Genomic DNA, 72,089 nt, shown 5'->3' on the forward strand with positions numbered 1-72,089 from the left:
TATACAGGAGATGCCCAGAGCTCTGCTACATCTCTGTGTGACTGCTCTGCCCCCTGCCCCTCCTGCAACAGTTGTGATCCAACCTGGAAAGTTGGTGTCACTCACTGACTACTGTAGAACCCCCCCCAGACCACCAGGAGTGACAGCAGCCTGTGCCTGACCTCTGGATGCCATATAAGTATGCCATATACTGCCATCCAGGAGCACTATATGGAGCTACAGGAGCACTGTATGGAGCCACAGTAGCACTGTATGGATCTACAGGAGTACTGTATGGAGCTACAGGAACACTGTATGGAGCTACAGGAACACTGTATGGAGCTACAGGAGCACTGTATGGAGCTGCAGGAGCACTATATGGAGCTGCAGGAGCACTATATGGAGCTACAGGAGCACTATATGGACCTATAGGAGCATTGTATGGAGCTACAGGAGCACTATATGGAGCTGCAGGAGCACTATATGGAGCTGCAGGAGCACTATATGGAGCTACAGGGGCACTATATGGAGCTACAGGAGCACTATATGGAGCTACAGGAGTACTATATGGAGCTGCAGGAGCACTATATGGAGCTACAGGGGCACTATATGGAGCTGCAGGAGCACTATATGGAGCTACAGGAACACTATATGGAGCTACAGGAGCACTATATGGAGCTACAGGGGCACTATATGGAGCTACAGGAGCACTATATGGAGCTACAGGGGCACTATATGGAGCTATAGGAGCACTATATGGAGCTATAGGAGCACTATATGGAGCTATAGGAGCACTGTATGGAGCCACAGTAGCACTGTATGGAGATATAGGAGTCCATACAGTGCTCCTATAGCTCCATCCAGTGCTCCTGTAGCTCCATACAATAACAGTGCTCCTATAGTAGCCCCATCCAGTGCTCCTACAGCCCCACCCACCCAGTGCTCCTATATTGACTGTCTGCAGTCAGGCACCGTTCAGGCTCTTTTGTGTGTCCCACACTCCCTGGGACCCAGACTCCAGAGTCCCCACTCCCCAGGCAGCGAGCAGCCTCCTCCCTCGTCACCATATCGACTAGTCTTCTGTGCTGCTCTGCAGCCTTTTTACCTCTCTCAGTCACGGTCTCACCACTAGACTCACCCCTGCCTCTATAGCCACCGACGTTCAAGGTCCGAGCAAGTCCCGAGTCAGTACTCCCACTCCTGAGTCCCGACTCCCGCCACACACGCGGGCTGTGTCTCTGCTGCCCGCGCACGCTAGTAGTCCAGGAGGCTAAAGCGCATGTGCGAGACTTCCTGTGCTCTGGCGGACACTCAACAGGGGCGCGTCATCACCATAGTCTGCTGGCTGCTGACTGATGCTGCCCTGCATCACGGGTTGCCTCCTGCAGAGTATACAGGCCAGTATTTTTGTCGCAGCCTGCTGCAGTCCCCGGGGCTCAACAAAAATACCGGCCTTTAATAGGGCCGGTAAAAAAAATACCGCCACCACCCTGGGCGGTAAAAATACTGGCCAGGCTGGTGATTTACAGGTCGGGTGGCAACCCTATTCACAGCGGAGGCACGGCAGCTGGACCTGCAGAGTGCTGGTGAAATGACTGCAGCATCTACCAGGGTGAGTCCCCTGTTGCTCTGCTACACCCCGCACAGCAGAGCCAGCAGCGCATACACCAAGAGGCCACTCAGAACCACAGGGGCATCACATAGGACTGACGGCATCCTGCATATTGTCCCTACTGCCACAATACCTGCAAGCCCTGTAAGGACACCAACTGCACTAAGGCAGGACTCTCCCACCATTCCTAGTTGGCTCCACCCCACAACCAGTACCAGCTCTGTAAAAGGGCATTCTCCACCTTGTATGGACCCATGCAGGGTTCTATATCCCTCCCAGCACTGTGAACAACACCCCACCTACATTGGTCAGTGCTGGTAGTTCAGGACCCACTGCAAAGCTCTAAGTTTTCTCCAACTGCAGTACACCTTGCCAGATATACACAGTAGGAGGAATCTGTTGCCACCTAGTGGTCGGTATTGCTATAACAAGCAAAAAGCAATCGTGCTTTAGTTACAGCGCAGACGAAAGCTTGTGGTAGCCCCTGCAGTACAACATACATATAACGCACGCATCGCCACACCAGTGCATCTTACTGAAAGTGTATCAAGAAAGAGACTCTGGTGTCTAAATAGAATGTTGTCATACTAATGCAACGTTAACCACATACGGCTACGAATAGTGATCACAACTCCGGAGAGACCCTAAGACCCACCCTACCCAGGAACTAGAACAAAGCATCTTTTAGCCTACTTACTTCTAACACAGCAACCATGCACCCCATTCAATGCAGAGCAGGGAAAAATAGCCTAAGATCGCAGCAGGATGCTAAAAAATCATCAACGCTGCAGGAGGCCCCCTATTTCCTCTGATGGAGGACTTACAGCTTCCCTCAAATGCCAACACTGGGAGCCCTAACCATAATGCTTCAGAAAGTCCAACTCTCCAAAATAGCGACTAAACTTTCCAACGAATTTCGAGAGCTTAGCTAGAGGACAATTACTCTTGAAGACAGGATGTGCAATGCTACCATAGTCCTAGACTCCCATGAAAAAAAAATAGAGCAGCTCCCTGAAGAGATACTTTCTTTATCATAAGTTGGAAGTTGTTGAAAATAGGGTGCGTCGGGAGAAAATACAAATCATGGAGTCCCCATCAAATCCTTCAAAGATCTTCAATCAACAGTGACGGCGTTGTTCCAGGAGCTCTACCCGAGCATCACAATTGACCAATTAGAACTTGACAGAATTCATAGAGCTTTGCGAGCACCAAACCCAAACGGCCCCCCCCCCCCCCCCCGGGACATTGTGTTAAAACTCCACTTCAATCGCATTAAAGAGCAATTGTTGCGCGCCACTCGCTCTTCCCGCAAGCTAACATTCCAGGGCTTTAACTATCAGTTGTTTCCCAACTTGGCACCATCAACACTATCCAAGAGGAGGGCCCTCAAGCCGTACTTATTGATCCTGCATCAGGAAAGGATACAATACAGATGGGGCTTTCCATTTAAGCTGATAAGGAATTAAACCTTCAAAAACCTCCTCCTCAGCTGGGCTCTGCAGCTTCATCTCCTACATCCCCTCACCTCCTATACCTACACCGGAGTCAGAGAGAAAAATGCCACAACTCCCAGAAATGATCCATAATCCCATGTTCCCCGAAAATAAGACAGTGTCTTACATAATTTTTTGCTCCAATATGTTTCTTTTTTACATGTATAACTGCCTGGACACTATTTAAACATCTTGCTAGGGTTTATTTTGGGGGTAGGGCTTATTTTCAGGGAAACAGGATCTCTTGGTATCACGGTTATATAAGATTTTCGAGGCAAAGTGACCTGGAACTCTTCTGCTGGCTCTTTCTCCCTCACCTGTTGTGAGCATTTCTTTGCATCCAAATGAGTGGGAAATCACCTCCCAACAATACTCATGAGTTCCCACCCAACAAACAAGGAGAAAAGAGTACAACAGGCATGCTCCTGGTGACAAATCTTTAGGAGAATGGAACAACGCACCTTCTAAACAGATTAATACCTACAAACAAGCTTCCCTCTCTCTCCTTGCTGTCTGCTTCCCCCCCTTCCCCTCCCTACCTCCCATAGGGTCTTTTCCTACCTTTTATCTTTAGCCATCAGCACTATAAACCACCCCATTTCGGAGCTGACTTAGCTCCTAGAGCTAATTGTATTTGTTGGCCACACCCTGTTTCCCCCTGCCTCTTCCCTCTCCCTACTCCCCCCCAACCTACCCTCCCATGGGGTGAAGGATCTAAGACAGTTTCCATTCTTAATAGTCCTTACTTCCACCCATGGACCTAAAAATAATTTCTGAGAATGTACAAGGCTTTAATTTACCTCCAAAGTGTTCAAAGGCGTTCCGATATTACAAGAGCAGACATGCAGATATAGTGTGCCTGCAAGAGACCCACTTCTCCACCAACTCTGCCCCACGTTAGCTTTCTTCTCAATACCCCACATTTTATTCAGCGAAAGCACAAACCAAAACCAAGGGAGTCACCATCTTCTTTAGTAAATCAGTTCCTTTCACACACGCCTCCACTATTGTGGACCTAGAGGGTCGCTACTAGAGATGAGCGAACGTACTCGTTTCGAGTAATTACTCGATCGAACATCGCTATTTTCGAGTACCTGGCTACTCGGGTGAAAAGATTCAGGGGGCGCCGGGGAGCGGGAGATGGCGTGGTGGCAGCGGGGGGTAGCAGTGGGGAACAGGGGGGGAGCTCTCTCTCCCTTTCCCCCCCACTCCCCGCTGCAACCCCCCACTCACCCACGGCCCCCCCGAATCGTTTCACCCGAGTACGGAAGTACTCGAAAATCGCGGTGCTCGGGTGAAAAAGGGGCATGGCAGAGTAGGTTCGCTCATCTCTAGTCGCTACCTATTATTAACAGGCTCCATGCAAGATGTCCATCGTCTCCCACTATACTCTAAATTCAAGGCAAATTCAATATTTCACAAAACTTTTCAAACTGGTTAAGGCCAATAAAAGGGGCACAGTAATTTTCTGCGGTGACTCAAACTGCATTCTTAACCCGAATCTGGATAGAAATTCTATCACTCTCCGTGCCCATCCTCTGTTGCACAACGTTAAGTCCCTCCCTCAGCAATACCACTTAGTAGACTTGGCGGGAACAAAACCCAACCCCTAAAGACTATACACATTTTTCAGCTTCACACTCCCTATACAGGAGAATAGACCACATTCTAGTTCCCGACATTTTCGTACCTCAAATACTGCAGTCTAAAATCCTGTCGGTGCCATGGTCTGACCATAGCCCGCTGTCCATCACCTGTAATTCCTTGATGTCTAAATCCAGAAACACATCTTGGATCCTTAACGACTCTCTTTTATCAATCCCTGAGGTTGTATCCCTATTAACGCCACAACTGGAAGAATATTTTCAAATTAACAACCTGTCCGCCTCCTCCCCCATTTCTCTTTGGGAAGCACACAATATAGTGATTTGAGGTCACTTAATACAAATAGCCGCCCGCCGTTAACAGGAACGTATGTCACAACAACTGGAATTAGAACGAGTCTCTAAGTTTGAAGAGGTGTCCAAAAAACATCCATCTAAAAATAATCTCCAAGCATTATCTCGAGCTAGAACTGAACTGGATCTTTGTCTTACTGACTCCATAGAACAGAAAGTACGCTGGTCCCGTCAGCGATACTATGAACTTAGTAATAAACCCTCCTTGCCTCTCCACCGCAGACTCCGCTCACACCCCAACATAAACCCCTTTTACAAACTACGTACAAACAGTACGTTTCTTGCAGGCCAGTCCACTTGAATATAACGGGATTTCTAGAAATGAGCGAGCACGCTCCACTTGTGTTCAGCGCATTTAATTGATTCGAGGGGGCTGTCATGTTTGTATAGGTCTCCTTCATGTGAACTGCATGACCAACAGGAATAGAAGGAAGACGGTTGGCATTGTGAAGTAATACAGCTTCAATCTAAGCTTGGAGGAGTCTATGAATAGCCTTCATTCAGTTGGATCATGGTTCAAATTCAAACATTTCATCAAGCCATTAACGTCACAGCAAACAACCAGATTGTTTTTCTTCTCAAAAAAAGGAAGCAGATCCCTCTGACGTTCTCTGTACTTGTAAGACCCTGACATCACGTTGGAGAAGATTCCATTGCTGTAGTCTTGACTCTAGAAGTTCAGCCTTCTCCTTTGACAAGTCATGGTCTTGAATGAGATCACTCAATTCCCCTCAACTCAGTCTATGCGTTGTATCATCTTTTACCTCAAACTCAGGGTCATGGGATGTGGAAGGCTTGTTGGGTTCTTCTTTTTCCACACTTTCTTCATTTTCTACTTCAAGCTCATAATGTTGTGGTGGAGAATAGAGATGAGCGAGCACCAAAATGCTCGGGTGCTCGTTACTCGAGATGAACTTTTCGCGATGCTCGAGGGTTCGTTTCGAATAACGAACCCCATTGAAGTCAATGGGCGACCCAAGCATTTTTGTATATCGCCGATGCTCGCTAAGGTTTTCATTTGTGAAAATCGGGGCAATTCAAGAAAGTGATGGGAACGACACAGCAACGGATAGGGCAGGCGAGGGGCTACATGTTGGGCTGCATCTCAAGTTCACAGGTCCCACTATTAAGCCACAATAGCGGCAAGAGTGGTCCCCCCCCCCCCCAACAACTTTTACTTCTGAAAAGCCCTCATTAGCAATGCATACCTTAGCTAAGCACCACACTACCTCCAACAAAGCACAATCACTGCCTGCATGACAGTCCGCTGCCACTTCTCCTGGGTTACATGCTGCAACCCCCCCCCCCCCCGCACGACGCAGTGTCCACAGCGCACACCAAACTGTCCCTGCCCAGCCTTCAGCTGCCCTCATGCCACGCCACCCTCATGTCTATTTATAAGTGCGTCTGCCACAGGAAAAGCAGGCACACACTGCAGAGGGTTGGCACGGCTAGGCAGCGACCCTCTTTAAAAGTGGCGGGGCGATAGCCCACAATGCTGTACAGAAGCAATCAGAAATCCAATCCTGTGCCACCATCTGGAGCTGCACACGTGGGCATAGCAATGGGGAACCTATGTGCCACACACTATTCATTCTGTCAAGGTGTCTGCATGCCCCAGTCAGACCGCGTTTTTTTATATATAGTCACAGGCAGGTACAACTCCGCAATGGGAATTCCGTGTGCACCCACAGCATGGGTGGCTCCCTGGAACCCACCGGCGGTACATAAAAATATCCCATTGCATTGCCCATCACAGCTGAGGTAGTATTGTCATGTTTAATGCAGGTGGGCTTCGGCCCACACTGCATGCCCCAGTCAGACTGGGGTTCTTTCGAAGTGGAAACAGATGCATTTACAACTCCCTGTGGACCCACAGCATGGGTGGGTGCCTGGAAGCCACCGGCGGTACATACAAAAATATCCCATTGCATTGCCCAACACAGCTGAGGTAGTAATGTCGTGCTTAATGCAGGTGGGCTTCGGCCCACACTGCATGCCCCAGTCAGACTGGGGTTCTTTAGAAGTGGACACATGCAGTTACAACTCCGTGTGGACCCACAGCATGGGTGGGTGCCAGGAACCCATCGGCGGTACATACAAATATCCCATTGCATTGCCCAACACAGCTGAGGTAGTAATGTTGTGCTTAATGCAGGTGGGCTTCGGCCCACACTACATGCCCCAGTCAGACTGGGGTTCTTTAGAAGTGGAAACAGATGCATTTACAACTCCCTGTGGACCCACAGCATGGGTGGGTGCCAGGAAGCCACCGGCGGTACATACAAAAATATCCCATTGCATTGCCCAACACAGCTGAGGTAGTAATGTCGTGCTTAATGCAGGTGGGCTTCGGCCCACACTGCATGCCCCAGTCAGACTGGGGTTCTTTAGAAGTGGACACATGCAGTTACAACTCAGTGTGGACCGACAGCATGGGTGGTTCCCTGGAACCCACTGGCGGTACATAAATATATCCCATTGCAGTGCCCAGCACAGCTGAGGTAATGTCAGCTTTAATGCAGGTGGGCTAAAAATTAATTTGATTACACTGTAGGCGAGGGCCCACAAAAATTGCTGTATCAACAGTACTAATGTACCTCTGAAAAATTGCCCATGCCCAACCAAGAGGGCAGGTGAAACCCATTAATCGCTTTGGTTAATGTGGCTTAATTTGTAACTAGGCCTGGAGGCAGCCCAGTTAAAATAAAAATTGGTTCAGGTGAAAGTTTCAACGCTTTAATGAGCATTGAAACGTATAAAAATTGTTTAGAAAAATTACATGACTGAGCCTTGTGGGCCTAAGAAAAATTTCCCGTTCGGCGTGATTATGTGAGGTTTCAGGAGGAGGAGCAGGAGGAGGAGGATGAATAGAATACACAGATAGATGAAGCGAAAAGGTCCCCGTTTTGGATGGTGATAGAGAACAATGCTTCCATCCGCGGGTGCAGCCTACGTATTGCTTAGGTATCGCTGCTGTCCGCTGGTGGAGAAGAGAAGTCTGGGGAAATCCAGGCTTTGTTCATCTTGATGAGTGTAAGCCTGTCAGCACTGTCGGTTGACAGGTGGGTACGCTTATCCGTGATGATTCCCCCAGCCACACTAAACACACTCTCTGACAAGACGCTAGCCGCAGGACAAGCAAGCACCTCCAGGGCATACAGCGCGAGTTCAGGCCACGTGTCCAGCTTCAACACCCAGTAGTTGTAGGGGGCAGAGGCGTCACCGAGAACGGTCGTGCAATCGGCTACGTACTCCCTCACCATCCTTTTACAGTGCTCCCGCCGACTGGGGACCGGTGACACAGTCTTGCTGGGGAGCCATAAAGCTGTCAAAGGCCTTAGAGAGTGTTCCCCTGCCTGCGCTGTACATGCTGCCTGATCTCTGCGCCTCCCCTGCTACCTGGGCCGCGAAAATGCGGATGGGAAGTTTACCATCAGTTTGTCCACCAGTGCCCTGTGGTATAGCATCATTCTCGAACCCCTTTCCTCTTCGGGAATGAGAGTGCAAAGGCTCTCCTTATACCGTGGATCGAGCAGTGTTTACACCCAGTAGTCCGTAGTGGCCAGAATGCGTGTAACGCGAGGGTCACGAGAAAGGCATCCTAATATGAAGTCAGCCATTTGTGCCAGGGTACCTGTACGCAACACATGGCTGTCCTCACTCAGAAGATCACTTTCAGGATCCTCCTCCTCCTCCTCCTCCTCCTCCTCAGGCCATACACGCTGAAAGGATGACAGGCAAGCTGCATCTGTCCCCTAGATAGCTACAAAGCAGGTAGCGTAGGAGCGAGGGACTGGGGGGTGGGAGATTAGGACAGGAAAGGGTTAAGCGACCAGAGGAGGTGGGAGGAGTTAATGCAGGAAGAAGAGAGAAGGAGAAGGAGTAGTGTGCCATTCCACGTGGAGTAAGAGAAGAAGGAAGACGTGTGAAGGAAGGCAGAAGATTAAAAGAGAGAAAACATGGACCAGCTTGTTCTGCAGATCAAGGAAGCTGTTGCCAGCCAGGGACCTGAGTGGCTGATGAGGATGGCCGCGGAGTTCGGAGCCACGCCGTCGGGAGAAGCCGGGGCAGGAGAAGAACAGCCGGCGCAGATGGCTTCCAGTGCGCCCCGCGGAAGACCCCAGAGAAGGAGGATTCCCCCTACCAGGCTGAGCCCGAGCCCAGCCGTGAAGAAGGGGGGCCAGAACGCAAGCCCGAGACCTGCGCGTTCAAGTATCGGTGGCGGAGCGCGGCCGCAGCGAGCCGCGGCGGGAAACAACATGGGCGCGACCGGAAGAAGCGCCGGAAGAATAGAAGAAACCCCAGAGGGACTTACCGGGACTTCAGCAGCGGCATCAGGAGCGGGTAAGTCCAGAGTGGGAAGGGGTTGCCCCGCGGCTGTCCAGCGTCAGGCGGAGAGAGAAGGGGGACGGCCTGCGCGCCGTGGCGGCGGCGGGCGGATGGATCCGCGGGCCGGAAGAAGTACCGGCGCCGGGACTCCCGAGCGGAGGGAGATGAGCGCCAGCGGTGGCAGCGAGGCTGGAAACAGCGCAAGCGGCCACAGCAGCGCGAGCGCAGTACAAGGGGGAGGGGGGGGGGATGAGAAGGAAGAGGCGCAGGGCGGGAAAACAGAGGGGGGGAAGGGGGGGGGAGTACTATTAGGCAGTATGGCCCCCTTGTCGCCCCAGGGCTCATGCCCTAATATGAGGGGCAGCGGGATATATTATAAAGACGCCTCAGGCCGGCAAGGGGCTTACGGGGTACGAAGGAAGGAGGGAGGAGGAGGAGGGGCAGCGAGCAGCGGTCACATGTCGCCCCGGGGTTCTTTCCCTTTTGCGAAGGACAGTCGAGCACAAGCAGTCGAAGGCACTTCAGGCCGGCAAGGGGCTTACGGGGTGGAGCAAAGCGGACAGGTGAGACAGAGGAAGGGTAAAGGGGGGGGGGGGAAGCTACCTGCCCGGTAGTCAAGGGGTCGGTAGCGGGACGGAGGGGGGGTTAGGCGGCAGGCAGGGGGTTGGCAGCATGGCGCGAGGAAGCTGGCGCAGCGAAGCAAGGATAGATAGCTCGTCATCGGAGTCTGGTGAGCCTTGTACACGTCGGGAGGCGCCCCATTTCGCCAGAGGGTACAGGCGTTCGGAAGCGGTGGACAGGAGCGGTAGGCGCAGCGGCTATGGGACTTCGGTTTGGGCTTCGCAGCAGGCGTTACCATGTTCACCGGCTTCCTCCACAGATGAGAGGGGGGCCTCACGTACCGAAAGGCAGGGCGAACGGGCCGCAGCCTCCAGGGCGTCCTATGGCTATAGCATGCTACCCCGTGGTGTCTCCCGTAATAGGGACAGGGTACGACACGCGGTGGCGAGTCCGGAAAGGAGCCAACCGGGACCGAGTCACCCGTCTTTCCCCTCGGCAGGGCCGGAGGACGAATTGGAGGGTGAGTCCCAATGTGATAGAGTGTGGGGTGATTCGTCGCCCAATAACGTGAATAATTTTATGGTAGCGCTGAGAGCGCTGGTGAATGAGTTTGATAAAGGTAAAGGAACGGTGTCGTGTGTTAACCCGGGGAGACGAGACTCACCCGTGGTTGGTGATGTGGCTCACGCTACCGGGTGTTCGCCAGCGGTGGCGACCGGGAAAAGCGAAGAGTCGGTAAAAGATGGTCTACGTTTTTCAGATTCTCTATTTTGTGGCGTGGCCCCGCTGGGGGTGGGCCTCGCGGAGGACACAATTGAGAAAATCAAAAGTGGAATATACGTGGACATTTGGTCGCTCCTATCGGTGGAGCATGTGTCGGTTGATAAGGAGCGCTTCGCTGAACGGGACAAGAAGCCCAAAATAGCTAAAACATTTAGCAATTGGCTACAAGCCATGTTGACCCTGGCTCACGTTATATGCCAGTACCAGCCGGGAAAAGGCCCGGAGCTACTGGTATATATTAACACTATTCATAGCGCTTACAAGCTGCACGGCGGTGCAGCATGGTGGTGCTATGACGAAGATTTTCGTTGACGGATTTCGGGAATGAGTAACGTGAGTTGGGCGACAAAAGCGACGGATGCTTGGATCCAGTTGATCCCGGCGCAAAAGCCGTCGAAGCCCCTTTTTCAGAGCAATAACGCGGTAACTGGTGGACAGCAGGCACCCGTGGCACATAAGCCCTCGGGTTCCTGCTGGGCATTCAATGAGGGTAACTGTCGGTTTCTTGCAGCATGTAAGTTCCGGCACGAGTGCTCCTTTTGCGGCGGTGCGCATGCAGCGGTACATTGTTTTCGGAGACAAAAGCAAAACTTGCCCGCGCTGTTCCTGGAGGAGTGGTTAGGCAAGTACCACAGGATAAGGGAAGCAAACCTTCTTAAAGAAGGTTTTAACACGGGTTTCGTCATTCCGCATCAACCGTGTTCGGCGTTAACGCTTAGTCGCAATTTAAAATCGGCGTAAGACAATAAAGAGATGGTGATGGAGAAGCTGCTAAAGGAGGTAGAACTGGGTCGGATGGCGGGGCCTTTTCAGGAACCGCCATTCGAGAACTTACGCGTTTCACCTTTGGGCTTGGTACCAAAAAAGGAAACGGGTAAGTTCCGGCTTATCCATCACTTATCCTACCCGACGGGCGAGTCAGTCAACGACGGGATTTCCAAGGAGCAAACAGCCGTATCATATACTTCCTTCGATAGGGCTGTCTGCCTAGTACGACTGGCCGGAAAGGGGGCTCTGTTGGCAAAAGCTGATATCGAGTCCGCTTTTCGACTATTACCGGTGCATCCAGATTGCTTTCACTTGTTGGGCTGCCGCCTGGACGGCTTATATTTTGTGGATATGTGCTTACCGATGGGGTGTTCCATCTCTTGTTATTACTTTGAAGCGTTCAGTTTATTTCTGGACTGGATGCTTCGATACGAGACGGGCATCCGATCGGTGTTACATTATCTGGATGATTTCCTTTTCGTCGGGCCATCAGATTCAGAGGTATGCGGGTTGTTATTGGCATAATTTCAGGATCTGATGGGAATAAGCGGGAGTACCGCTGTCACGCGAGAAAACGGTCGGTCCGGTGACATGTCTTACATTTTTAGGCATTGAAATCGATACCATGGCAATGGTATTTCGTTTACCGGACGAGAAAGTAGCGCGGTTGCGGCAAGAAGTTAAGTTGGCTGGCAGTTCTAAAAAAGTTACACTGCACCAGCTCCAAGTAATTATAGGCTTGTTAAATTTTGCGTGTCGGGTCATTCCGATGGGCCGCCAGTTTGCAAGGCGGCTGTCATTGGCGACAGTCGGGATAAAAGAGAAACACCACTTCGTCAGAGTGACAAAGGGTATGAAGGAGGACTTGCACACATGCAAGTCTTTCTTCAAACGTTCAATGGTCAGGTGATTTGTGAAACTGCGGAAGTTGCAAACGAGGAGCTGGGACTGATGTCGGATGCATCGGGCTCCTGTGGTTTTGGTGTAATTTTGGAGGACAGTTGGTGCAGTGCACCATGGCCCAGAGAATGGTTCGAAAGACGGTGGGTGAAGAACATAACACTGCTGGAGATTTTTCCGCTAATGGTGGCGGTGGAGATCTGGGGGCCGGTTTTGGAAAACAGGAATATCTGCTTCTGGTCGGATAACCAGGCTGTAGTGACAGCGGTGAACAAGCAGACATCCAGATCTCCCTTGGTTTTGGCAGTTTTACGCCATTTGGTCTTGAGATGCCTGCAAAATAATATGAAGCTGAAGGCGAGACACGTACCCGGAGTAAACAATAACACGGCTGACGCTCTTTCTCGTTTCCAGATGGAGAGATTCAGGGAACTCCACCCGACAGCGGATGTCAAAGGGACATGTTGCCCGGCGATCTTATGAGAGATAGTAGAAGAGAGCTCACGACTCTGATTCGCAACTCCGTTGCGGAATCGACGTGGAAGCGATATATATATATGCAATATGGAAAACATGGTTGATGGCAGCAGGGGGACAATTCCCTGATGGAGCGCGGGCGAGAGCGGTGACGTTAGACATTATGGCGGAGCTGCGGCGTCGGGGCGCATCGGCGAGCTCGGCGCGCAAGCACTTATCGGCCATTGCGTTTTTGTTGCGCCTGCACGGACGGCGCGATGTGACAAAGGATTTTGTCTTCGGACAGATACTTAAAGGTTGGAAAAAAGAAAGGTCGTCAAGAGACGACAGGCGGCCGATAACATTTGAATTGCTAAATGCAATGCTGAACGTTTTGGGAGCAGTGTGCAAAGACGAAAGCGAGGTGCTGCTCTTTCGTGTTGCGTTTTCGTTAGCGTTTTTCGCAGCATTGAGACTGAGCGAAATAGTGGCTCCCAGCTGTAGGAAGCTGGGGGGGTTGCGTTTCGAGGATGTGCTGTGCAGTACAGATGATATAAAGTTATGCATCAAAAAGTCCAAGACTAATGTGTATGGCGCAGGCGAGTGGCTGCGCTTGGCGGCGTTGGGGACAGCTGCGTGTCCTGTGGCGTTGCTGAAACAGTTTTTGTCGCAACACAGCGGAAAAGGACAACTGTTGGCGCATGCTTCAGGCGCCCCACTAACCAAGTTCCAATTTGGGGCGGTCATGCGCTCATGCTTGAAGAGATTAGGTTTCGAACCCAGCGAGTTTGGCACGCATTCATTCAGGATTGGCGCAGCAACGTCGGCGTTCGCTTGCGGATTAAGAGGAGACGAGGTGAAGCGGGTTGGACGCTGGAGGTCGGAGGCGTACAGGGCGTACGTCCGACCAAATTTGAGAGTTTTATAGTTAAAGTTACATTGTGGTGTGCCGTTATGTGTTTGTTTTGCAGGTTCGGAGTGGACAGTTTGGGTGGTGGGCCACTCTTTCATTCATTGGGCAGAGAAAAGAGCGGGGACCCGGCCCATTGGCAGGAACCTGGGCCTGAAAGAGGTCCAGGTGAAATGGCACGGGATAAGAGGTTTACAATGGGCCAGGCTGCTGCACGAGGTATTGTGTATCAGCAGATGATCTTAAGGAAAAGTAATCCTAGTAATTCATGCAGGCGGTAATGATCTGGGGAGGGTGAAGGTAGCGGAGTTAGTCGCCCTCATGAAGGAGGATATGCTGAGGTTTAAAAAATGTTTTGAGGAGACTGTTATAGTATGGTCCGACATAATCGCTAGGAGAGTGTGGAAGGAAGCAAGGGATGTGGAGGCGATTGACAGGGTCAGAAAAAATGTGAATTTTAAAATTTCAAAGTTTGTTAAGGCTATAGGAGGGGTAGCCATTAGGCATTGGGAGTTGGAGAAGAAGGTGCCAGGGATGTGGAGGAAGGATGGTGTCCATTTAAGCGACATAGGCATGGACACATTCTTATCGGGGTTGCAGGACGGGGTTGAGGCGGCGCTGACGCTGGCATGTGGGGGGCGGATGGCAGCGTAGGCAGGCTGCATCCTTCGTGGCGGTTTAGCGGTATTTCCATGCCAGCTGGAAGATTGAGGGTGCGTACAGGCCGTAACGGGCTTTCTCACGCCTCGAAAGGTTTAGAGCATTAGAAGTTAAGAATAGGCGATAGGCATGGAAAGAAGGAAATAAGTTGATGTTATATATTAATAATAAATAAGCTGTGGCCTTCCCACATAATTTATGCCAGCATAGAGTGATATATAGATGTCTAATAAAGAAGTTTTGTTAATAAAGAAGTTTTGTTACTAAGAAGTGGTCACGTGTTTTATTGGAAGGGAGCGGGAAGAGTGGGGCGTCCCCCCAGTCCCTCAGCAGTGGGCCAAGCTGTCTCTTCCCCCTCCTCCTCATGCTCCTCCCCCTCCTCCTCAACGCGCTGAGATATAGACATGAGGTTGCTCTGACTATCCAGCGACATACTGTCTTCCCCTGCCTCCGTTTCTGATTCCAAAGCGTCTGCCTTTATGCTTTGCAGAGAACTTCTCAAGAGGCATAGCAGAGAAATGGTGACGCTAATGATTGCAGCATCCCCGCTCACCATCTGGGTAGACTCCTCAAATTTTACAAGGACCTGGCAGATGGCTGCCAACCAGGCCCACTCTTCTGTAAATAATTGAGGAGGCTGACTCCCACTGCGCCGCGCAAGTTGGAGTTGGTATTCCACTATAGCTCTACGCTGCTCATAGAGTCTGGCCAACATGTGGAGCGTAGAGTTCCACTGTGTGGGCACGTCGCACAGCAGTCGGTGCACTGGCAGATTAAACCGATGTTGCAGGGTCCGCAGGTGGCAGCGTGCGTGTGGGATTTGCGGAAATGTGCGCAGAGCTGGCCCACCTTTCCGAGCAGGTATGACAAGTGGGGGTAGCTTTTCAGAAAGCGCTGAACCACCAAATTAAACACATGGGCCAGGCATGGCACGTGCGTGAGGCTGCCGAGCTGCAGAGCCGCCACCAGGTTACGGCCGTTGTCACACACGACCATGCCCGGTTGGAGGCTCAGCGGCGCAAGCCAGCGGTCGGTCTGCTCTGTCAGACCCTGCAGCAGTTCGTGGGCCGTGTGCCTCTTCTCTCCTAAGCTGAGTAGTTTCAGCACGGCCTGCTGACGCCCACCGCTGTGCTGGCACGCCGCGTGACACCGACTGCTGGCGACGTGCTGCTGCTGACACATCTTGATTGCGAGACAGAGGTTGCGTAGGAGGAGGAGGAGGAGGGTTTAGTGGAGGAAGCATACACCCCCGCAGATACCACCACCGAGCTGGGGCACGCAATTCGGGGGGTGGGTAGGACGTGAGCTGTCCCAGGCTCTGACTTTGTCCCAGCCTCCACTAAATTCACCCAATGTGCCGTCAGGGAGATATAGTGGCCCTGCCCGCCTGTGCTTGTCCACGTGTCTGTTGTTAAGTGGACCTTGGCAGTAACCGCGTTGGTGAGGGTGCGTACAATGTTGCGGGAGACGTGGTCGTGCAGGGCTGGGACGGCACATCGGGAAAAGTAGTGGCGACTGGGAACCGAGTAGCGCGGGGCCGCCGCCGCCATCATGCTTTTGAAAGCCTCCGTTTCCACAAGCCTATACGGCAGCATCTCTAGGCTGATCAATTTTGCAATGTGCACGTTTAACGCTTGAGCGTGCGTGTGCGTGGCGTCGTACTTGCGCTTGCACTCAAACTGCGGCGCTAGCGACGTCTGGACGATACGCTGAGAGACATTGCTGGATGGGGCCGAGGACAGCGGAGGTGAGGGTGTGGGTGCAGGCCAGGAGACGGTACTGCCTGTGTCCTCAGAGGGGGGTTGGATCTCAGTGGCAGGTTGGGGCACAGGGGGAGAGGCAGTAGTGCAAACCGGAGGCGGTGAACGGCCTTCGTCCCACCTTGTGGGGTGCTTGGCCATCATATGCCTGCGCATGCTGGTGGTGGTGCCTCCCCAGCTGATCTTGGCGCGACAAAGGTTGCACACCACTGTTCGTCGGTCGTCAGGCGTCTCTGTGAAAAACTGCCACACCGTAGAGCACCTTGACCTCTGCAGGGTGGCATGGCGCGAGAGGGCGCTTTGGGAACCAGTTGGTGGATTATTCGGTCTGGCCCTGCCTCTACCCCTGGCCACCGCAGTGGCTCGGCCTGTGCCCACACCCTGACTTGGGCCTCCGCGTCCTCGCCCGCGTCCACATCCTATAGGCCTACCCCTACCCCTCAGCATGGTGTATTACCAGTGATTTGATTTCCCAGGCAGGAAAGAAATTGGCGCAAGCCTGCTGTTAAACGTAGCTGGCTGCGTATGTTTTTTGTTAACGTTCTGCACCCACCACACACGTACCCAGAACGCTGAGGACTGACAGAGGCAGGGCACATAGAATTTTTCCCTTTTTTTTTTAAAGAAAAGGCCCACTGACTATATTCAATCAGATAAGAAATCTGTTCCACAGAAATGCAGTTATATGAAGTGCAGCAGAGCGGTGATTTTTCCCAGGAAGGCAGGAAATAAATTGGCGCAAGCCTGCTGTTAAACGTAGCTGGCTGCGTATGCATTTTTTACTATCTCCACCCACCACACACGTACACAGAACGCTGAGGACTGACAGAGGCAGGGCACATACAATTTTTCTCTTTTTTTTAAAAGAAAAGGCCCACTGACTATATTCAATCAGATAATATATGTCTTCTGGCCCTGCCTACACAATTCTCTCCCTGTAGTATTACTGCAGGGCGCAATGCTCTGCACAGCCGATTTTGAAAAAAAAAAAATGCAACACTGCTAACAGCAGCCTGCACAGTACTGCACACGGTTAAATGTGGCCCTAAGAAGGACCGTTGGGGTTCTTGAAGCCTACACTCACTCCTAACACTCTCCCTGCCTAACCACCACTTCTGTCCCTGGACTATTACTGCAGGGCGCAATGCTCTGCAGACAGCCGATTTTGAAAAAAAAAAAATTGTGCAACACTGCTAACAGCACCCTCCACAGTACTGCACACGGATAGATGTGGCACTGAGAAGGACCGTTGGGGTTCTTGAAGCCTACACTCCGTCCTAACACTCTCCCTACAGCAGCACCAGCAGCAGCACTTTCCCTCAGCTAACTCAGTCACAAGGCATCTGAGGCGAGCCGCGGGAGGGGCCGACTTTTATACTCGGGTGACATCTGATCTCCCCAGCCACTCACTGCAGGGGGGTGGTATAGGGCTTGAACGTCACAGGGCCAGAAATTCAATTGGCCAGAAAAGCGCTCTAACGTCTCAGAGAGGAAACTGAAAGTAACCCGAACATCGCGTGGTACTCGTTAAGAGTAACGAGCATCCCGAACACCCTAATATTCGCCCGAGCATCAGACGAGTACGTTCGCTCATCTCTAATTGTAACATATTTTAAATATGATCCTTAATTTATGATTATGATGGCACTGGTTATTAACAGGCTTTTCTAATATGCATATGCATATTTTATAATGTTTGTGTACAAAATATTTTTAAATGAGATATAATTGGTTAACAACATTTTATCTATACAGTATTATACTGGTAGATGGTTTTAGGGAAAGGTTTTAAGAATGAATTTATAATAATGATGAAAAGAATTCTATCTCCAGTGTATGACTGAGGGCGGAGCACTTAGATAAATCCTGTTGAGATCACAGGATGGTCAATAAAGTTGATAGAGAAATTGAGACGCACCTTGCGGTCCAAACTAAATCGGGTGATGATTCACGTTAGAAAGAGGGGAATCCCTCCCACATCCATTACGTCATGAATTGGAAGGCGGAAGATGTAACTGTGTAACAATGTATTAAACTTCACAAAGTCACAATAATAGTTCTGAAACACGTAGCGGAATAAAAGATTTTATCAATAGAAGTTTCGTAGTTCATAATGGCGCGGGTAGGTTTTAAATAGTATATAGTGATATTCCTGAACTGGCTTTGCCTGAGAGCAAAAGCCTGTGTTACCCTGGACGCCTCTTCCCCACCAAGGAGAAAGTGGACAGAAAAAGAAACTTCCTAAAGCCGACTTGGACAACAGGTGCCGGAGGGTTCTCCCAGTGAGATGAATTAACCTTTCGAGCACCAGGTGAGTTACATATTCACCTTCCACTTTTATTTATATACATATAATTGCTTGAGGCACATTCTGATGTTATATAATTTCTTTCTGGTGACGGGGCTTTAAATACCCTTCCTCCAGCAAAGCGAGCGCTGTGATTGGATCGTGCGCCAGCCAGTCATAGCCGGCGTTCGATCCTATCACAGTGCTCGCTTTGTTGGAGGCGGGGTATTCAAAGCCCCGTTTACCAGACAGAACTGATACGAGGGGGTGCTGATAAGTCTTTGGCTTTGTGTTCTTTTTTTGTTTCTATGGTAACGAATGTTACATCACATGAAAGCCTTATATGTCTAATATATGTTTTCAAAATTTTTTGTTTGTAGCTTATGGCAACAGTGATCTAGGCAGTCGGGAAAACAAAATGGTGGAGTCTAAGGTGATATTCACAGCAAATGAGAGCAGAGGAGTGATAAAATTCTTGTTTCTGCAAGGAAAGTCCGTAAATGATATTCATGGTGATATGTCACAGACATTTGGGGATCAATGCCGTTCATATTCTACAGTTAAGAACTGGGTTGCCAAATATAAAACGGGCGACTTCAGCACCAATAATGAGGTACGTCCTGGACGACCGAGAGAGGTTGTTGTCCTGGAGATCGTCGATGCTGTGCACAACCTCATACTGGAGAATCAGAGAATTTCAGCTAAAGGAATAGCAGACATCATGGGGATTTCTCGTGAACGTGTTTGTGTCATTATCCATGAACATTTGAACATGAAGAAGCTATCTGCAAAGTGGGTCCCCAAATGTTTGACAAAAGATCAGAAAAGCATGCGAGTGAAAACTTCCCAGTCCATTTGTCAGCGTTTCCAGACTGATAAGAACTTCTTGGATCGACTGGTCACTATGGATGAGACCTGGATTTATTTGTATGACCCTGAAACCAAGGAGCAGTCAATAGAGTAGAGGCACAGTGGTTCTCCTCGCCCAAAGAAGTTCAGGGTGCAAAAATCAGTCACTAAGGTGATGGCTTCTGTGTTCTGAGATAAGGAGGGCGTGCTACTAGTGGACTACCTTCAAAATGGTTCCACCATCAATTCAAGGTATTACATTGAACTTTTGGACCAATTGAAGGCAGCTCTGAAGGCCAAAAGGCATGGCAAGCTGTCCAAAGGAATCTTGTTCCTGCAAGACAACGCCTCTGCTCACACTGCACAAGCAACCACGGCAAAACTGGTGGAGCTAGGCTTCCAGCTGGTTGACCACCCACCTTATTAACCAGATCTAACTCCCTCCAACTCTCATCTGTTTTCAAACCTGAAGAAACACCTCAAGAGTACCAAAATTCACACCAATTCTGATACCATGGCTGGTACGGATGACTGGTTTGAGGCACAACCGAAATCCTTCTTTTCGCAAGGCTTACAGAACTTGGAATACCGATGTAAGAAGAGTGTTGATATCAGTGGAGAGTATGTGGAATAAATGTAAAGTTTCATCTTCCTATCTTGTTTCTTTCTGGGTAAAGCCAAAGACTTATCAGCATGGCCTCTGTGATAAATTCTTGTAGATCAATCATATAATTGCTGTAATGTCTCAAATGATACTGTTAAGCCAACATAGCCACATCATGTGGGATACAAGTATGAATAGAAACCGCATCACGTCCTATCCAAAAAAAACTGAGAAGACCAACTTTAGGCTCAGAATTCCTGTGGACACCTGTGTAGTCATGAATGTACCCAGGAGCTTGCCGTACCAGAGGCTGCAAGAGTCCCAATCCAATTTGGCAAAAATCTGATCGATCACGGTGAACAGCAGTACTTAGATCAGCATATGAAATGCTAGTCTGAGTGATTATGCTCCATTGCTTCTCGGCAGAAAATATCCTTGATATGGCAGCTTATGGAGGCACCATAAGGCAGCACACAGTGCTTACAGCTCTACCTTGTACACAAGTCCTTCAAAATGCTAAATTCTAAAGAAAGCATAAAACTAAATTATGTACCCATCAAAAGTATTAACATTGATTATGTTTTGTGCAAACATTCTGAAAGACCGTCTGCTGGTGAACCAATTATCTTTTGTGGGTTCATTATTATTTTTTTGGCTGAAGCCTTTGTTTGTTTATCCAAGCTCCTTTTAATGTATATTGCCCCCTCCATACATTACTCATATAACATAATGATTATCTTGCTGGGTACAAGCAGGATGTACATTTTTAAGAGCCCTGCATAAAGCATTTAAAGGGGTTGTCCCGCGAAAGCAAGTGGGGGTAAGCACTTCTGTATGGCCATATTAATGCACTTTGTAATATACATTGTGCATTAAATATGAGCCATACAGAAGTTATTCACTTACTTGTCTCCGTCCTCGCGCTGTCTCTGTGTCCCCGTCGCCATGGTGCCGTCTAATTTCTTCCTCACCAGTCCGTTTTAGACGTGCTTGCGCAGTCTCTTCTCTTCCCTCTGTGAACGAGCCTCTCCAGCGTGCCCACGCGATACAGCTCATCTGCGCATGCGCAGACGAGCTATCACTGCACGGGAGCGCGCAGGGGCGGCTATTCAGTTCCCGGCGTCCCTTTAAACACGGGTGAAGGAGCAGTCTAGCCTTTCACCCCGAATCAGCAGCAGCCAGATGGGACCATCCAGGAGCAGCCAGACGGGACCATCTAGGAGCAGCCAGCCGGGACTATCCAGGAGCAGCCAGCCGGGACAACCGACCAGCAGCCAGGAGCCACACGGGACCAGCAGCCGGGAGCCACACGGGACCAGCAGCCGCCAGCCGGGACGAACACAATCCAAGCCGTGCAGCTGCCTGGGTAAGTGAGGTGTCTGTGATGCTGTGTGCGCTGGGGGGGGGGGGGGGTGAGGTGTCTGGGGTGCTGTGGGCGCTGGGGGGTGGGGGGGTGAGGTGTCTGGGGTGCATGAATAAATGCATGGCTGGATATGTGTGCATAAGTGCGTGCGGATGCACGGATGGATGAGGCTGAATTAATGAATGAATGAATGCATGCATGCATGGATGTGTGCAGGCCGCATGAGCGTTGGGATGAGGCCGCAAGGGCGGATGTGTTTGTACGTGATGATGGGTGCATAAGTCTGTGTGGATGCATGGATGGGGCCGCATGGGCGGATGTGTGTAGGCCGCATGGGCGGATGTGTTTGTACGTGATGATGCGTGCATAAGTCTGTGTGGATGCATGGATGGGGCCGCATGGGCGGATGTGTGTAGGCCGCATGGGCGGATGTGTTTGTACGTGATGATGCGTGCATAAGTCTGTGTGGATGCATGGATGGGGCCGCATGGGCGGATGTGTTTGTACGTGATGATGCATGCATGCATAAGTCTGTGTGGATGCATGGATGGGGCCGCATGGGTGGATGTGTGTAGGCCGCATGGGCGGATGTGTTTGTACGTGATGATGCGTGCATAAGTCTGTGTGGATGCATGGATGGGGCCGCATGGGCGTTGGGATGAGGCCGCAAGGGCGGATGTGTTTGTACGTGATGATGCGTGCATAAGTCTGTGTGGATGCATGGATGGGGCCGCATGGGCGGATGTGTGTGTGGTTGTGTGTGTGTGTATAGGGATGGATGCATGCATGTATGTATGTGTATGTGCAGATGGATGGATGTGTCTGTTGGTCTGTATCTGTGGGTGGGTGGGTTGGTTGTTGTAGCTTAGCATCTCTGTTGATCTACACCTTCTTGTCTTTAAAATGCAGAGCGTATACGTCGGAGCGCATCGGTGGCCATTGGAGATTCCTGGGTTTGGACTCGTGATATTCTTCCGAAGTTACTGCAGGAGGGTGAGTATTTGCACCACATTTTCTTTCCCACACACAGCAGATCAGTCACTTTAAAACACAAAATCACAATGCCTAGCTGCGTGGTTCCAACTTGCACTACATCCTGGAAGAAGGGAGGCGAAAGTGCTTGTCTTCATGTCTTTCCAACGAATATCGAAAAAACAAGACTTTGGCTACAGCAGGCTCCTCACATCTTTGTTGACGTTGAAGAGTGGCTTACTAAGATTTCCCCAAAAAAAGATTCTTACAGTTATCGTTTGTGCAGCAAACATTTCTTGGAGGATTGCTACATAACAGTCGGCGACCGTAAAAAATTGAAGCCCAATGCTGTGCCAAGTATATTCCCAACAGCGTTGGAAATTGAGACCCGGTTAGCGAAGAAAGGTGAACCTTCAAGAAAACGCAGAAGAATTGGGGAGACGCAGCAGCCAGAAAGTTCAGCCACAGAAACTTCGAGGGAAGAGACTTCGCACGAAGAATCTACCCTGGTTGCACCTAGCGCGGTTCAAGAAATGACAGTCGACGTGTATCTACAAGGTGATGAAACACAGCTAGAAATTCCTATGACAGTAATCAGTGAAGGTTGTACAGTAGATGCAAAGGTAATTGTCAATTTCAAAAGACAATTTGAGCAAAGAGAAACCGACAACGAAGCAAGCAATGCAGGGAGGGGTAAATGCAAGGCCTGTCAAGCAGCGGCAAATAAATCGCAACACAGGACACAACTCCAGTCAAGAAGCATTGGCATCCAATGCAATGAAGTAGAAGCCAGTCCACACCGGAATCCAATTTCATTTAAAATCCCACAGGGCACTCCGTGCTCTTCTACACCTTTAAAAACCAATATGGGTAATACTGCCTTCCAAGAGATACCAGAAGAGAGCCCAATATCCAAAACAGCCAATGAGGCCGATAGAATCAATATGCAACCCTCAAGTTGCAATATTGCTTCTACTTTTGAGGAAAGCCTTTCAAGTGTTTTTTCTGATGATCAAAACGACTCGACATTCAAAGCATCGCAAGCATCGGAGAGTTCCGGTAGTGAGGATTTTGCCATTCCTTCTGATTCCAATAACCCCTTGAGCTACCCCTTACCAGAATTTGTAACCTTAGCTCCAACAGAGATGGACCCATCCGCTGAAGAAAAGTACATAGTTTTCAAAAGCTCCTTGATGGGTTTATTTTCAATGATCCCTTGCCCTTACCGAAATCAATGCTTTCTTAAACTAACTCATGTCAAGATTTTCCCAAAGGGATCAATGGTAATTGTGAAATCTTTCTGTGAAAGAGGCTACACCTGCAACTTGTGGCGAAGCCAACCACTCATCCACAATTGCCCGGCGGGGAACATTTTACTTGCTTCCAGTGTCCTTCTTAGCAGATCTAATTTTGCAAAAGTTAGTAATATGCTACATATTCTGAAACTTCAAGGAATCTCAAAAACCACTTTCTACCGCCACCAACATCACTTATTATTCTCAGTGATAGATAATCATTGGATGCAGTAGAGGGCAAATCTAATAGCAGAAATGAAATCAACACCCTTGTATTTAGCTGGCGATGGGCAATCCGATAGCCTGGGTTTTTCAGCAAAGTACACCGTTTATACTTTTTTGGAGTTGAAGAGCAAAAAAAATTGTGGGCTTCACGTTGGAACAACTTGTTCCACCTGCTTCGTCAGTTTCGCTCGAAACCACTGCATTCCAGAAAACACTAATTGAATTGATCGCCGATGAATTAAACATTCAAATAGTCACAACTAATCGGCATGTCTCCATACGTAAGGTAATGCGCCAGGAATTCCCAGAAATTATGCATGAATTTGATGTCTGGCATGTGGCCAAAGCTGTCGGCAAGCAGTTGCTTGTGGCTTCCAAAAGCACACACTGCGCAACCATTTCCCCGTGGATATCGAGCCTCAAAAATCATCTGTGGTGGTGTTCGCATACCAGTCAAAAAAATCCCGAATTACTGGTAGAAAAATGGAAATCGGCAACAAATCACATTATCAACGTTCACGAGTGGGAGAACAATGCCCAATATCACCGCTGCAGTCACGCCCTTCTTGAACCAACCACCGCTTGGTTAGCCCCTAACACTACAGCACATACCAAATTCAAAACCGTGGTTCTGAAAACAAGTTTACTGAAAGACATCCGCCATCTTTCCAATTTTTGTCACACTGGCGATTTGGAGATTTTTCACGCAAGTGTATTGAAATACAGGCCCAAACGAATTCATTTTTTTTATGACGGAATGGTGGCTAGAACGCAACTTGCTGTTCTAGACCACAATTACAACGTAGGTAGGATTCAAAAGCTCAGAAAAACACAATCAGAAGACGGGATAGAGGACCGGAAGTGTTACCGAGTGGAGTACTCAAAAGCACGGAAGCAGTGAATTTTGAAAGCTCTTTATGAGCCTAAGTCCATTGCATTTGTATTTGACATAATTCGTGAGATTGTGATGTTCGCCAAAGGTGAGATGTCCATCTCCTGGCATTCAAAATCCTCAGAATTCCCTCATAATATTGCACCTGTTGTGAAACCCAGTGAAGAGGAATTGGTTCACAAATTTCAAAGTCGATTTCCAAGGTAATCAAGAAAAAATTTTGGTGGGTATAAAAAAAAAAACAAAAAACCAACAAACTTTAACGAAAAATTTAGTAATATTTTTGTATCATGTGCAACCATTGTTTCATGTCTGTCTATTGTAAATAAGTGAACTACAATTTTCAACGGTTCGTCTGTCTCTTTTATCTGTGTCTCTTTATTACTTACTTTGTCTTTTGTATAGTTTACATGTGCGTTGCAATCTTATTTCCATGTGTGTATAGTAAAGATGAGCGAACGTGTTCGGCTCCGCCCCTTTTCGCCCGAACACCGAACTTTGCGAGCAATTCCGTGCTCGGGCGAAAAAAGTTCGGGGGTTGCCGTGGCAGCGCGGGGGGGGTGCGGCGGGGAGTGGGGGGGAGAGGGAGAGAGAGAGGGCTCCCCCCTGTTCCCCGCTGCTGCCGCCCGCGCCGCCGTGCCTCTCCCCGCCCCCCGAATCTTTACGCGCGGACACTGAAGTCCTCGGTAAAGCCGGTGTCCGGGTGCGTAAGTGTTCGTTAAGAACACGTTCGCTCATCTCTAGTGTATAGTGATATTTATTTAACATTTTGGTCACTTATCCTTATTTATTTCCTATGCCCTCTAGTCCCTTTTGTTAATCGCATTAACATCCCTTTTTACTCTTTGCAATCATCTGCATAAAATGTCTTTTTTGTATAGAATGTATAACGGGTACAATGTGAAATGTTGCCGGTCTTATCCCATAAATCCTATGCATTTTTCCACGGGTGTTTCTAACTAATTTTACATTTTTTATTAATTTTTTAAATTTTGTAAAAAATTCGGTCCTTTACGGTAGAATTTTTAGTTAGGGAATTTTTAATTTTTTTAGATTGGTCTCGCAAGAGAATGAGGATCCTTGTCGTGGATTGCGGGCTTACGGTAAAATGACCAAATTAATGACACTCGTATTTAAAAGTATAGCCATAATATTTATAAAATGTTTTTGCACAAAAATTCTTAATTTGGTCATTTTATTAACCAATACCTCATTGCAAATTTTTTTTGATGTAAGTTATTGTACTAACATGACTTACAAAGTAGGTGCATGTGTTTGCGAATACATACGCACGCGCACCTTGTCCAAGTGTCCACGTGTCCACTTGTCCAAGTGTCCACTTGTCCAAGTGTACAAGCGTACATGTGTACATGGTTACGTCTGTCTGGGAGATATATATATTTATATATATAATCTCTCTCATACACACCCACGCAGACGTATGCATATATGTATGTATTACACACATACACACACACCTGTGGGTATGTTACATACATGCATACATAGACATACACGCGTATACTATATATATGTGTGTACACGCATATATACCCACACATATTTTGGTGAAGAAAACTATTTGTTCCATCACACCATCGATGTTGGGAGTGCATTGCAGCTATTACAGTACTTTCTGCTGAGACTTCAGCACTCGACAGCTCCCTGCTATAACGAAGCCTTGCCTCGCTGTGCAGGGGAAAGGTTCAGCACTGGACAGCTCCCTCCTCCCTTATAGAGACCTGCAAAGGAATACACAGGCAGGCAGGCAGAAAAACAGATAGAGGCAGACAGACAGAGAGAGAGAGGCAGACAGATAGATAGAGAGAGGCAGACAGATAGAGAGAGAGAGGCAGACAGATAGATAGAGAGAGGGAGACAGATAGAGAGAGGCAGATAGATAGATAGAGAGAGGCAGATAGATAGAGAGAGGCAGACAGATAGATAGAGAGAGGCAGACAGATAGATAGAGAGAGGCAGACAGATAGATAGAGAGAGGCAGACAGATAGATAGAGAGAGGCAGACAGATAGATAGAGAGAGGCAGACAGATAGAGAGAGGCAGACAGATAGAGAGAGGCAGACAGATAGATAGAGAGAGGCAGATAGATAGAGAGAGGCAGACAGATAGAGAGAGGCAGACAGATAGAGAGAGGCAGACAGATAGAGAGAGGCAGATAGATAGAGAGAGGCAGATAGATAGAGAGAGGCAGATAGATAGAGAGAGGCAGATAGATAGAGAGAGGCAAATAGATAGAGAGAGGCAGATAGATAGAGAGAGGCAGATAGATAGAGAGAGGCAGATAGATAGAGAGAGGCAGACAGATAGAGAGAGGCAGATAGATAGAGAGAGGCAGACAGATAGATAGAGAGAGGCAGACAGATACACAGGCATACAGATATATATGTGTGTCAAAATACATACACTCACAACCCACAGTTTGTGTGTGTATATATTATACACACTAACATACGCATATGTAGTCATGTATATACATAATGATAGAACGATTAGTGATTATAGTCGAGACGTTCCAAATAAAAAAACCACACACTATATTTCACAAAAAAATGTATTAACATTTTAAAATCTGTAAAGCCTGAATACAAAATTGCACAAATTAAAACATCCTACAAGTTCAACTGGAAATCCAAATTGCTTTCAGTCGGGTCCATGTAGAACTGGAAACCAGTGTAATTTCCTTGCGGATCAGGGTAAGCTGTCCGTATTGATTTAATCACACACGCTGGTATGGGGATTCTATTGTTTTTCCCCAAGAATCCATGTATCCACGCTGTATAAGAGCGATATGCGCCCACACGCATAACCCTAAGAAAAAACGAAAGGAAATATATTAATATTTCTAAACTTATTAAAAAAATTTTAATAGTCTACATGAAAACAAAAAAAAAAGACGCATTGATATCTTATGTTTTTCCATGTTGCCTTTTTCACTAACCTTTTTTCCTTTTCAAATAAACTTTTTCCTTTGTTAAAAATTATACTTGCATTGTCTTGTGTGTTGTACAATAAAATTGTAATAAATACCTATTGTTTGTGGTGTCGTACTGTCTCCGGGTGACCAGTGCAGATAGTCTTATCGCGTGTTCTATGTTTTCGCGCACAAGCGCATACTGAGCAAATAACGGATGTTGTGTAACACATACGCAAGCTTCTGGTAACATCTGTAGGACTACTTTGTGTTCTCGACAACAGACACACTCCGCCACTGTGGGCATGCAAATGCACTGCCCACAGTGACACCACTCTTTGTTGGCAAGCCTGCCATGGGGATCTTCAGTGGATCCTGAAGCACCCGCTTCTGGTGCACCCTGCGGATCGTTTTGAAAACACTGGAGACTGCTTATGTCCGCCTGAGCATATAGCGAGTCTGCCAGTTGTTGTTGAACCTAAGAAGGGATTAATATGAAGAATACTGTATTTAATGTTTTAGGAAAAAAGGAAGGGGTACATTTTTAATTGTATGGTGTTGCTGAAAGCGGCATGATCATCCTTATTAGGCAGGGCACAGATTCCTGTATGTATATGTGCATACATACACAGACGTACGTACGAGTTTGTATGTATATACACAGATGTACGTACGTGTTTGTATGTATATACTGACTTACGGGTGTGTATGCATTAACACGTACACGCGTGCGTACCGGTGTATGCCTAAACACGTACACGCGTGTGTCTGTGTGTATATATATATATATATATATATATATATATATATATATATATTAAATATAATGTGTGTGTACACACGTAATTAAGTGTGACTGTATATACACATACACTCGTTCCTACGTGTGACTGTATATACACATACACTCGTTCCTACGTGTGACTGTATATACACATACACTCGTTCCTACGTGTGTATGTATATACAGATACACACGCGCATGTGTGTATATACACACACACACGTGTGTGTGTATATACACACACACACGTGTGTGTGTATATACACACGTGTGTGTATGTATATACACACATGAAATAATGTATTGAAATAATAAATTGTACAGGACTGATGCATAGTTGCGGTTTCAAACAATAAACAAAAAAAATTTTATACATATTTCAACACATACCGCCGAATAATGCCGAGTTTCGGGGAAATCCTCATCATTTTCCTCGCTATCAGATTAAAAGTCCTGCTAAAAAAAAAAAAAATGTATTCTGTTTATTACCATTGGTTTGCTGCAACCTTTCTATTTTCAGCAAAAACTTACCTCTCCAAAAGAATCGGATGAATAATCAAGCTCCTCAAATTCAAGATCTTCCTGGTACATGTTTGTTCTTGAATTGGACTACAAAAAAACTTTAAAAAAAACAAAAAAACACCAAGTTAGTGGCACTTCAATAACAGTTATGGAAGCAGCAGCATTTTCTAATAACAATCTTTTAAAGGTCCATGGCAGGCATAATTTAGGCAAATTTTAGATTGATTACTGGGCGATTGTGGACAGATTGTTGATAGCTAGCATTATCCGCAGTCTGTAGGCAGATAGCATGCATATTGTATGTAGAATGCAGGTTAATAGTGTCGATTGAAGGCAGTGTTTGTGTGTAGATTGCATGCAGATGCTATGTCTATTCCATGCAAATTTTCCGAAGATTGCATGATAATTGTATGAATGAATTGTGCGGAATGTATGCTGATTCAAAGCGGTTTGCAGTCACATGCACATTGCAGCACATGGCAGGCACATGGAAGCATACGGCAGGCACAAAAAAAAGCAGCAAACGGAAGCACACGGCAGGCACATGGAAGCACACGGCAGGCAAATGGAAGCACACGGCAGGCCCCCCCAAAAAAAGAAGCACACGGCAGGCACCAAAAAAAAAAACAGCACACGGAAGGCACAAAAAAAAAAAAAACATGGAAGCACACGGCAGGCACAAAAAAGAATAAAAAAAAAAGGACATGGCAGGCACACGGCAGGCACAGAAAAAAAAGCAGCACATGGCAGGCACACAGAAGCACACGGCAGGCACATGTTAGAACCCGGCAGGCACATGGAAGCACACAGCAGGCACAAAAAAAAAAAAGGGAAGCACACGGCAGGCAAAAAACAAAATAAAACAAAAAAACAAAAAAACACATGGAAGGCACACGGCAGGTATATGGAAGCACACGGCAGGCACAAAAAAAACGAGAACACGCCAGGCACATGGAAGCACACGGCAGGCACCAAAAAAATAAAAAATACCCCTGGCAGGCACACGGCAGGCACATAAAAGCACACGGCAAGCACAAAAAAATAAAATAAAATACACTGCAGGCACATGAAAGCACACGGCAGGCACAAAAAAAAAAAAAAAAAAAAAAAAGCCGGCACAAAAAAAAAGAAAAAAAAAATACACGGCAGGCACATGAAAGCACACGGTAGGCACAAAAAAAAAAAATAAGCACATGGCAGGCGAATGGAAGCAGGCGGCATGCACAATAAACACTGCAGTCGCGATAGCAGCACACAGCAGGAAAAAAAAAACGCAGCACATGGCAGGCACTATAAAAATGTAAGACACATTACTATACAGGGCATGCACAATACATTTTTCATGCACAGACTCACTGCATAAGGCAATGATCCTGTGCTAATAAAAGCATGAAAGAGTACCGCGGAAAGGTGCACTTACCTGCGCTTCTGTGTGGTCAAGAGATGGGAGAAACAGCTGTTTGCTGTTTTCTCCGGTAGACTCCACCTCCCGCTGTGACGCTTTCTGCCGACCAGCCAATGTGGCGGCTGGAGCGGCGTTTCATTCATTTGCAAGTGCACGCCTCCACCGATGACGTCAGTCACCTGCTCACGTCTCGGGAGCGCGCATGAAGGCCTCCAGGAAGAGCGAGCATTGCACCGTGGAACGCACCCAGGGACAACGCAGGCGCCATCTTACATGGAGAAGTTTAAAAGTTATTATTTCTGCTAAACTGTAAGTAGGATGCGGTTTATAACCGCTCAAAAGGGCTGCTTTATGACGGGGGGTGACAGGGGGAATGGGCTAATAATATAAAATTTTGCGGTTTTGCCTCGGGACAACCCCTTTAAAACAAATTAAATTTCAGAAAAGCTTTGGGAGCTCAAGATGAATGTTTATGCGAAATCCAAGAAGCTGTTGTACAAACAGGTAAACTAAACATAATAATTCAAACTAATTGACTTTGAAGTTAATTTTTGTTTATTTAGCATCTATGAAAATATACCTACTTATCTTAACTCTAAGCTGCTCCATTACTTTACTGGGAATATAAAGTTTTGTGCTTAGCTTAAAGCCATATATAAAAGTTCTTCTAAATGTATATAGTATGATCATTTTCCTTAGGACTCTAAAATGTGGCAAAAAATGCCATTCTCACACCGTTATCCTACCAGCTGCAGGGTGTATTTTTTAGTGCTGTGCCACAGCTGCTGCAGAACATCAAAATATACACTATCAAAATAATTTTCAGACATGAATGTCTCTTTACTTCTAAGGCCGGAATCACACAGGCGAGAAACTTGCGCCAGTTTTCTGCGATGCAAGAGCCCGGAAAATGACACAACTATGAAATGTATTTTTTTCAATGTGTTTATTCCCATGTGCGACTTTTCTCTTTATGTGATCCTGCGAGAATTAAAAACCGCAGCATGTCCTGTCTTGTTTCAGAATGGTATGTCTTCTTGCCCATGTGTTCCTAAGGACCCTCTGTATTCTCGCATTGCCTTGTGTTGTCTTGCAATGTTTCTGTGATGCATTTTCATGCGTATTGCTATGGGAATATATGCAAATTTAAGCGGACGTGCTCATCAGCTTCTTAGCAGTGTGGAGGCCTGTTTGGAGCAGCGTGGAGGCAGGAGTTGTTGGCAACTTTCAAAAACACGACATACATTTATATAGACGAGGAGCACTTGATCTATCTGGTGCAGGGGCACCCCATCCTGTGGTACATCAGGAGAGTGGAGTACCATATCAGGAGCCGGAGGGACTTGGTGTAGGAGGAAGTTGCAGAGCTTCTTTTAGGGAAGCAGTGGGAGTCCCCACACTCCCTCCACAATACTGATGCCAGCCATAAGCCCCGTTCCCTGCAAATGATGCAACAGGATACCCGCCTGTATCACATCTTGTATCCAAGCTAAAGGCAGCCCAATAGGTTACTAGAGCCTCCATGCCCCCCTGTATCACAATTTGCATCCAAGCTAGAGGCAGCCCAACAGAGTACTAGAGCCTCAATGCCCCCGTATCACATCTTGTATTCAAGCTAGAGGTGGTACAACAGGGTACTAGAGCCTCCATGCCCACCCATATCCCATCTTGCATCCAGGCTAGAGGCGGTACAACAGGGTACTAGAGCCTCCATGCCTGCCCATATCACATCTTTTATCTAAGCAGGAGATGGTACAACGGGGTACTAGTGCCTCCATAGCCACCCATATCATATCTTGCATCCAAGCTAGAGGTGGTACAACAGGGTACTAGAGCCTTCATGCATGCTGTACCACATCTTGCATCCAAGCTAGAGGCCGTACAACAGGATACTAGAGCCTCTATGCCCACCGTTATCACATCTTGTATGCAAGCTAGAGGCAGTACAACAGGGTATTAGAGCCTCCATGCTGCCCTTATCACATCTTGTATGTAAGCTAGAGGTGGTACAGCAGACTACTAGAGCCTCCATGAGAAGGAAATATATATATCCTTGTAGGTAGATAAGAGAAAACAATGGAATATATACATTTATATAGATATAGTTATGTGCCTTTCTTTTTATATGTATACTAACTTTATTCTCATATGTACTAACTCTATGAAAAACTTAATACTTCGCCTTACATCAGATATGCCAAGATGCTTTGCAAGGCAAACAGAGAAAGAATGTCCAAAGAAACTGGATGAAGGTTAAAGTGAAGGAGAGAAGAGATATGGAGAATGCATGCTTAGCTGCTTTTTTAGAATTGAGTGGGTGATTCTTTGCACTGGAGTTAATTGAATATGTGATTTTCTGTACATAAGCCAGAGGCGCCATATCAAGATAACGACTGTTCAACTATGCATCTGAACTTTCACTATCTCAGGCCGGAAATCCGGACTTTCCATATATGGTTATACGGTGGAGTTGAGCCAATGAGCTCATCACCCATTTCTAGTTATGAGACCAAAGGGTATAAGATCCCATGTAATCTGTAATAAAGCGCGCGGCGCAGTCATGTCCCCGTGTGAGGAACTATACCAGACTTCCGTGTGTGGTGTTTTCTTCTTTACCGCCGGCAGCGGGGCAAGTGGGGTGGGCCTGATTGGTGCTGTACTTAGAATTTCTCTGACAAATGGTGCCGAAACCCGGGACGACAAAACCGGAGCCGTGCAGCCCTGTCCACCCGGATCCACGCCACGGGGAAGCCGTCCTGCTGCAAACCGAGCCTGATCAACTCACAGAACTCCACGTAAGACCAGCATATATTTATGTTGTGTTTTACACTGCGAGTCTTGCAGCAGGAGGGACTATCTGTGTTTTGTGACCGGACGGGTTGGGTTAAGAGTTCTACACGGTAACTCGTGTGGGCTTCGGGTTTGCCGTCATGGACCACTGACCGTGATATGCGCACCAATCGCTCACCCAGAAACTAGTCTGTAGTCTATTTGTACTTTGAAGTCCATAGTGTTTTAACAATAGTGGAGATTGTTGTATCTGCAGAATTTTTTTTCCTCTTACTTTTCATTTTGTCTCATAGTAGAAGGGACCCTCGGTTTTAGTTTAGTTAGTTAATGGTTTAGCAGAGGAGGAGATGCACTCTATGAGATAGGTCTCATAGAAAAAGGGACTCTCGGTTGTTTTGCCTTATATATGGGGCTAACGATTTGATTTCAGAGAGATGCATTCTGTGAGGCTGGTTCCATAGGAGAAAGGACCCTCGGTTGTTTTGCCGGTATATAAGGGGCTGACAATTTGGAATTAAGAGGGATGCACTCTATGGAGCGTGTTATTATTATTGTTGTTGTTCTAATATGCGTAAGATCTTATTAAAGAAGACAGAGCCCTTTATGGGCCGCCGCCGTGCGGATCAATTGGTGGAGGAGAGACAGGAGTTCCAATGTGTAAAATGTAAGAAAACTTATGAAAATGTGTAACAAGGACCCGCACGGTAGATTACAGCATGGTGTCTGGGAGGAGGTCTTTAGGACCAAGAAGCGTGCCTTGAAAGACCAAGGTTTCCTAGAAAGTGCTGGAGTGAGGAGGAGAGAGAGACAGTCAGAGAAAGTTAAGTATGTACACATTATTTGTTTAGTAAAGTATCCGTAAGTGAAATGTTGGAAAGTACAGTAAGTGATCAAGAGGGTGTCGGGAGAGTGTCTATTGAAGGTTACATTGGCAGTTAGGTAGGGAGAGAAATATGGGGAACAAGCAAAGTCGAGAAGAAGGTTACAATGCATGTGATTTGTTGGCAAAGAGAGAGGAAAAGGTGTATAATATGTATAATCCATACTAGATGGATATATATATGTGTATATATGTATATACTGTATGTGCAAATGGTTAACTGAGCTTGCTTTTAGATGAGAAAGATTGTTTACATGAAGCTGCAGAGCTTGTGTTTAGTTTTCAAGGTCAAGCGATAAAGTAGAGAGAATGAAATAATGACCCTGGAAAATATCTTTGCTTGCTTAAATGGAATGAAAGCTTATAATGAATTTAATTAATTATACTGTCTTACAAGGCAGGAAATATAGCAATTTCTAAGGTATATTCTTACTTATACAGGGGTTGAAAATGCAAAACAACTCAGTCAGTGAATGCATATTCGGAGAGATAACAGTTGGTTTTACAAAGGTGGGGGCTTTCAGATTTCACTCCAAACTCAGGGTCACAGAAACTAAAATACTTTAGCGTTTAATATAGCATATAATAGCTTCAGTAAATAAGAAAGAGAGAATGTCTCAGTCACTCAGCAAACTTTTTTCACATAATTTGTCAAAGATAGCGCTCATTCACAATCTCATCTCAATAGAATCATGTACTTTATAACATTATAGCACTCACCTCAATGTTTTTCAACTGATGTATGTTTGTTTGTCAAACTTTTTTTTGTCTGTGCGTCTGTGTGTACTGGGACACCTTCAATAGGGGGTGACGGAGCAGACTTGAGCGCATGGATGGATGAAAGTTAATGCCCAGTGCTCAGGCTGTGATGAATGTGGGATGTGTGATGCAGATATTGACTAGGGATGGAGGTCCCCCCCATGCATGGGACTTTACTTGGTTGTGATGTGGATGCTTGGACGGTTAAGCTGAAATGAAGGTGTGAAAAAAAAAGACGCAAGCGACCAATATCGAAGGGGTGGAGCTAGATGATGTAAAGGACGTAATGTTTCATCCCTCTTGTCCACAAGGGAGGGGGTGAGGATCTTGAGCAGCTAGTAAAAGTTTTTTTGTTTTTTTTTCTCTCTCTCAAATTTGATAAGACATTGCAGGCAGGATCAGATTAATAATGAATTTGCTTAAAGGATATCACATTTCCAATATTAATAGATGTTTGTAGATTATTCTGCCCCGATGTAACTCATGTCTCTGTTATTGGTGCTAACATCTTACAGGCCTTATCTGCATCCATCAAATCTTTTTACAATGTGATACTACCTTGAACTTGGCTACTCTTCTTACAATTGAGTATCCTGGTTCAAAGGGGGGGGGGGAGGAGAAGGCATAGGTGATCTAGGTATTGCAAATCAGCCATTTTTAAATTTTTTGCAACAAGATTCTGATCTTTTTGAAATAGAATATCAGCCTGATTGTCTAGCATTGATGCAACAAGAAAATTTAAGTTTTAAAAAGTTACTGAAAGCCCTTGTTAACAATGCATATTTTGAGTTGTTTTTTATAGATGGTACCAGGGTGATTGACGACTCCACACTGGATATGTAGTGGTCACACAACAAGATGTCCTAAAAGCAGAATGCTCCGCATGTCGCAGTACAAGAAGCGGAACTAAAAAGGCCATCACTGAGGCGAGTAGAGTGGCCACAGGTAAGACGGCAACCTTTTACACTGACTCCCGGTATGCATTTGGCATAGCTCATGATTACGGCCCAACAGGGAAGGCCAGACAGTTTTTTACCTCAGCAGGACAGCCAATTAAAAATGATGCAGCGGTCTCACGGAGGCCCTACTTCTACCCGACAAAGTGGAAAGCTCACATCAATTCCTACACCGGAGAAGCAAGAGGCAACACCATCACAGACCACACAGCAAAAGTAGCGGCCCTCAAGCCGTGGAAGAAAAGAAGAAAAGAAGAATTTAACAATAACTTTGACTAAACCTTGGACTTTGATATGATCTTGGACTTTGATATGAATTTGGACTTTGATACAAACTTTGAACTTTGATATGCTAAAGACTTTACAGTTACAAGCCAGCAAGGAAGAAAAGGAAAAATGGAATAAAAAGGGACAGCATATGGTGAACAGTCAACAGCACTTGCCTACCACGGTCCCTGTGCCCCATGATGGCCCAGCTGACGCACGGAAAGACGCACCTCTATGTCAACGCATGAACGAGGACGGGTGGCTCCTTGGTTTTCTGTAGCTGCTGCATCATTTGTCCAATTTTGCATGATCTTTGCCGTAAGCAACAGGGCAGAAGTAAATTTGCCACATAACACTTGCCTAGACCACTCTACCCATTTCAGGGATTGCAAATTGGCTACACTCAGCTCCCACTTGTTGGGAAGCATGAATATGTGCTTGTTGTTGTTGTTGATGTTTTTCAGGTTGGAGACCTACTCTGTTGCCAAAGTAAATAAGCAGGTAACCGCATAGAAGCTCATGAATGAGGTAATCCGGAGATACGGGGTACCGGAAGTGATTGAGTCAAACAAAGGTACACACTTCACAGGTGAAATAATGCAACACATCATGTCTGTTTTGGGTATATTCCAGGCTTTTCACACACCCTACCATCCACGGAGTAGTGGGAAAGTAGATACAAAAGGCAATGAAGAAAACGGGCAAATCTTGAATTGAGTGTCTCCCATTGGTTTTTCTTTTTCTTAGGAGGGTACATGCCACAGTATCAGAGTTTGGGGAATGATTTTCTTGTTAATTTTGTCATAGGTCTCTCCAAGGAATTGTCAATAATGCATTCTGCAGTCTCTGCTTTTCTCCCAGGTCCTACAGATGAGTGTCACAATCTGAACCCAGGTGACAGGGTCTATGTAAAAAGTTTGAGAGAGAAACCCTGTTTAAAGGTCCTTACCAGATGTTGCTTACCACCCCCACTGCAGTCAAGCTCGAAGGAAAGCCCACTTGGATCCACACTTCGCACTGAAAAAACTCATGATCCTGCATATCCTTTACATGCTATAATGTGGTACAATTCCTCTAACACACACCTTTGACTACTGTACACTAGCCCCCTGTTTCAGAACAAATTAATACAATCAAATGTGCAATATGAAGAGTACACTGAGGGTAAGAATCCAACACCGCATCGTGCTAAGAGAGATGTTGACACTCAAGGTGGTAACTTTGATCCACATGTATACATAGATGTAATAGGAGTGCCAAGGGGGGTGCGGGATGAATTTAATTCTTGAGATCAGATTAAAGCAGGTTTTGAGTCCTTATTTGCTATTGTCACTGTTAATAATAATGTAGATTGGATGAATTATATCTATTACAATCGGCAGAGATTTGTAAACTACACCAGAGATGCTTTACAAGGGTTAGCTGACCAGTTAGGGCCCACTGCATCCATGGCCCTAGAGTGGCCCTGGATATGATTTTAGCAGAAAGAGGTTGGGTATGCAACTTTCTGTATGTGTATTATCCCTTTGATCAAAAAGAGTGTGAGTAAGGGACTGGACAATATGACACCAAAATTTCCCTTGTTTGAAAAAGATGAAGAGCCAGTTCCGATAATGCCAACCACGTAAGTTACCAGAAGAATGGAGAAATGTACTAGTACTTCGCCTGCCCCGATCTCCTAAGATGAACTGTCAGTGGACTTCCCATTTGCCTAGGGATAGTGCAGAAGACCTTAGCTTCCGGCGAGGGGACACCCTGTGGGGTGTTAACTTGTACAGATAGAGGGTATGGATGCCCGGAAATAAGCCCAGGGAATCCATGGCCTCCTTCTGAGGTGAGGTAGGGATCCCCCCTCCTAGGAGTAGGGACTTACGGGCAGTGGAGAAACCCTGACACAAGGGAGAGGCGACCGAGGAAGAGTGCAAGGTCTGGTGCTTGATCTCCGTATTAAGTTTTTAGGGGGGTTTGAGAAGGAAATATATATATCCTTGTAGGTAGAAAAGAAAACACTGGAATATATACATTTATATAGATATAGTTATGTGCCTTTCTTTTTATATGTATACTAACTTTATTCTCATATGTACTAACTCTATGAAAAACAATACTTCGCCTTACATCAGATATGACAAGATGCTTTGCAAGGCAAACAGAGAAAGAATGTCCAAAGAAACTGGATGAAGGTTAAAGTGAAGGAGAGAAGAGATATGGAGAATGCATGCTTAGCTGCTTTCTTAGAATTGAGTGGGTGATTCTTTGCACTGGAGTTAATTGAATACGTGATTTTCTGTACATAAGCCAGAGGCGCCATATCAAGATAACGACTGTTCAACTATGCATCTGAACTTTCACTATCTCAGGCCGGAAATCCGGACTTTCCATATATGGTTATACGGTGGAGTTGAGCCAATGAGCTCATCACCCATTTCTAGTTATGAGACCAAAGGGTATGAGATCCCATGTAATCTGTAATAAAGCGCGCGGCGCAGTCATGTCCCCGTGTGAGGAACTATACCAGACTTCCGTGTGTGGTGTTTTCTTCTTTACCGCCGGCAGCGGGGCAAGTGGGGTGGGCCTGATTGGTGCTGTACTTAGAATTTCTCTGACATCCATAGCCACCTGTATCATATCTTGCATCCAAGCTAGAGGTAGTACAACAGCGTACTTGAACTTTCATGCATCTCTTATCACATCTTGCATTCAAGCTAGAGGCGGCCCAACAGGGTATTAGACCTCTATGCCCACCCTTATGACATCTTGTATGCAAGCAAAAGGCGGTACAACAGGGTACTAGAGCCTCCATGCTCCCCCTTATCAAATCTTGTATGCAAGATAGAGACGATACAGCAGGGTACTAGAGCCTCCTTTCAAGGGGTCAGTTTTTCACAATAAATTATCCTTTTGCACTGATATTGTAATCACTTACTTGTATCAAATATCAGAGAGAAAGTTTCATTCCATTCCAACAACTTCTCTTATGGGAGAGATTGTTTTTTGACAATGAGTGTACATGGCGGATTCTAAATCTGTATGTGGGTTTTGAGAGCAGAATTCAACCTTTAAGACCTAAGGCAAACTGCACCAAAATCCATGGCAAAATTCTTACCATTTTGTTTTTTCATTAAACTAAGCTTTTTATGAAGGGGTAGAAGAAGAACATCTTTTGGGTCCACAAGAGGCTCAGCAACGACATTTTTCTCGGCAGAGTCAAGATTTATTGCAGGCCAGTCCGCTTGAATGTAATCTGATTTCCTATCCCTACTCCAAGTGCTGCAGACCTCTTTTCAAATATTTTCCTATCCCTACTGTCCCACATACATAAAAAGCAACAGTATTTAGTGTACCCCAGTTGCATTCCTAAGAGTACAACCATGACTTTTAGATTTTCCTCTTGTGTTCAGCATATTTGATTGAGTCGAGGAGGGCTGTCATGTTTGCATAAAAGTCTCCTTCACGTGAACTGCATGACCAACAGGAAAAGAAGGAAGACGGTTGCTGTTGTGAAGTAATACAGCTTTCAAACTAAGCTTGGAGGAGTCTATGAATAGCCTCCATTTAGTTGGATCATGGTTCAGATTCAAACATTTTATCCAGCCATTAACGTCGCAGCAAGCAACCAGATTGGTTTTATTCCGAAAAAAAGAAGCAGATCCCCCTGACGTTGGAGAAGACTCCATTGCTGTAGTCTTGACCCTAGAAGTTACGCCTTCTCCTTTGACAAGTCAAGCTTTCGAATGAGATCCCTCAACTCCGCGTGACTCAGTCTGTGCCATGTATCATCTTTTACCTCAAAGTCAGGGTCATGGGATGTGGAAGGCTTGTTGAGTTCTTCTTTTTCCACACTTTCTTCAGTTTCTACTTTAAACTCATAATGTTGGGGTGGAATAGGAACTGGTCAACTATCTGAATGTGGAATAGCAGATGGAAGATTTGGGTATTGAACTGTTCCTGTTTTCTTCATTGACAATCCTTCCTTTATAGGCTGAGTCAAGCAGAAATAGCAGTCATCTGTATGGTTTGTAGGCTACTGCCAAACCATAGGCACGGCAAAAGCCATAGATAATTTTTTATTTTTCAGCCAATCTCGTAGTTTAACTGAGCAAGAGTTGAAACATATATGTGGAGCCCATGACTTATCATGGTCCCCTACATTCATACCAAAATAATGCTGATAGGCAGTCTTTATAAGATTGCGTTTCTGAGACGAAAATGTTATTTCACCACAAATGTAACAAAAATTCTTCACTAAATTTACACATTTTTGTGGCATTTTGATATAGAAAATGTTACACTTCAAAGGCACTCCAAAACCAGAAATTCTGAGAAAAGGTAAAGCAAAAACAATATGAAACTCAGTCATAGCAACACTTATTATGTTTATAACCTACAAACATATGGAGAACGTTGTGTTATGTCAGATGAGAGGTGTGAGAACTACCCCCACCCCAAAAAAACCTCCAACAAAATAAGAATGTAAACTCTAAGAAATGATATGTCACTGTATCTCCAAAGCAAGAGCTAATCGGTCATTTGTATGTTGATTTTTGAATTCAGCAGATGAAAATACATAAGAATACGCTAATTTTGAGCCCGAAACAAAATCATCATTGGGCAGTGTAATCAATGTTAAATTTGTACGGCTTCTAAATGGTTAAAAAAACGAAAGCTTTTCAAATCTGCATCCAAAATAAGGTAAACGGATGGAAATATATATCCTAGCAAAAATGTGTACAGTATGTTTGTACATATTTATTATATTACAATTGAAAATGTGAAAAAATGAGAATTTAAAAAAAAATTGCCCAATTTTGGCGCTTTTAATAAATATACACAAATATTATTGGACTTCTGACCTAGTTGGGATAATTTGCACTCACAATGCCTAGGCCTGTGTTCCTTCCAGATTCCGTGGGGTCTGCTCTGACTCGTACTTTCGCTGCTGCAGGGAGGAAAAAGTCTCTCTGACGGCTGGGTCCACCATCTTTGTATCACTATCTCCCTGGCTTGTGATTGGCTCAGACTGGCTGGTCTGAGACTCAGCTTTCCCTCTTGTGTCCGATCTCTCCTACCACATCTTCTCTTCTCTGTCTCTCTCCCTACATTAAACTCTGCCCCCCAATCAATCCTAACCCAGACAGAAACCGCTCACAACACACAGAGCAGGTTAGGGTGACAGGGGTGCAAGAACATACAAGTTGGTTGTGACAACAATGACACAGACATACACACATACACATTCCACATGAGATAGCCAAACAAGAGCTGTGGGGGCCCCAACCTCAGGCAACTACAGTTGTTTGTCTATAATTGTCCTGTATATAACAACCAGTCCACATTTTTTACTAATTAATGTAGAAAAAGAGTTAATTACAAAGGGTTCACTTACTTTTTCTTGTAGCTATATGATATTAAAATCCCTTTTAATTCAGAATTGATCAGGAACTGTCAATCAACACCAGTGCACTGAAACTGCAAATATTAACCCCTTCAGCATTTGTATTTGTTGATGCACCATGCAGCTACAATGTATATATACATCCTCTACTTTAGCGGCACATCTTATCGTGTAGCTTTCTGCCAGTAGGTTAGCTCTTGCTAATAAACAGTGAGGAATGTAGTGGTCAAAATGAGTCAAATTACCAGCTAGCGACAGGCGAAACCAGAAAATTGAAATGGGGATCTTTGTTCTCAGGTCTTCTATTGATGATAGGCATGGGTGGACTGGCCAGTGAACTCACCAGGAAAATTCCCAGTGGGTCGATTGGGTCCTGGGGCCGGTGCTGGGGGTGACAATTTTTTTTTTATTTGACTGCAGAAGTGACATAAAATAAAAAAAACACATTTACTCACCGGGGTCTGTCTTCTCGGCTCATGGGCTCTGAAGTTCACTCAGCATTGGTTTTGCACTGATTTTCACATTACACGGTCACGTGGTTGCTACAATCAGTCTCCAGCCTCACCAATGCTAGGGACTGGCACTAGACGTAGCGATTACGTGACCATGAAACCCAGGTGAGTGTATGTGGTTTTTAATTTTAATGCATACAATAGGGGGCAAAGGGGATATTATTATTATGATCAGGAGGAGTATTCTTATTACCAAAAGAAGGACAAGTGAGGCATTATTTTTATTACTAGAAGGTGGCCATGAGGGGCATTATTATTACTGAACGGGGACAGTAGGGGCATTGTTACTTAAAGGAGCCCGTATAGGATTTTATTACTTAGTGAGAGTATAAAAGAAGGCACTTTTACTTTGTATGGGGCACTAAAAGTGGTACTTACTCTGTGGTGCCTACAGAGAGCACAAAAAGGGAATACTCTTATGCTTTATTACTATCTGGGCCACTCTGGATAGGAAGATTATGTAGAAGTATGCAAAACAAAGGCAGGTGGCTAGAAAATTGAGGAGTCACAGATGTCTATGTGTCAAATTCTGCAGACACAGGTTGTGACTGGGAGAAGTCATGATCGCAGTCTGGGCCATATGGATAAAAGGGAAGGGGTATTGGTATTCTTTAAAACCCTTTACTTTCCTAGCACATAGCCAGGTCGCTTTCTCAATTATAACACATTTAATCAATTGATCTTTTTTTAATCATAAGACCTTATCATTATACCATTATTACAACTATTAACCCTTTCCAATCCAATTTGTATCCTGGTTTTCCTAGGGGACTTACTCTTTTTCTGCTGTTATACAATGGCGCTATCTGTTGGCTAAAGCAAGTACTGCATGAGGTGACACGTTGGATAGGCTCCGACAGCAGAGAGGCTGGCAATATACAGTAAGAGAACCCCGATGGACGTCTTCTAACATCGGAGCTGTACAGCCTTAAATCATAATGTCTTCAGACATCAGACAGTGGATTGGAAAGGGTTAAGACATTGCAAAGGCTGGTCATGTTAGTAGCCTAGCTGTAATAAAACAGCAGAATGCTGCTACTATAATGCATCATTATCACTTATCTATGTAGGAAAAAACTGCTGAAAATTTGCACCATTTGCAAGAATTTTGACCATGACATGAAACCGCAATTATGTTTCTTTCTGTTTCTCCTAATTCATGTGGATTGTACACTATAACCATAATGGTGGAATAAATTGTATATTCAGTTGTATCTGTGAGTGGTCAAAACTAATCCTAAAGCCTTATGTCCACTTGCATGCACGGATTACACTGCTGAATCCCTGTGTGCCCGGGGACATGGAGAGGAGAAGAACATTATCTTACCTCACCGAATCCAGCGCGGCTCCCCTCCGTACAGGCTGGATCTTCTTTCTTCAGCACTGCGGATGTGTCTGGGCTTTTTTTTTTTCCCTTCAAATCTCCTGCTTTCCTGTGGATTTGTAGCACCTCCACAGTGACAGCTGCAGGTGTGCTGTGGTGAGGGTGGATTCCATTGATTTCAATAGAACCCGTCGCTGTTGGACCCGCTGGAAATTGAAGCATGCTGCGATTCCTTCCTATGCGTGCATCTCGCACACTGGAAAAAAAATCATATCCGCATGCTTTTACTTGCCATGCGGATGGTAATACATCCCTATGGGTGGCAAGACGCGCAGATCTCCTGTGCAGGAGACACGCATGGATTTTATAATTAAAATCCGCACCTGGACATCGGGTCTTCACAAAGGAGCTGGCTGGTTAAAACATAGTTATGTTTCATATAAAATAACTACTTTTATAGTAATGGGATTTGTCTGTTTTTTTTTTACCATAAACTCTGTGGAACTGTACAGGGAAAGCTCTGTGCCCTATAGCAAGTACAAAATCATAGTAAGGTAAGTTCTGCCACCTAGAGGCAAAACATAGAAATGGCAGGGACAATGATAAATATAAGGTTCTGCACATGGGTAGGGAAATACATGTCACCATTACACACCAAATGGGAAACCACTGGGTAACACTGACATGGAAAAGGACTTGGAGGTTTTAGTTAACTGTAAACTTAACTGAAGTAACCAGTGTCAGGCAGCTGCTGCCAAGGCAAATAGGATCATCAGATGCATTAAAAGAGGTCTAGGGGCACTCAGGAAGGACGTATCAGAGCCTGAGCGGGTACAAAGGCGGGCAACTGAAGTAATAAACGTAATGGGCGGACTACAATACCCAGGGAGGTTATCAAAATTGGGATTATTTAGTTTAGAAAAAAGACAGCTGAGGGGCGACCGAATAACTATGTATAAATATATCAGGGGACAATACAGAGATCTCTCCCATCGTCTGTTTATACCCAGGACTGTGACTGTAACAAGGGGGCACCCTCTACATCTAGAGTAAAGAAGGTTTCTACACCGATATAGAAGGGGGTTCTTTACTGTAAGAGCAGTGAGACTATGGAACTCTCAGCCTGAGGACGTGGTGATGGCAAAGTTGGTAAAAGAATATAAGAGGGGCCTGGACGCCTTTCTTGAGCGATACAATCTTACATGTTATATCACTGATTACTACAGAAGGTTTGGTGATCCGGGGATTATTCTAATCGCCAGATTGGAGTCATGGAGGATTTTTTTTCCCCTGTGATATCGCTGCGCTTTTTTCAATGGGAACGCAGCGATATTGCAGCATGAAAAAAACGCTAGTGGGTAAAAGCCCTAAGGCCTCCTGTCCACGGGCAATTCTGCATTGCGTTATCCGCGGCGATAATCCACATGCGGGTAACACAATGAACGCTTGCCATAGGACAACTATGGAAAGCGCAGCCCGATGTACACAAATGGAAATCCGCCACAATTTTCCGCTCAAGTATAAAATTTGCGGCATGTCACGATATTTTCCTCGATGAACCTATCATAATGATAGGATAATTGCGGTGACTTTAGTGTCCTTCCACGACAGAAATCTGCTTGCCCGCGGGCGTAAAACCGCAACACCCATGAACAGGCAGCCTTAGTGCTCCCCCCTCTGCCATAGGGGAGGAGGGGGAAGCAATAAAAGGTCTTCGCGATCAGCCTATATTAATGATAGGCTCACCACGAAGAGTCGCTGCATGCAGCAATTTTAATCACACGAGCGGAAAATCGCTTTCATTTTCTGCTTGTGTGCAGTAGGCTACGCTTTCCATAATAATCCTGGCATGCGAGTTCCGTGTGCGATTTATTGCCACGAATCTCGCAATGACACCTCGCCCATGGACATCCAGCCTCATTGAGGAAAATTGGCTTCTACCTCACTGTTTGTTTGTTTATTTGCCTTCCTTTGGATCAACATTTGGGAGTAATAGGCTCACCTGGATGGATGTGTCTTTTTTCAGCATGAGAGTGCATTCACATGAGCTTGTACATACATAGGTGCACACAAAACCGCGCACCCATGTACATGCACAAACATGCATGAATGCAGGTCTGTGTCCATTGCCCTCAATGGGGCCACGGCTGCTGTTGGCGGCCCCATTGCAATCACAGAAAATGGCCGTTAATTACTGACTGAGGAGTGCATATAGATGCATCCTCTCACCATGCAGGTAGCTGACTACCAAATGGAGGAGCCAATAACACCTGTGCAGGACCCCCCTCACTATCAAGAGGCAGTGTGAGTGGTTGTTTTATCGGTCTCCTGCACAGGTGTTATTGGCTCCTCCATTTGGTGGTCAGCTACCTGCATGGTGAGAGGATGCATCTATATGCACTCCTTACTCAGTAAGTAACGGCCATTTTCTGTGATTGTTTTTAATTCTTGATTTCCCCTTCTGTGATGCATTTATATTAGTGTAGGGACCCACTACAACGCAAGGAACCGTGAAGTGGCTAGTGGGCTCATGTATCTTGGCCAACATCCAACCAATGCCTTGCATTTATTATCTATCATTCACATACAGTGTGGCATTAAGACTCCAGGTTGGCGGAATCTGCTCATTCACCTACTCCTGGAACCCCCGTAAAAAATCCTCATGACACTTCTACAGTTGTATATAATTCCTCTCATAAGGAACATTCATACATTATCTCTATAGCTGTTTTAGGTACTGGGTTGGAGCATTAGGTGTAGCAGCCGCAGATGTGGAAAGAGTAGTTGGGGACGAGCCAGGAGTCCGCAATAGGAGGTCTTATGGGCAGAACAAATGGAGTAGATGGGTCGTGTTGTCAAGAGGGAAGCCAGGGGTCGGTATCAGAAGGTCTCAGTGTTGAGTTAGAAATGGAGAAAGTGGGTCACGTTGTCGGAAGGGAAGCCAGGGGTCTTATCAGAAGGTCTTCGTTGAATAGCAGAGAAGCAGGCAGTAGTAGAGCTTGATCAATGGTTGCTGAGGCACAATATTCACGCAAAGGAGGTGGGAACATGGCCTGGTTTTATACAAGAGGCTTAATCAGAAACAGAAGCATGGCCATTTTTATATAGGAGGCCTAATCAGGAACATGGTGGGGACAAGACAGGGAAACAGAGAAGCATGGCTAGGTTTCAGCAGAGGAGCTGTCCAAGACCTGGACAGAGCTGCCGACTGGAGCGCAGCAATATTCTTGAGGTGCAAGCGAACTGTTCAGGCCAGAGATTGGATGTAGGGGTAAAGGAGGGATTGGAGTCGAATGGGCCTGTGGTGCCTCACACTGAGATGGAGATGTCAGGATGAGGTCGGTTAGTAGGGGGCGGAAACAGGAGAAGGTCAGTTTTTGGGAGGTTCAGTTTAAGGTAGAGAGTGGACATAGGGTTAGAGACCACGTACATCCGGTTGCATACTGAAGAAACGGTGCTGTAATGTCATGAGAGGAGGTGTATAACTGGGTGTCGTCGGTGTAGAGATGGTACTGACAGCCAAATCTCCTGATGGTCTGTCCTGATGGTAGTGGCTGTGTTAATGGAAAAAAGGAGGGGGCAGAGGACTGAGCCCTGGGGGACCCCAACAGCAAGGGAGGAGGATCAGTAGGGAATAGTTGCCCCTCGATTTAGCCGTTAGGAGGTTGTTTGACACTTTAGTCAGAGCAGTTTCTGTCGAGTGTAGAGGATAGAAGCTGGACTGTAGGAGGTCAAGAGGAGAGTTTTCTGATAGATAGCTTTTAAGGCGGGAGTAAATTAGGCTTTCTAATAATTTGGAGATGAAGGGGAGATTTGAGAAGAGTCGGTAGTTGGCAGCATCGGTCGAGTCAAGAGTCGATTTCTTTAGCAGTTGGGATATGATAGCCTATTTGAATTAGGAGGGGGAGATGCCAGAGTTTTGGGTGTGAACGGTCTGAAGGTCCTGTACATATGGTAGGCTGGTGGGTCTGATGAGATTCTAGGCAGCTTGACAGGCAAAGAGAGGAGGTTATGGTCCGAGAGCGGGATAGGGGAGTTAGTGAAGTGGCAAGCAGAGCAGAGACGGAGGAAGACTAGATCAAGAGTATTGCCATCTCTGTGAGTGGGAGAGGCTGTGAGTTGTGAGAGACCAAGGAAGGAGGTCTACATTTGCTGTAATTGAGCCTCTAGAACATGCAAACTCGTAGACTGTCGAAGTTGGCATCCCAGATGGTCCAATACATGTTCTATTGGCGATAAATCTGGCAACTGGGCAGCCATGGAAGTGTGACAGTGTTGTAGAGACATTCCTAGAAACCCTTGTTGTGGGCGGCCAACTATTATCCTGTTGGAGGCCGCCATGAGAGACAACACATGTGCCTGCAGGATGTGCTGAACATATCACTGAGCTGCCATTGTCCCTCGTACCACCACTAGCGGTAGCCGACTGTCATGCAATGGCCCCCAGATCATCACACCAGCAGTGTGAGCAGTGTACCGCTCCACAGCAAAGGCAGGATTGCAGTGTTCACCCTCAGGTCTCCAAACACGAACACAGCCGCCATCAATGCCCAAACTAAACCTGGATTAATCGCTGAAGACAACTGGAATCCACTTTGTAGCATCCAGTTTAATCGTGCATAACACCACTACAAATGGTGATGGTGGGTGTCAAAGGCAGTACACATCATGTGTGCCATGAGACCAAAGGTCCTTTAGCCAAACACCTGGAAATGGATACAACAGATGCAGGGGTCTAACGATGGTGTCACCTGTTTCTGAACTGCTCATACTTGTCGAACGATCATATGATGTTGTCTACTGGTGGTCTGTCGAGGGGGTCCTGAGCCCAGTCCCCTTGTGTGCCCTTACACATCCACTGGTCCCAACACCTCCTAACAGTCTGGTCAGAAAGGTCCAGGTGTCGGCAATTCCTTAATATGACCATCCAGCTTCTTACATCCCACGAAAAACCTTCTGTGTGTCTTAGAGGCGTCTAGTGGTCAACAAGCTCTACACAAGCAGAAGAAGAGGTCACTGCACACAAGTAATCACTGCTAAAAGGGATGAAGCTGATTTTTAATCTGCATGAATTATTTTAGCTCCTGTTGTTCTAGCGTATGAAGCGGGGTTTTAAAAAAAAACAAGAAAAACCCCAACATATTCTGACTCTTCGAACTTCGCGCCAGTGTGTGTGAGCGTGAAAAGACGGGTCCTGCCGTAACTCTTCTTGCACACAACATGCGAGCGTCCCGGTAGTGGAAACTAAACCAGTGATCAGTGGTTTCGTATCGTCCCATCATGCGGCCACATAACGGCCCGTGTGTTGAGGCCCTTACCAAGGATATTCATCGGGGATCTTACAAGATGCTATATAATACAAACCTGCAGCAAGATAGTGTTACATGAGACTGGATTTATCACCAAATCACAGCAAAATCATGGAGATTCTGATCCTGCCCTTATACTTTGTATTACTAGTCAGCATTATTATAGTATTACTACTGCTGATTCCGGAAGGTCTCAGATGCTCCTCGAATCGCTTCTCTAAGATGTGACAAATTTCTTCTCTAGCAGTATAAGGCTGCTGTCACGCTTGCGTTGGGGTCGCTTCAGGGTTTCCGTCTCTCTGCTCCATTTTTGGAGAAGAGAAACTGAAATAAAACAGAAAACAACGAATCCATTTTTTCCCCATTGATTCCAATGGGGTTTCAATAAAGCAGAAAGGCTTCCGTATGCTTCCATTTCATTAGATTTTCGTTTCTTTGGATGATAAAATAGCGCAGTCTGCAGCGTGATTTTTCTGTTTAAAAAACGTAGGCCTGACAGAATGAAGGCAAACAGAAGCCTTTCTGTTATTTTTCAAACCCCATTGAAATCACTTGGGTAATAAATCATTTTTTCTCTCCTCTAAAAATGGAAACCGTGAACTGACCGTCACGCAGGTGTGAGCGCGGCCTTATTCTGTAATCCCTGTGCCTCGTGTTTTGTATGTGGGATATATGTGTTTGTCAGAACTTCCAAGTCATTTCATGTTTTAGAATCTCAAACATTTTGATCTTAATTAGAGATGAGTGAACCTACTCGTATTGAGTAATTACTCGATCGAGCACCGCGATTTTCAAGTACTTCCGTACTTGGGTGAAAAGATTCGGGGGGCGCCGGGGGGAGGCGTGGCGGAGCGGGGGATAGCAGCAGGGAACAGGGGGAGCCCTCTCTCTCTCCCTCTCCCCCCACTCCCCGCTGCAACCCCCCACTCACACACGGCGCCTGCCGAATCTTTTCGCCCGAGTATGGAAGTACTCGAAAATCGCGGCGCTCGGGCGAAAAAAGGGCCTGGCCGAGTACGCTCGCTCATCTCTAATCTTAATGTAACACATACAACAACAGTAGTTTCAGGCTTCCCTCACACAGGCGTTGTGGTAAGCGCTACGATTTATATTGCGGGGCTTTGCAGCATTTTACTTTAGTTTTGATGAGGAACGCGAAACGCTCAAAAATAGAACAAACCCTGCTGGAAAATCACAGCGCTAAAAGTCACTGCAATCGAGCGGCTGTCTGAGCGGTCTAATCGAAAACAATGGGAGCGCTATACTGCGATGCTGAAAACGCCGCTCTAGTCGTGGTAAAAAATGTCTCTATGAGGGAGACCGTAGGCAGGTGTGAAAAATGCTGCAAAGTGAGAATGCTTTCAGAAAGAGAAGAAGTGTTCTCAGTTTCATCAAAAACCAAAATGCAAAGTGAGTGAAGAGAGGAATCTAAATCAGTATTTGGTGTGACCGCCCATTACCTTCACAACAGCATCAGCTCTTCTAGGAACGCTTGCACACAGTTTGTGAAAGAGCTCGGCAGGGAGGTTGTTCCAGACATCTTGGAGAGCTAAGTACAGATCTTCTGTGGATGTCGGCTTGTGAAACCATTGGTCACGTTTTGCGGGCGTGATTTTAATCGCTTAGTAAGGTTGGACTTGATGGATATTTGTCTGTTTTCAACCTGCATAAACCAAGTAGCTGAAGAGTTTGTGCCTGCGGCTGCTGACGTCTCCTGATGCCCCCCACCGATGACGGTTGTCCCACCAGACCCCTTGTTCCCCGTCTTCCAGTAGTCAGGCCATATTCAGCGTCAGAAACATCCAACACGGACTTCAATGGAAATCCATGGCATAAATCTGCATGTTAACGGTAGATCTCTGACATGGATCTGGATTAGAGCTGCCGTACGTACGCACACCAACTACTTGCATTCAGTCTGTATGTGGATACACCGCTGCGGAATCCACATCAACAAGGGACATGTCACTTCTCTTCTTTCCATGAAGCCTTTGGGCCATGTGCTGTCTGTGGTAAATCCCGGGCAGCACATGACCCCATTATAGCCTATGGGTCTATGCAGATTAACGAGGACCGCTAACTCATCGCATGCTCTATTCCTGTCCGTATCACGCTGATGCATGGCTATGTGCTATATCCAAGTGAGTCCGACAGCACATGGACAAGTGTCCGCGTGTTGTCCGATGCAAGTTAAACCCCAATCACTCGGGCGCAACTTGCACACACGGTAGGTGTGCACACAGACTAATGCAGATTCCACCATGTGAACACGGCCTAATGGATACAAGTAGTAATCTTGTATATACTCTATGCAGCACTAGTTACAGGAGGTCCAACCATGTGAACACGGACTAATGGGTACAAGTAGTAATCTTGTATATACTCTATGCAGCACTAGTTACAGGAGGTCCAACCATGTGAACACGGCCTAATGGGTACAAGTAGTAATCTTGTATATACTCTATGCAGCACTAGTTACAGGAGGTCCAACCATGTGAACACGGCCTAATGGGTACAAGTAGTAATCTTGTATATACTCTATGCAGCACTAGTTACAGGAGGTCCAACCATGTGAACACAGCCTAATGGGTACAAGTAGTAATCTTGTATATACTGTATGCAGCACTAGTTACAGGAGGTCCAACCATGTGAACACAGCCTAATGGGTACAAGTAGTAATGCTGTATATACTCCATGCAGCACTAGTTACAGGAGGTCCAACCATGTGAACACAGCCTAATGGGTACAAGTAGTAATCTTGTATATACTCTATGCAGCACTAGTTACAGGAGGTCCAACCATGTGAACACGGCCTAATGGGTACAAGTAGTAATCTTGTATATATAAAGCTGAAAGCCCTCACTGACTCACTGACTGATTGACTGACTCGCCAAACGTTCTCCAACTTCCCGATATCGTAGAAACATGAATTTTGGCACGAGCATAGATTATCTCCAAAATAGGAAAAGTAATTGGGTCCCAACTCGATTATTCAATTCTAGCGCAAAAGAATTGGCGTCGAAATTTTACGTACATAATCTAAATCTGTCACTTCCCAATGTCATAGAAACTTAAAATTTGGCACGGGCATTGATTATGACATAAATAGGAAAAGCTAATGGGTCCCAACTCGATTATTCAATTCTAGCGCAAAAGAATTGGCTTCAAAATTTTTCGTGCGGAATGTAATTTTTTCACTTTCCGGTGTCATAGAAATGGGAAATTTGGCACGAGCATTGATTATGTCATAAACAGGAAAAGCTAATGGGTCCCAACACCATTATTCAATTCTATGTGCAAAAGAATTAGCGTCCAAATGTTACGTAGATAATGAAAATCTCTCACTTCCCAATGTCATAAAAACATGAAATTTGACACAAGCATTGATTGTGTCATAAATATGAAAAGTTAATGGGTCCCAACTCGATTAGCCAATTCTAAGCGCAAAAGAATTAGTGTCCAAATTTTATGTACGTAATCTAATTCTCTCACTTCCTGATGACATTTTATATAAAGGAAACGTTGCATGGTTTCCTCCACGTGGTGTTTCCTGGGTAACGCAGAGAACTATGCAAAATGGTGAACATATGTTTTTCTTCAGTATCTCTAAAGTAACCACGACTTCGTAAGATTTTCCGTGTGAACACCAGATAAACACCAGTACCAAATTAACTCGGGCAAAGCCAGGTAAATCAGCTAGTCTTGTATATACTCTATGCAGCACTAGTTACAGGAGGTCCAACCATGTGAACACGGCCTAATGGGTACAAGTAGTAATCTTGTATATACTCTATGCAGCACTAGTTACAGGAGGTCCAACCATGTGAACACGGCCTAATGGGTACAAGTAGTAATCTTGTATATACTCTAAGCAGCACTAGTTACAGAAGGTCACGTGAAAGACCTGTGGATGTGAGGCATTTTCATGTGGCAGCAGCGCCAGCCCCATTGAAAGCAGTGGGAGAACTCTGGGAGATTCTCTGTGACAGCAGCAGCAGGGGATTCCTTCATCCCCGCAGGGAATCGCTTCACCCCAGTCAGGGCTGAAGGGATTTCCCCACCACATCTTAAGGGATTCCCCGAGAGGATGAAGGAATCTCCTGCCGCTGCTGTAATGGAGGATGACCGAGTTCTCCCATTGCTTTCAATAAGCAATGGGCGATATCGCAGCCAGATAGAACATGCTGCGATCTGTTTCTCACATAGCACCGTGCTGCCATGTGGGATAATATCTCTCATGTGTATGAACCTATTAAAATGAATGGGATTCATGTTTGTGCGTCTCGCAACGCAGAAATCTCACCCGATCTTATCAGCCGTGTGAAACTGGCCTTATTCTTTAGTTGCGGGTTTGTAACTAATTGCAACCTCCGTCCCCCGGAGACTGAACCTAGCTATCGGGTTGTTCAATATAAAGTTGTCTTCAGGTCCTTTTAGACGAGCCGATTCTATTATTGTTCGACCGGGCGAATGGCGTCACCGCGGCCTCGTTCACTTGTGCTCTCTGTTTAGACAGGCAGATCCATTGTTGAATCATTCAGTCTGTATAAACGGAACAATAAGTGAAGGAGCCGATGGTGGCGTATATGCCTGCAGAAAATGAATGAAACGCGAATGAATATCGTTTGTCGTCCAGTCGTTGGCTCGCTTTTAGACTGAACGATTTTTATTCACTTTCGCTTGTTTGAACGATAATCGCTCCGCCTGTAGGCACCTTTAGGCCTCATGTCCACGGGGAAAATCAGGCCCGCTACGGATTCTCCATGGAGAATCTGCAGCGGGTCCCTCCTGCCCCGCGGACATGAGCGCTGAAAATCAGAATAAATCAGAATTAACTCACCTCCCGCACGCTCCGGATACTTCCTTCGCCGCGGCGTCATCTTCTCTGCGTCGCGGCCGGATCTTCTTTCTTCGGCCCGGCGGATGCGCAGGATGATGTCGGTGACGTGCCCCGCGCATGCGCCGTCCCGAAGCAAAATGATCCGGCCGCGACTGAGAGAAGATGACGCGGCGGCGAAGAGAAGAAACGGAGCGGGTGAGTAAAATCTGATTTTTGTTTCCCGCGGATCCGGACGGCTTCCATAGGCTTCAATAGAAGCCCGCGGGAGCCGTCCCCGCGGGAGACTGGCATGAAAATGGAGCATGGTCCAGATTTTTTCATGCTCCATTTTTTTTTTAAATCACTTTTATTGACCATCCGCGGTTATTTATCTACCCCGCAGGTGGTCAATGCATCCCTATGGGGTGCGGATCCGCGTGCAGAAGAGTTAAAATCTGCTGCGGATTTTAATTCTTTTGCCCGTGGACATGAGCCCTTAAGCCTCATGTCCACGGGGAAAATTAGGCCCGCTACGGATTCTCCATGGAGAATCTGCAGCGGGTCCCTCCTGCCCCGCGGACATGAGCGCTGAAAATAGGAATTTAAAAGAATTTACCCATCCGGAGCGGTTCGGGAAAGTCTTCTCTTCCTCACGGCCGGATCTCCTTTTTCGGCCGGCGGATGAACTCGGCACGTCGCCGGCGTGCTGCGCGCATGCGCCGGGCACATCCGCCGAGCCGAAGCAAGAAAGATCCGGCCGTGAGGAATAGAAGACCTTCCCGGTCCGCTCCGGATGGGTAAATTCTTTTAAATTCCTATTTTAGGTCTTCAATAGAAGCCCGCGGGAGCCGTCCCCGCGGGAGACCCGCACGAAAATGGAGCATGGTCCAGATTTTTTCATGCTTCATTTTTTTTAAAATCCCTTTTATTGACGATCTGCGGGTATTTATCTACCCACGGGTGGTCAATGCATCCCTATGGGACGCGGATCCGCGGGCAGGAGAAGAGTTAAAATCCGCTGCGGATTTTAATTCTTCTTTTGCCCGTGGACATGAGCCCTTAGGGAACTGGGCTGTCATTATTCCGACTACCTGGAGAGGGATGCCCTGCCTGGGGGGCTCATACATTTGGCCCCAGCATGGCCGATAGGCTGCAGCCGCCTGAGGGAAGAGAGGGAGACCTTCAGCTGACGCCAGGCCCGGGAGCGATGGCCAACATAATGACCATATTTGCGCATGCTTTTGCGTACCTAAAGCAAAGGTGTAATAGAACGTCAATGTATTTACTCCGATGAGTGCGTTTTGCACGAGGATTTTGCGTACTTGGACAAAAGTAGGAACTGTTGTATTTTCCTGTGGTTTGTGCAGCAAAGTCCCCCAGAGAAGTCTATGGGAGGAGCGCAAATACGCAAGAGGGAGCGTGAAACACTGCGCAAAACACGGGGAATACAACACATCTGGAGCTTTTAAAGCTAAATGGTTTTTTAATCCACGGAGGGGTGTGTCGTGTGACCTGGCCCTGCGTTCGCACAAAGTACAGAACTACACGCAAACACGAGCGCAAATATACTTAATTCACTATAATGCGCTGCGGCGAGTGTTTTTCTGCATATGGTCGTGTGAAGAAGCTCTAAGGCCGGGCTCACACGGCCAAAAGTGTAAAGCGCAGCGTGGAGCCGGCTGTGACCCTGCATATGGCGGCAAAATCCTACTGCACATGACTGTGTACTCACGCACCCCGCCATGCGCAGCACACCTGTGTCTTTTTATACTCCCCTTAGTGATGATGCGTATACCCCCCGCCCGTATGCATGTAATTGTATATACATACGCGTATATATGCTTGGCAATAGAGAATAATGGGCTCTAACTCACGTATTAATGGTGCTTGTGTATTACGCAGTTCCTTCTGATAAGCGTACAGCAATGTAAGTGATGTTGAGTTACCGCGTATCGCACGGCGTACAGATCCCATGTAATACGCTGTAAACATACGGATGTGTGACTAGCCCTGAGACAGGCTGTGAGGTAACAGCCATCGCAGAACCCTCAGCCACCAGCCATGGCTTCTTCATCTGCCCCAATAGGGCCACCAGCTGCTTCCCTACAGAATGGGGGCCGCTGCCGCAGTGTGTGAACGGCCGTGGGAAGGGGACTGCAGCCGTCTGTCGGGACATGTATTCTGTAGACGGCCCCTGTCGTGACATCCTCCAGGCTGGTGACAGAGCAGAGCCCTCCTCCTCGGCTGCCTCACTCTCCGCCTCAGTGCTACAGTCTCGGACGGAGGACATTACTCCGGTGATGGGAGCCGGGCTGCTGACAGGAGGATGCGGCAGTCATCACTGGCGGGGAACACGGTGAGTCGGGGGAGACGGGAGGATGAGCTGTGATATATCGTGCAGGGGCGTAGCTAGAGGCTCATGGGCCCGGGTGCAAAAGTTTAGCTTGGGGCCCCCTTCCAGACCCGTCCACCCACCACTCCTTTTCACAGCTACTCCTTGTATATCACTTTTAGCTACATTACTGTTTTTTTTAATGACCCATCAATGGATCATTAGTAATCAGGGGTTTTAGATTTTTAAAACATCCAGAACACAAGCCTCAAGGCACGCTTTGCTTCCTCAGGAAAGAAAAAAATAATTCTATATACACATACATAATACAGGCACACATACATTGGAGACAGCATGAGCTAACTTTTATCACATGTTAGGGCTCATGTCCACGACCAGGTTTTCACCACGTATTATGCACACGTGGTAATCCCAGCATGCTCTCTTTCTCTGCGTACCACGTAACGTGAGCCCTGTACACTTGTATGATACACTGCCCATACACATTACATTGTTTTCATACGCATTGTCACTCTAAACAGAGTGGGGAATTAAAAAAAGAATCCCCCTGTGCATGTGCAGTGCTACACAAGGCCATATGTGGTCCCTGCCGGCAGCGTGCATAGTTGGGAAATGTGTGAGATGCCGGTGGTCTCCCACAGTGTTGTAGGCTTACAGCTGTGGCATTGAGCCCTCAGTCACCAATACAGCGGCTCGGTTCTAGCATACCTCTAATAGTGAAGTCAGGTGCCGGCTCGCAGAACCCCCCTCACTCACCCCCACTCCCCATCACACAGAACCCCCCTCACTCACCCCCACTCCCCATCACACAGAACCCCCCTCACTCACCCCCACTCCCCATCACACAGAACCCCCCTCACTCACCCCCACTCCCCATCACACAGAACCCCCCCCCACTCCCCATCACACAGAACCCCCCCCCACTCCCCATCACACAGAACCCCCCCCCACTCCCCATCACACAGAACCCCCCCCCACTCCCCATCACACAGAACCCCCCCCCACTCCCCATCACACAGAACCCCCCCCACTCCCCATCACACAGAACCCCCCCCCACTCCCCATCACACAGAACCCCCCCCCACTCCCCATCACACAGAACCCCCCCCCACTCCCCATCACACAGAACCCCCCTCACTCCCCATCACACAGAACCCCCCTCACTCCCCATCACACAGAACCCCCCTCACTCCCCATCACACAGAACCCCCCTCACTCCCCATCACACAGAACCCCCCTCACTCCCCATCACACAGAACCCCCCTCACTCCCCATCACACAGAACCCCCCTCACTCCCCATCACACAGAACCCCCCTCACTCCCCATCACACAGTACCCCCCTCACTCCCCATCACACAGAACCCCCCTCACTCCCCATCACACAGAACCCCCCTCACTCCCCATCACACAGAACCCCCCTCACTCCCCATCACACAGAACCCCCCTCACTCCCCATCACACAGAACCCCCCTCACTCCCCATCACACAGAACCCCCCTCACTCCCCATCACACAGAACCCCCCTCACTCCCCATCACACAGAACCCCCCTCACTCCCCATCACACAGAACCCCCCTCACTCCCCATCACACAGAACCCCCCTCACTCCCCATCACACAGAACCCCCCTCACTCCCCATCACACAGAACCCCCCTCACTCCCCATCACACAGTACCCCCCTCACTCCCCATCACACAGTACCCCCCTCACTCACCATCACACAGAACCCCCCTCACTCACCATCACACAGAACCCCCCTCACTCACCATCACACAGAACCCCCCTCACTCACCATCACACAGAACCCCCCTCACTCACCATCACACAGAACCCCCCTCACTCACCATCACACAGAACCCCCCTCACTCACCCCCACTCCCCATCACACAGAACCCCCCTCGCCCTCCCACTCCCCATCACACAGAACCCCCCTCGTTTCCCCCACTCACCATCACACACAGAACCCCCCTCACTCACCCCCACTCCCCATCACACAGAACCCCCCTCACTCACCCCCACTCCCCATCACACAGAACCCCCCTCACTCACCCTCACTCCCCATCACACAGAACCCCCCTCACTCACCCTCACTCCCCATCACACAGAACCCCCCTCACTCACCCCCCCTCCCCATCACACAGAACCCCCCTCACTCACCCCCCCTCCCCATCACACAGAACCCCCCTCACTCACCCCCCCTCCCCATCACACAGAACCCCCCTCACTCACCCCCACTCCCCATCACACAGAACCCCCCTCACTCACCCCCACTCCCCATCACACAGAACCCCCCTCGCCCCCCCAGTCCCTATCACACAGAACCCCCCTCGTTTCCCCCACTCCCTATCACACAGAACCCCCCTCGTTTCCCCCACTCACCATCACACAGAACCCCCTTCACTTACCCCCACTCCCCATCACACAGAACCCCCCTCACTTACCCCCACTCCCCATCACACAAAACAACCCTCACTCACCCCCACTCCCATCACACAGAACCCCCCTCACTCACCCCCACTCCCCATCACACAGAACACCCCTCGTTTCCCCCACTCACCATCACACACAGAACACCCCTCACTCCCCTCCCCCCTCTTAATCATACCGAGGACGTTCCCTCTCACTGACTGCACTTACTTTCACTATGGTCTCTGCGCAGGCAGCCCCTCTTGCACATCGGCGTTTCCTCCCAGGAACTCCGCTCAGACTCCTCCCCTCTGATGATCTCTGTGCTGGAGAACCAGATGGGGGAGGGGTCTGAGCGGAGGTCCTGGGAGGAGCGCCGATGTGCCCGGAGAGGCTTCCTGCCTGCGCAGAGACCATAGTGAAAGTAAGTGCAGTCAGTCAGTGTCGCCTGACTGACTGCAAAGTAAGCCCCGTGGGCCCCCTGGGGCTCAGGGGCCGGGTCGCAACCGCACCCCCAGCACCCCGTATATGTACGCCAGTGATATCTTGTATATCCCGACAGACAGACAGACTGCTGTGTGTATATACTGTATGTGTGCATGGGGGTCGGGAGGACATGTCAGTTGTACGGCACGGGGGTAACAAGTTGGTCTAGTCAGCATGCAGCCCGGACTAGTTGTTGTACTTGGTTACCAAGGAGCAGGACTGTCAGCCACAACACAAGGCTGCCTGAGGAGAGGAGGCTGCGGAGGGAAGCCCTGCACGAGGGGGTGTGAGGGCTGTCAGAGAGGGGAGGGGAATATGAGGGCTGGAATGGAGGTGAGGGGAGTATGAGGGCTGGCATGGAGGTGAGAGGGGTATGAGGGCTGGCATGGAGGTGAGGGGGGTGTGAGGGATGGCATGGAGGTGAGGGTGTATGAGGGCTGGCATGGAGGTGAGGGGGGTATGAGGGCTCGCATGGAGGTGAGAGGAGTATGAGGGCTGGCATGGAGGTGAGGGGGTAGGAGGGCTGGCGTGGAGTTCAGGTGTGTGTGAGGACTGGCATGGAGATGAGAGGGGTATGAAGGTTGGCATGGAGGTGAGGGGGCTATGAGGGCTGGCATGGACGTGAGGGGGATATGAGGGCTGGCATGGAGGTGAGGGGGGTATGAGGGCTGCCGTGGAGGTGAGGGGGATATGAGGGCTGGCATGGAGGTGAGGGGGGTGTGAGGGATGGCATGGAGGTGAGGGGGTAGGAGGGCTGGCATGGAAGTGAGGGGGGTATGAGGGCTCGCATGGAGGTGAGAGGAGTATGAGGGCTGGCATGGAGGTGAGGGGGTAGGAGGGCTGGCATGGAGTTCAGGTGTCTGTGAGGACTGGCATGGAGATGAGAGGGGGTATGAAGGCTGGCATGGAGGTGAGGGGGCTATGAGGGCTGGCATGGACGTGAGGGCGATATGAGGGCTGGCATGGAGGTGAGGGGGGTGTGAGGGCTGGCATGGAGCTGAGCGGGTATGATGACTAGCATGGAATTAGATCAACAGTTTAGGGACATGAAGTAATCCTGCCGTATTCCGCCCCTCAGGGTCCTGTAATGTAAGGCTGGGTTCTCACATGCGTGAGATTTCCTCCGGGAAAAGCGCTGCTTCAAAACCCGCGGCACTGTGCCGCAGGTTTTGAAGCGGCCTGGCCAGCGAATCCGCGCCGCAGCACCGGCTTTTGCCGGCTTTGCCGCGACGGATTCGCTGTCCCGTGTGGACAACAATTCTGAGAAATCCGCCCTGTGCGAACCCAGCCTAAGAAAGCCGTTGCGCTGTCCGTGTTTTAATGTCATACGACCCCTTTATGTATGCTGAGTATATGGCCGGGCTCACACAGTGACATTCATACTCGCTGCGCCCGCCAATCCCCACGCACACGTAATACACGTCCAGATAGAACATGCTGTGGATTTATTCTCTGCACCAGTAATACACGTGTGAAAACCCGCAGATGTTAGCGATCCAATACAAGTCAATGGGCTAACGACATCACGAGCTGCATATAGGAGAAGTGCGCATGCACAATAATAATACACCCGTGTGACACCTGTATGACTTGAAACGCGATAGCGAAGCCCAAGCACTTTTACAACACTGTGGCTATGAATGTTTTGGGGTGAAAGTGAAGAATTCCTATCCTATCCTCTGCCAGGAAGTTAAGTTGACTAAAATACTTCTTTGGTAATTTTTAGAGACATGTTTTCACAATTAATGCTAATCTGACCACTCCATAGTGTTTTTACGTCCTGCCTAAGTGAGCTGTAATTCCCGGGGACGTAAAAACATGCTTCCTCTGGGGATTAAAGCCCTGCAGGCTCTGGACATCGCAGTTCCTGGCTGCCAGCTCCCGGAGGTAACCGACAACCTGGAGCTGTCATGGGGGGGCCGCAGGAAGCCCCCTTCCCACAGTTACACGATCGCCAGTATCGCCCGAATAACCCATGATCATAGTATGAGTAGTCAAAAGCACAGAGCTGTCACCGGAAGCTGCTGTATGTGGTTCCCGGTCACTTCATTGCTGTTATCCAATGGATAACAGCGACCATGTAAAAGTTTAAAAAAGGTGTAAAAGAAAACCTCTCCCGTCATGGATTATGTCCGTGAGGGGAGATGAGATTACGATCGGCCCTCGGATTTATATGTGGACCTTACCCTGGCTGTTGCGGACGTGCCTGTCGCCAAAATAGCGGGCGCATGCACAAAAGCCGGGATAATATAAAATCCCCCCGCTCTTGGCTACGAAACGTTGCCGAGAGTCTGGAGATGCCACAGGGGGCCGTGGTCCTTGGTCACATGGTCGCTGCTATCCAATGGATAACGGCGATCACGTAAAAGATTTTTAAAAAGTTTCACCTCCCGTCACGGATCTATACTTGTGACTCGGCTTTTTAAGAGATAAAAAGGTTATGGCGGTGAGAAGACGGCAACAGAAAATACTATATTATTAAAGAAGACATTTTATTATTAAAATTAGTAAAGAAAAAAAAACGTATATATTTCTGCGGGCTGTACCGAAAGTGCAGAAGTGGTCATAAATTCTTTATTAATTGATGTAGATTGTTCAACTTGCACATGTAGTTGGAGGGACTCTTCCTCTATACGGGGCCTTCAGAATCTTGTTCTTCCTTGCAGGTCAGTAATGGATTCCAAACAGAAACAACGTGCTGTCATAGAGTTCTTGATGAAGGAGGGATGAAGGCTGTCCGACATCCACAAAAGGCTGCAGAATGACACCATTGACAAGAGGAATGTTCACAGGTGGATGAAGAGGTTTACAGAAGGTGAAACCAGCACTGAAGACAAACCACACAGTGGGAGACCATCAGCTGCGACCACTGACACAAATCGTCAGCGAGTGGATGAGTTGATTCACGGCTGGACTAATGGGTTGAGGCCAAACAGTGACCTCCAGGACTGCCAAGTCTGGTAATATTCCCAACTAGTAATAACACGATTATGTGTTACAAGTACAAGTAAATCAATAATTCATCTGTGCACCAAAATGGATCTATTAGCCCCTTCTCCTATAAACAGTATATAAACAGATTAAAATGGAATGTGTAGGCCCTGTAAGAATGGTAGAGGGTGATGGGGAGAAAGCAAATCTGTTAAAAGGTTTATTCCCCAGTGCATTCACACAAGAAAATAAAATGTTAGATGAAATGCAGAGTGATTTTTCTTGGACATAGAGTGACCAAAAAGGCGCAATTGTGGCATTGTGTAATTTCTTTTTTCTGACCGCGTCCACCCTGCAGGATAGATAATGCATTATTTTTTAGATCAGACTTTTACATCAGTGGCGGTACCAAATATATTTGGGGGGTTTTTTTGCTTGTATTTTTTAATTATAAATACAAGAAAAGTTGTTTTTTTTTTAACTTTTAGTATGTTTTTTACAATAAATTTTTTTTTGTCCCCTTAGGGTACTTGAACTTGAGGTTGTTTAATCGACTTTAACATTTGATGGAATACTTATTGCTGTATATGGTATTTTTATCAGCATTCTATTATGACGGGCCACAGGGAGCCCTGAGGGCTTCAAAAGGCCTTGGGCTGCCATGACAAGCGAACAGCACCTCGCAATCTCATCACGAGGGCGCCGTTCGGGACTCTCAATCTCCGATTGGATATTTATAGGGTTAACCATCGGTGTTAGCGCTCACGCTGATCATGGCAGTTGTGGTGAATTATCAGCTGTCAAAAATAGTCGGTATTCACCATCTCTGGAGTAAAATTGGCTCCCAGTCCCGCTCCACACAAACCTTCCCCAGGAGGGCGTATATATACGCCCTTTATGGTGAAGGTGTTCAATTTTAAAACATCTGTCTTCGGTAGACCATCCCTTTTTTTTTAATAGAAATCAATAGTGATCAGCCCTGATCCGGCTGCTCTGATGCCCGGTAATGTCATGTATTTATGGGTTGTGCTGCCAATGCAGAAATTGGTCTTATAGAGCGACACACATACAGAAGGATCCGGAGCCGGGAGCCACCTTCTATGGCATCCACAGGGATTATAGTCAGGGGTTTATGTTTGGTCAATTTCACTTTTGCAGTCTCTTAAAGGGATTGTCCAAGAGTTTAAGAAATAAAGCTAACAGTAAAATGTTATAAAAATAGCAATCATTACACTTCCGTTAAATCACCCAGCACTCTGGTGCCGATGCTCCTGGGGTCCCAGCCATTCTTTATTCTCCTGGTGCAGTGATGCACTATACTTCTGGTTAACAACCTCAGCCAATCCGAGGCCTCAGTAGACATGTGCCATACATGCTAGCATGACTGCCGAGGCCAGTGATTGGTTGTAGTGGTCACATGGCTGTGGTAGTCACATCGACAAGCCAATTGCTCTACTATCTTTGGCTGTCATGAATGGAGAGGTAGTGCACACGCATGACCACTGGTCCGAACATTCATGGACATGTGAAAGTTCCTAATTTCTTGATCGTTGGGATCCATGCAGTCAGACCCTTGCCAATCAGATGCTTATTCTTTATCCCTAGGACATTCCCTTTAATCATATCTTAGAAGTTACCCATATCTTCCTGCACAGAGGTCTTTAATGTCTTTTACACCCCTTACATGCCCTAACACAGCAGAAGACCGGGATATTGGCGTGTAGAATGACTTTTCCCGGCGCGGATCATACAGCAGCTATATGGACAGTCCCTCTACGGGGATCACTGCTCTCACACCCTCGGTGTATATATATTTGCAGTATTTAATCATCTTAGAGGGCATTAGGCTTGAAATGATTAAACTCATTATACAGCACTTACCTGTTTAGAACGTTTATAGTGTTCTTGCTGATGGTTTTGTTGCCTTTCGTACAAGTCCGGGGTTAGAGTATATTAGAAGCATCTTGGATAGTACTAGGTAGCAGTTACGTCTTCGATATATAAAGTACTGGCGCATCGCTCACACGGATGACTATATTTACGGATATTTCACTCTATACAGCGCGGTTGCAGGAAATGCGCTTTCAACAGTAATTGTCTGCTTGGCATAAATAATACTACATATCCTGGCCTGCCAATCTTTGTCGGAATTGCTAATGAGATTTACAGGTTTTAGCATTGCAAGAAAGCATGCAAGTCTCTTCTAAATCCTACCTCTGTGTCTTTTCAGGCAGCTTAAGGACAGGACCCATGAGAAGAGATTGAAAGCGGCAGTGCAGTCGTGAGTGGTCTGCTGTTGTTTTGGTGCCAGTGACTCAAGCATCAGCCGCCTAGTGGGAATAGGAGGTAGAGCATGCTTCAGGAGAGCCGTGCAAGATATTGTGTGACATCTTAAGAGCTAAACTTGGAGTCAACATTCCTATAGCTAAGGATACCCTGAAGAGTCAACATGGCCACCTCACGGCTCGCGAACAGAAGCACCAGGGACATCGCAAATGTGATGCAAAGGTTGCAAGGTAAGTGACCGTCAAATAAACTGACCTTTAGCGCATTATCACTTTAGAATACGCCTCTGCTCTGACAATCGTAGCTGGAGCCGTCCAGGTGTCATGGAAGCCAGAGGCCTTTTTTTCATGCACCCACAGAAAATAGTGGGCATTCTTGAACAAAATCACTCAAAATAGAACCTGCTGCAATATTTTTAATCTTTACCATTGGTACGAGCAAAAAAAATTCACAGGAGCGTATATCGGCCGCCGTTTTCACGGCCGGCGATATACACTACCATTTGAGCTTTCTTCTTCTTTTCCTCCCTCTCAACAGCTCTCTACATCTCTACTCCCTTCTGACTGTTTGCAATGGGAGGGGTGAGACGGAGGTGGAGCTAAGCTGCTGCCCCCTCCCCACCTGTTCTCCACAGCCATTGCAAACAGCCGGAGGAGAGGAGAGGCAGTGAGTCGGGGAGGGGGAGGGAAAGTGGAAGACAGCTCAGATGGTAGCATATATCCGCCGGTCGTGAAAACGACGTCATGGCTATCATAGATAGTAAACAAAAATTATTTTAAAAATTGGTAAAAGAACAAAACAATACAATAAAATTATACACGTAAAAAAGAAAATGACCCAAAGCCGACACCAACCCAAACCGTCATCGTATGCATCCTGTAATCCGAAGCTATACAAAAAATATATATCTAAACATCCAAAGCAAAATGAGGAACCCATTCCTGTACTTTATTTTAGCGTAAATAAACTAAGAAAAAAACAGGTATAAATTTCAAAAAATCTTTTGAAAAAAAATAGAAAAAAAAAGTCATTGAAAAAAGATATAAAAATAGCCCCATATGTCAGGGGAAAAATTATGTTGGTAGCTGAAGGAAAAACAATAGGGCAGTAAAACCAGCACATGGGTAAATTCTTTAAAAAGTGTCCAGTCCCTAAGGTGCATAACAGCCTGTTCCTTAAAGGGTTTTACTAATTAAAACCCGATAATAGCACATTTTATTTTTGTAATCTGTTTTTATTTTCCGATTTGTAGATTTTTCTTCAATTCTATTATCAGTGCATGACTATGGGGCCGCCCATTCTGCATTCAACAGCATTTAGAGATACGCTTTACAGCAGCCTCATGGATCATTTACACAACGGACAGGAAGGGACTCATTGCTTCTATGGGAGACTGTTCTAGACATGTGCTTTGACATGTTCAATGGTAATTTCGCAGGGAGGGGGAAGAGGTGAGCTGTGACCATTACCTATTTTAAATGGTACACCCTGTTTTATCTACATGTATTGTAGGTGTTACCTTTCATTGCAATCCTGCCTGTGATAATAGTGACTGCTGAAAAGTTTTCCGTACAGAACAGGAAAAGTTGGGTTGATGATCAGTATGAAAATATAGGATTTTAGGGATTTTTTTTTTTTTTAAATACAATTAGTGACCAATTCTTTTCTTTTTTAAAGGTCACCAAAAAATCTTATGATTCTTACAATTCTAAACATTCTCATTAATCATTGTGTCCCCTGTATCAGCCCCAGCAGTAATAGTATTACTATTGAGGCCTTTGTGCGGGTCACTGTTATTACTGAGGCCACTGTGGGGAGTCACTATTATCACTGAGACCAATACAGGGGACAGTATTACTACTGAGGGTCACTGTTATTACTAAGCGCGACAGTAGAGGGGACAGTATTACTACTCAGGCCTCTGTGGGGGTCACTATTACTACTGATGTCAATATAGAGGACAGTATTACTGCTGCGGCCAATATATATATATATATATATATATATAACATTATTGCTACTGAAGCCACTGTGGGTGTCACTATTATTACTGGGGCTGATATAAGGGACACTATTACTACTGAGGCTGATGTAGTGGACACTTTTACTACTGACGCCACTATGAGGGTCACTATTACCACTGAGGCCAACACAGGGGACAGTATTACTACTCAGGCCTCTGTGGGGGTCACTATTACTACTGATGTCAATACAGAGGACAGTATTACTAATGAGGCCACTGTGGAGGCTACTGTTACTGCTGGGGCCAATAAAGGTGACATTATTGCTACTGAAGCCACTGTGGAGGTCACTATTACTCCTGGGGCTGATATAGGGGACACTATTACTACTGGAACTGATATAGGGGACACTATTACTACTGAGGCCACTGTGGGGGACAGTATTACTACTGAGGCCACTGTGGGGGACAAGATTACTACTGAGGCCATTATAGGGGACAATATTACTACTGAGGCCATTGTGGGGGACACTATCACTACTGGGGCTGATATAGGGCAAGCACTATTACTATTGATGCCACTCTGCAGGATACCTTAAGCTGACTTAGGTTATGTTTATACTTGGCGGAAATGCTGTGGAATGTGGCAAATTATGCAGCATTTCTGCTTCCAGATGCGGTCGTTTAAAGCTCTTTTTTTTTCTTCAGCGCTGTAGAAATATGGCGCTGCATTAGAAGTCTGTCGCAGGTCTCTTCTGCCAGAGGGAGCAGGTGCTCAGCTGTCAGATAATGGCTGAGCACTTGTTCTAACAGTGGGGACTGAAGATACCTTTTGTTACACGCTATTTAACTCTTTGCACGTTGCAGTGTAACGGCGGAATATAAGAGGCAGATAAACGAAGGGGGCTCCCTCTGTCACCTATTGGACCCCCGTAATGTGATTACGAGGTCTCAATGGGTTGCTATGGAACCCTGAAGCTTGGATGTAGCCTCCGGGTCTGTGGCCGAGGAGGCTCAGCCTCTACTAACCTCATAGGCTTTCTAATGCACTACTATACAGAAGTGCAGGAATTACATACATTGACACCGATATGTGTCTGTCATGTTGTGCTACTGGGACCTGTAGTGCTACGGGTTTCCAGCAGCACATTTCCACAGGTGTGGGATGATTGAGCTGGCTGGTTGTGTATTGCTCCAGCTAGCCAACCTCCACCGGTCTGTTGCACATATATACCAGCCCCTCTTACTAGAGGGTTCTAGTCATTTGTCATTTATATCATTCCCTCTCAGAACTGTGGAGCTTGGCATCATGCATGTTCTGCTTTGGTGTTATTGCACACATGAGGTTCTGGGTAGGATTCCCTTGTCTCTTCGTTGGTGTGAACAGTGACATGTTCAAGGTCTGTATGTAGGTGTTTACACATTAGGTGAGAATTGTCCAGTTCAGTGTGTGTTACTGCCTGTCGCCATCTAGAGGACGTGGGCTTGTGGACTTACATATTCTGGCCAAAATACAATCCCTTGTGTGTACTAACTTGTTAGATATTTCCATCTGTCTGGGTGTTGTAGTAGATTGGTGAGTATTTTGGCACTTATCGTTCAGTGTACGTGCATGCACCGACATTTATGAATTACTGCATATTTACTGTGAATAGAGGCAGATGGGCCGGAAAGATCCCCAGCCGCCTCCACCTCCATTCACTGAGCGATGATAAGGCCTCATGCAGACCGCTGGGTCGGATTCCGCTGCGAGAATTCTCACAGTGGGATGCGAGCCGTGCTCCTGCAGTGACCCCCGCGTCTTACCTCCTCCAGCGTCTACTCCGCTCTGCTGTGTGCCATCTTCCGCCCAGCCGGCACATGTGCAGAGCAGAGGCGGCGCGCCAGAGGTGACACGATTTGTTTACCGCGCGGGTTTTCACTCGGTCAAATCGCGGCAGTCTGCATAGAATTGCATTATCTAATGCAATCCTATGGCAGCGTGCACGAGCGGAAATTCTGTGGGAAATCCCGCTGAAGAATTTCTGCCTGTGTGCATTTACCCTAAAAGCGCAGAAATGATCATCACTGTGTAAAAGGACCCTAACTCCAGTCACCAAGGCCTTTTTAACAGTTCTTCCTAAAAACTTCAAAGCAGAGAAAAAGCCCTTTAAACTCCCTGGTTCTCTTGGGGCTCATTCACATGACAAGATTACAGCTTCTTGGAGAATGTTTCCATGTATACCGTTCCCGACAGACGTGCACAATAGTGTACAGGGGCTATAAACCTTTGTACTAAGGAATTTATAGCCATATTGCCAAATAGGTCCATAACCGGGCTCTGCTGTGCACATAATGGGGTTTGAATTACGGAATCTGCAGTCGCCTCCTGCACGGACAATCCACAGCATTCTGCACCAATTCAAGCCAATAGAACATTCGCATGTCCGCTCATATTGTCCGCTCCCGTGTCCTTGCTAGGCGGTGATGCGGGGAAAGCAGAGGTATAAAAAACTGTAGTGCACGTGTCTGATGTCGACACGCACGAACTATCCGCAGTACAAAATAGAAGATGAAGAGACAGGTACACGGTGTCACCGGCCGGGCACAGGGCAGGTCATGGTGCAGGATCCACATCTGCAATCAGACCCGGTCGTGTGCAGCCGGCCTAAAATAGATGGAACCAGAAATCTTGGTGACGCATAGGACTCCTGACCACCGATATAATGACCCGAACTAAAAGTCCTTGGCAGTAAAGCACAATACCTTAATAGCGATGCTCTTTTTAATCATATTGTGTTGTCTTCTTCTCACACCATAATGCTGGGTTTCCTCAGGACGGCTTCACGGTTTTGCCGCAGCAAAAAACTGCCAGATTTTTGCAGGATAAGTGCAGCTTCAAAACCTACAGGACTTAGCCTCGGGTTTTGGAGCGGCTTAGCCACATGCTTTTCCATTGCGTCCAGCTCTCCCATAGAGAGGATCAAGGCCGCAGCGAAAAAAAGAATTGATATGCTGCATCCAAGGAAACGGCGCCGTAGCGCCAGCTGATGCTGGTTTTGCCGCAACAGATTGTCCGCCCCGTGTGGATGAGATTTTTGACAAGTCTCGTCCACATGCCTGGCTAATTTTGGTATTAGCGGCCACAGCGAAATTCTGCAGGGAAATTTCGCTGTAAATCCGCCCTGTGTGAACCCAGCCTAAGTGGTGTCCCTGTGGTACATGCACTCTTGATGATCCATCAATTCTCCTTAGAACTCAAAAAGACAGATGTGATCTGAGGGCTCAGGCAGACGGGTGTTTTTTGCTGAGAATGTTTTTGGCGTTTGCGATCCGCATCTATATAGAACCAATGCTTTTCAATGGTAGCGGTCACATGTCCGATATTTACATGTGCATAAAATTGACACGTACAAAAGAACATATGGGTGTCAATGGATGTGGTCACATGTTTTTTTTTTATGCGCGAATATACACATGTAAAAAATGTCTGTCTGTCTGAGCCCTGAAGGTTGAAGGGGCATAACTACAGGCCCTTTTATGTGCAAAGGTAATCTTTCAAAGGACTGAAACATTGAAAGATTTAGCAATCTATTTGTATAAAGTGTTAATGGACATTAACACTTTATCAGCTTCATTTGCATGTAAAAGGACCTCTAGAAGTTGTTTGCAGAGACCAGTGTGTGTTTAAACACACTCCAAGCTGTGCAAACAGCTGCCTGCACATTCCATTATTCTCCTCCTGGCTAGTGTAAACATACCACAGGGAGAACATCCTGCAGTCTATTGAAGGATGAGTAAAATACGTTCAAACGGAGTATTTGTGCTCAGTCTTTCAGCGGCTGCATGATGAATTTTAAGTTTAGCTAAAATCCATCGATCAAATTAAAAGTACACAATGTCTGCGTTTACATGTAGCGATTATCGCTCATTTTTGTCTGAGAGAACATTAAATAAGGGCTAATGCCCATTGCCGAATTTCTGCCACGTTTTACGCGGCGGAAATCCGCGGCGTTACCCCGGAGCTATTCGGTTCTATTGAACCTAACAGCTAAATGTTCACGCTGCAGAATTCCGCAGCGTGCAACAAACGGTGGCATGCTCTATTTGCCATGGGAATATGCGTGGCCGGCTTCCATTGACATAGCCGTCATGCTATCCTTCGGAAGTATCGCGTAAAAACGCGTGCCTACCTGCATCATCTGGCACTGCCGGCGCATCATGCACTGTACTGCGTATGCGCACCGGCTCGAAGGACGGTAACAGCATGGCGGAACCGGAAGCTGAGTGTTAGGGTTTTCCGGGGCGCCGTGGTGGACTCCGTTGCAATATTCCACTAGCGGAGTCCGCCACGGCTGTGGGCATGAGGCCTAAGACATCCAATAGAAATAAAGACACCGACACAAAGGTTTATGGAGGGAGAAAGAACATTTTATTTCTAGCTGTAGGAAATGGTAGATTTTATTATGAGGTATTTTGAGGCTATTGATCGAGAGGAAGGCGAAAACCCTTTGATAGGAAGAAGCCAATTATCCTTGTATAAAGGGGAAAAATTCCTTCCTGACCCCAAATATGGCGATCAGAACAAGTCCCAGGATCAAAGCCGACATCTGACCTGACTTATTAGAATGTATTCTTGTTGTCAGAAATCTAAATAAATCTCTTACCATTTATTGTTTGTGGGGAATCTAAAGTGTATTGAACTAAACCTGTTTATAGACTGTGTTGGTCCAGAGGAAGGCGAAAACCCCCTTGAGGAAAGAGCCAATTATCCTGTTTTAAGGGGGAAAAATTCCTTCCTGACCCCAAATATGGCGACCAGAATAAATCTCAGGATCAAACGCCAGCCGCTCACCTCCCTGGTGTATGTGATGTCAGCTAAAGATTGTGTTTCTTTATGTTTATATTATGTTATTTATGTGGCTGATTCCTTATAAATAAGACCTAACCCTATTTAAGGCTGTGAGTTGATCCAGAGGAAGGCAAAAACCTCCTTGAGGTATGAGCCAATTGTCCTCAAGTTGGAAAAATTCCTTCCTGACCCCAAATATGGCGATCAGAGCAAGTCCCAAGATCAAAGCCGACATCTACACCTATCTGTGTGTATATTTGTGTCTATGTATGTGTTAGTGTCTACACTAGTGTCTAACCTTCATGTATGTGGTGCGTGCTGCTTACCTGGCCTGTGCCGAGGTCTTACTAGTAACCAGGAGTTCAGGGATAATAGTCACTCGGGCTATTGTTCCTGAACTCGCCAGTTACCAATCAAGCACAGGCCGCTCCTGGGGGCGTAGAGGGTCTTCAGGAGAGGATGATGTTCGATGCCAGCCGAAGGATGCCAAGGTCGGGGTAGCATGATGGTAATACGCAGGATGCAGTTGGTGGAGAGAGGATGTTGTTGGTAAGCCGGGGTCTTCTACAGCAGCAGAGTCGTGTGTTCAGCAGACAGTTGTCGTGGGCCGAGCCTACAAGACATAAGAAGGAATTGTCAGTGTTACCAGTTGTGGATATAAACCAGTGAACTACTGTAACATAATGACTTGTATCAGGATCTGATTGGGATCTGATATAAAAAAGTTATTTTCTGCAACTGTGTCTTTACTATGAGGTATTGGGAGTTTTGTGATTGTGGAAGCCATAATAGAGGCCATATTGCTGGTCTTAATATATTTTCCCCAAAGTCCTTTGCTATGTTAGAGGAAATGGTTTATGTATTAAGCTTTCTACGGTATGTGAAGTTTTGCTACAGTGTATGGATATGATTGTAGGTGTCCTGTGTGTATAGGTGTACAGATATGTATGTGTGAGTGTGTATAGAGGATACTTACCAGATGGTCGCGGCTTCCTTCACAATCGGATTCTTCTCGTCATCCTAAGAAGAAGTAGAGACATGGTATTTACAGGAGCAATAATAATGTTATTATATGACCTCCTGAGCTGTCTGACACCAGAGGAACAATGATAATCAACACAGAGGTCTGCCTGAAGAACATCAACCCTAGAGGAGGAAGATCTTACCGGGTCCAGCTTGGTGAAGTGTACGAAAATCCGTCCACAGGGTGAAGGGGTGTACCACCCTCCGGCCACGGCAGGTCTCGATTCCTGGGAACTCTGCTGAAGGGTTTGAATGGCGGCTCTGCTCTTTTCATCTCCAGCTCCTCCCAATTCACGGTGTTGAAGAATCGGTGACCTCTGATATTCTTGTGGACACCCAGCCTCTTCTTTGGCTTCTTCCGCAGCAGTCTCTTCAGAAGATGCTTTACGTCAGCATCTAGCCAAGATGGGAATTTTGGCTTCTTTCTGGTGATGGACTTGATGATCTTTCTCCTGGAGGAGCCGTGGTAGAAGGGGGACTGTCCTGTCGCCATCCAGGAT

The 72,089-nt window shown here is 46.9% G+C and overlaps 1 long non-coding RNA gene across 1 annotated transcript; it reads right to left on the minus strand.

Moving 5' to 3' along the window:
* Positions 1-28,702: 28,702 nt before the first annotated feature.
* LOC136619798 (uncharacterized) lies at positions 28,703-58,363 on the minus strand. The gene is made up of 3 exons (XR_010791039.1): positions 58,304-58,363; positions 28,907-28,995; positions 28,703-28,831 (listed from the first exon to the last, which is right to left on the minus strand). It is a non-coding gene; the product is annotated as an uncharacterized lncRNA (long non-coding RNA).
* Between the last annotated feature and the right edge of the window lie 13,726 nt (positions 58,364-72,089).

This window comes from Eleutherodactylus coqui, chromosome 3 (assembly GCF_035609145.1).
Source record: "Eleutherodactylus coqui strain aEleCoq1 chromosome 3, aEleCoq1.hap1, whole genome shotgun sequence".
Lineage (NCBI taxonomy): Eukaryota > Metazoa > Chordata > Amphibia > Anura > Eleutherodactylidae > Eleutherodactylus > Eleutherodactylus coqui.